General features: G+C 38.2%; 1 protein-coding gene across 3 annotated transcripts; it reads left to right on the top strand.

The window, feature by feature from the left end:
* Positions 1 to 26980: 26980 nt before the first annotated feature.
* LOC104106482 (probable peroxygenase 4) lies at positions 26981 to 37893 on the top strand. Of its 3 annotated transcripts, none has more exons than XM_009615031.4 (6): positions 26988 to 27117; positions 27289 to 27387; positions 27572 to 27657; positions 36995 to 37089; positions 37290 to 37415; positions 37508 to 37893. In XM_009615031.4, the coding sequence occupies exons 1-6, from the start codon at positions 27087 to 27089 to the stop codon at positions 37653 to 37655; spliced, it is 585 nt and encodes a 194-aa protein (XP_009613326.1). In that variant the 5' UTR covers positions 26988 to 27086; the 3' UTR covers positions 37656 to 37893. The 3 variants fall into 3 exon arrangements, with proteins under 3 accessions (XP_009613328.1, XP_009613326.1, XP_033514629.1); XM_033658738.2 differs by having other exon boundaries at positions 27106 to 27193; XM_009615033.4 differs by lacking the exon at positions 37290 to 37415 and having other exon boundaries at positions 26981 to 27117.
* Positions 37894 to 72089: the final 34196 nt, after the last annotated feature.

Raw genomic sequence — 72089 nt, 5'->3', positions numbered from 1 at the left:
AGTGGTTGATTCTACTTTTATTTCAATTATTCCGTAATTGTTAGGCTTATCTAGTTGTAGAGACTAGGTGTCGTCAAGACGTCTTACCGAGGGAGATTTGGGTCGTGACAAGAGGTTAGAGTGTAATCGCAAGGATTTAGGGTAGATCTTCTTGGTCGTCACTGTCCCTTGGAGTCTTTCCATTATTATTGTACTGTCAACTCTTGTTCTAACAGTATTGTATATTCGATCCTTGAGATCATTGCATGTATTCAGTTAGAGTTCGTGACTCAGTATTACCAGTCTTGGGAGGTTGTTATAATTGTTTTCACTTTTGGTTTCGACACCTGTATTAAATTATATGTTTAAAAAAAATGGCTCGAAATGTAATTGTAATCGGCTTACCTAGTATTAGAAACTAAGTGTCATCACTCATCCAAATATATACATGAGGAAATGAAGTGGAGCTTAATTCATTATTTTAATAGATTTGCTGTCTATAATTTTATGGGTTAGGAGAATATTATTTTAAGTTTTTCTTCTTGTGATATAAAGGACAACAGAAAGAAATTGCAGAAAATAGCAAAATCGGAAAAACTGAAATGGAAATAACCTATTATCATAACTATAGTTAAGATCTTGTATTAGTTAATTAAATCTAAAGTATTGATGATAAAACTGATAGACAGATAGTTGCATGTCAAGAGGACAAGGTGTTTTGGATCGTATTATGGCAGTAAAATAATTTAATAAATATAGTCCGCAAAGGATAGTAATAATAGTGTTTACCATCGTACCAAAAGCTATAGTTGAGAGTAAGGTCGTAATGCTATTTCTTAACCAATCCATCAAACAAACACGGCCAAATCCGGCACATATTCTAGTGCTCGATTAAGATAATTGAATCTAAATAAATATCTAATTGTTAAGACAGCGTTTTTAAATTTAACAAAAAGTGTTTGTTTACTCAATATTCGGATGATAATTTATCTTTTTTGAAATTAAAAATATATATTCATTAGAGAAAATTGTGTTGAACTTAGCACCTATTTCTACTCTTTCACATAGATCTGATACCACCACAAATAAAACCGGATCGTTTCGACAGAGCTACATCAACTTTTTACAGAGACACCAGCCCTGTCAAGCCACAGTCCTGTCAAGCAAACCCTAAACTACGGTCCTTATCATAACTTTCTCAACGCCCACCGGTTAATATGAGTCTAAGGACCACCGGTTATGTTGTTATAACCTGGGTTTACTGCCTGGACTGTTAAATTGCCTGGACTCTACAATCTCAACCTTAGAACCATCGGGTGATACAGTGTATAACTAGTAGCAAAACATGATTTAAAAGTAGATTAATATGCATAAATTCAACACAATACTATTTAGCCTATCATTTAGGCTAAATATTTATCCAAATTATATTTAAAATAAAATAAATAAATACATGAGACTGCCGGGTGGAGGCCAATTGACCTTTTCTGGTTTTTATTTCTTTTATAGGGATCTGATACAAGAGTAATTAGAGAGACTAAAAATCTTAGGAATGAAAATATTGGTTGAAGTCCTCCTCTAACTATGAACTCAAATCCTTATATAGTGGATCTTTAGCAAAACTAACAAAATAAAATGGCCGACAATGTGCCCAACAAGATAAAAAGCTAAAAAGAATTCTACTTTTACAATACAAATACAAACAAACTACTTTATAAAAGTTATTCCCTCCATTATTAGTGAGGCGGTCCTTTTGTGACATTATTGAGTTGTTGGGACCGGCTACTACGACCTCTGATCTGTATTATTGAGGTTGTTAGGGTCATTTGTTACTTCATAATTGTTTTTCCTTTATCGTTTTTTGGTGTAGAAGATTCTTCTACTCCTTCCTTGAATTTTTTCAGAAATTCTTCAATCTCATCTAAATTAACATGTTCTTGTTGCCTTCCTTGGGCCTCTCCTGCCATACAGGTTTCTTCATCTGTGGTACTACCTATTGATGTCATTGACACGTCATCTAACATTTCAACATCAAAATTTCTTACCAAATCCCTTTTTATTTCTTCAAAATAAGAAACAGTAATTTCCTTCTTAGAAACTACTCATTTTATCATTTGAAGCCTTCTTGTAACCTGCTGAAATGGACATAATTCTTCAACTTCAATATTTGTCATTTCCTGTTTGCTATAAGCTTCAATCTTCTTCTTGATATCCTCAATGATTTCTTGACCATAATTTTTTCCTTGCTGGTCTTTTTGGAGTAATTTACTCCAGAATTTTGTATAAAAAATTCTGTTTAAGCATGGGAATCCTTCCATGGTTTGATTTACCTCTACATCCCATTTTATAATCCACGAAATGGAAAATTCTACAAAGAAATACATTGTTGCTATACTATCGAAAAAGACATTATCCTTTTCCAAGGCAATAATATTTGACGATGTCACGACCCAATTTCTCCTATAGGTCGTGATGACGCCCAACATTACCACTAGGCAAGACAATCGTAACTAACTCTGTGATCTTCATTTTTGAAGATTTGAAATAGTTGATTTTTAGTTTATGCATAAATAAGAAGTAAGAGTTTAATAAAAATGAGAGATCAAATTTTTAAAGCAAAAGTGAGATAAGTAAAATAACCCAAAATCATCAAGTGTCTACTAGCATAAATCTCCAAGACCTAGTGTCACAAGTGTATGAGCTATTAGTAGAATATACAAAAGACTACTACCCTACTGTCTAAGATGAAATAGACAGAAAATAAAGCTAAAGAAAGATTTCGGCTGTTGCGGAACGTGCTCGGAAGGCAACTTACCGCAAAGTCTCGTAGTGGTCAAGGATGCGCGCCGGACTCATATCCAGATGCACCTATTAATTAAATTTACCTGTGGGGTTAATTTCCTTTTACAGGGTTACAAAAAAGACTTATCTCGTCTCAAGGCCTACTTTCTGGTCCAAGATTGTGCTTAAACCCTCAATTTGGTGCCAAACGACTTGAAACTAGTCAAATGTTATATAAAACTCATCAGTTCATATCCCAATTATTAAAGTGATTACCCGACCTCAATTGAAGAATTCCTAAAATTCACCCCCAGGTCCACGGGCCCAGATTCCAAATAATTTCTAAGAAAGTCGTTACCCATAACCTCAGGAATTCAGATATATAATTTTTACTAAACTCCATAACATTTTTCGTGGTTAGATATCATTTTTACCAAAACCTTAGGTTTTTCATCCAACCCATGATTTTTCACTAATTCATATGTAATGATCTACCAATAAATTATGTATTTAACTCACATGCGGTAGAAATTACTTACCTCAATTGGTTGATGAAAATCCCTCTCTAACCAGCTCCAAAATCGCCCCTAAGAAGTGTAAGAAATGAGCAAAATTTCCTAATTCCCGTATTAAATAAAGTGTTCTGCCTTTTGTAGTTTTCGCGTCTGCAGCTCAACCACCGCATATGTGGAAAGGGTCTCGCAGATGCGGTCCTTCCCCTAGTCGGGTCCTTCGCTTCTGCGGTGCGTGTGTCGCACCTGCGACCTCTGTCCGCTTCTGCGCTGCCTTCCTTGCACCTACGCCTTCGTAGGTACGGTCCATTTCCCCGCTTCTGTGGTCATTGGCAGCCCCCTTCTTGGCCGCTTCTACGGCCCATGGTTCACTTCTACGAGCTCTCACATGCGGTTGTCCATGCGCAGGTGCGGTTACACCAAAGCTGACAGCTTCAGTTGTTGCTCCCAAGTTCCAACTTGGTCTGAGCCGCGTCCGATTAACTCCCAAGGCCCCCAGGGATTCTGGGGCCCCGTCCGAACAACCAACAAGTTTGAAATCATAAAACGGACTCGCTCGAACACTCGGAAAGCATAAAACAACATGAAACTAAGAATCATACCTCAAAGCAAATTGATTCAACTTAAAAATTTCAAATTCTTCAAACATACTCCGAATGCACCGAAACATACTTAAACTACTCGGAATGATACCAAATTTTGCATGCAATTCTTAAATCACCATACGGAACTATTCCGAGGCTAGAAAATCCAAACGGACCTCAATTACTCCAAAACCTACTCCAAACCAAATTTAAATAACTTTAAAAACTTCAAATAGTTAACTTTCACTATTAAACGCCGAAACGCTCCCGGATCGTCCAAACCCCGATTTGAACATACGCCCAAGTCCAAAATCATCATACAAAATGTTGGAACCTTAAATCCCGATTTCGGGGTCATTTTCTCAAAATATTGACCGAAGTCAAACTTATCCTTTTTAAAGTCGACTAAGGAACCAAGTGTTGCGATTTCAACCCGAACCCTTTCAAATCCCGAACTCACCATCCCCACAAGTCATAAAACTGTAAAAGCACATACTGGGAGTCTTATTTAGGGGAACGGAGTTCTAGAAAGTAAAATGACCGGTCAGTTCGTTACATTCTCCACCTCTTAAATAAACGTTCATCCTCGAACGGGTCTAGAATCGTACCTGAAGTGCTGAATAAGTGTGGATATATGCTCTGCATCTCCTCCTCGGACTCCCAAGTCGCCTCCTTGACTGGTTGGCCCCTCCACTGAACCCTTACAATGGAAATCCTCTTGGACTTCAACTGGCGAACGTGCTTATCAACAATGGCAACTGGATCATCCTCATACCCCAGGCTCTCATCTAACTGAATCGTGTTGATGAACTTCCGATAGGCTGGGAGGCAAGGAAAGCTCATAAGCAACCTTTCCAACTCGCCTCAACACCTTAAATGGACATATAAACCTTGGGCTCAACTTGCCCTTCTTCCCGAACCTCATGATCCCCTTCATCGGCGAGACTTTCAAAAGAACCTTCTCGCCCACCATGAATGATAAATCAAGTGCCTTCTGGTCCGCGTAACACTTCTGTCTGGACCGTGTTGTACGAAGTCGCTCTTGAATTAGCGTTACCTTTTACAAGGCATCATTCACCAAATCAGTACCATATAACTTAGCCTCGCCGGGCTCAAACCATCCGATGGGAGAACAACATCGCCAACCATATAAAGCCTCAAATGTAGCCATCTCGATGCTGGACTGATGACTGTTATTGTAAGCAAACTCGGACAAAGGCAAGAATCGATCCCACTACCTTCCAAAGTCAATCACACATGCCCTGAGCATGTCCTCCAAGATCTGAATTGCCTGCTCTGACTGCCCGTCAGTTTGTGGGTGAAATGTTGTGTTGAGCTCTACCTAGTTCCCCAACTCACTCTGTACCGCTCTCCAGAAATGTAAAGTAAACTGAGGGCCTCTATCTTATATGATAGAAACAGGCATACTGTGCAACCAAACTATCTCCTAAATATAAATCTGGGCCAACCTCTTTGAAGTATGCGTGGTCACCACCGGAATGAAGTGTGCCGACTTGGTCAACCTGTCGACAAAGACCCAAGCTGCATCAATCTTCCGCAAGGTCCGCGGCAACCCAACTACGAAGTTCATAGTAATGCGCTCCCATTTCCACTCACGTACAGTCATCTATTGGAGTAGGACACCTCGCCTCTGGTGGTCATACTTAACCTGCTGGCAATTTAGACACCTCGCAACATACTCAACTCTGTCTTTATTCATCCACCGCCACCAATAATGCTGCCTCAGGTTGCGATACATCTTCGTAGCACCTGGATGAATAGAATACCGTGAAATGTGTGCCTCCTTGGCGTTAGAATAGAATACATCTTCGTCTACCTCAAGCCATCGGCGTTAGGAATACATGGACGACCCTGGAGTCGCAGAACACCATCATCACCGATAGTAACCTCCTTGGCACCACCATGTAGTACCGTCTCCCTATGAACCAACAAGTGCGGATCATCAAACTGTTGAGCCTTGATCTGCTCCAATAGTGAAGACTAGGCAACGACGCATGCAAGAACTCGGTTGGGATCTGAAATATCCAACCTCACAAGTCTGTTAGCAAAGGATGGAACATCCGAAACTAATGTCCTCTCTTCTGCTGAAATAAATGCAAAGATACACATACTCTCCGCCTTTCTGCTCAAGGCATCCGCAACTACATTCGTCTTGCCCGGATGATTAAGAATAGTAATGTCATAGTCATTTAGTAATTCAAGCCATCTGCGCTGCCTCAAATTGAGATCCCTTTGCTTGAACAAATGCTGCAAGTTGCGATGATCAGTGTAGACCTCACAGGACACCCAATAAAGATAGTGCCTCTAGATCTTAAGAGCATAAACAATAGCGGCCAACTCCAAATCGTGTACAGGATAATTCCTCTCATGGGGCTTCAACTGACGTTAAGCATATGCAATAACTCGCCCCTCCTGCATCAATACACAACCCAAGCTAATGCATGAAACGTCGCAATACACGGTATACATCCCCGAACCAGAAGGCAACATTAGAACCGGTGTCAAGTCAAAGCTGTCTTGAGCTTGTCGAAGCTCGCCTCGTAATTATCGAACCAACAAAATGGGGCACCCTTCTGGGTTAGTCTAGTCAAAGGTGCTGCAATATATGAGAATCCCTCCACAAACCGGCAATAATAACCTGCTAACCCCAAAAAGCTCCTGATCTCAGTCAACGTAGTAGGACGAGGCCAACTCTGAACTGCCTCAATCTTCTTGGGATCCACTTTATTAGCCTCACCGGATACAACATACCCCAAGAATGCTACAGAATCTAGCCAAACCTCACACTTGGAGAACTTAGCATATAGTTTCTATCCCCGCAAGATCTAAAGCACCACTCTCAACTGCTGCTCGTGCTCCTCCATGCTGCGCGAGTAAATCAAAATGCCATCAATGAAGACAATAACGAACGAATCAATATAAGGCATGAACACCCTGTTCATCAAATCCATAAATGTTGTTGGGGCATTAGTCAAACTGAAGGACATCACTAGAAACTCATAATGGCCATATCTAGTACAGAAAGCAGTCTTCAAAACATCTGAATCCCGAATCTTCAATCGATGGTACCCCGATCTCAAGTCGATCTTAGAGAATACCTAGCACCCTACAACTGGTCAAACAAATAATCAATATGCGGTAATGGGTACTTGTTCTTAATGGAACTATGTTCAACTAGAGGTAGTCAATGCACATCCGCATAATCCCATCCTTCTTCGTCACAAATAACACTGGTGCACCCTAAGGTGATACATTCGGCCTGACGAACCCCTTTGCTAGAAACTCCTCAAGTTGTTCCTTCAACTTTTTCGAAACCATACGATACGGTGGTATCGATATAGGCTGGGTACTTGGAGCCAAATAAATGCAGAAATCGATGTCATAGTCTGGTGGCATGCTTGGAAAATCAGAAGGAAACACATCGGATAACTCCCGAACTACAGGTACTAAATCAATCACTGGAGTCTCCATGGTAGTATCCCGAACATAAGCTAGATAATCCAAATAACCCTTCTCGGCCATGTGTTGAGCCTTCATAAAAGAGATAATCCGACTAGGTGTGCTGATAGTCGAACCCTTCCACTCCAATCTAGGAAACTCTAGTATCGCCAAGGTAACAGTCTTGGCATGGCAATCGACGATGGAATGATATGGAGATAACTAGTCCATTCCCAGTATAACCTCAATGTTGGTCATATCGAGCAGCAGAAGATCCTCTCTAGTCTCATAACCACAGAATGTAACAATGCGGGACCAATAGAGCGGTGAACTGGCTTGCCCCGAAGTCTGGGACAAAATCTCTTCATGTGGCCCTGATGGTATGAATACCCACTAGAAGAACCCTGGATGGTTGGTGGGCGGTAGGAACTCTATGGCATGGAGCTGAAATAGGGTTGAACTGGAGCACCCCGAGGAGGAGGAGGCGCTGGATATGTAGGCATGCTCGGTTGACCTCTCCAAAACTGACCCCTACCCCAGATGGAGCACCATTGAATCCTCCCAAATGACGGAACAGCTTGTCCTGCGGCATCTGCTCTCGGTCCCGCTGACGATAACCCTCAATCCTCCGAGCTATCTCCACAACCAGCATGGTAAGAGGTCCCCATCTCAACCTCTCAGACCATAGTGGCCCGAATACCAGAGTGTAACCCCGAAACGAACCTCCGTACCCTCTTTGTCTTAGTAGGAAGTATCATAAGTGCGTGGCGAGACAATTCAGAGTACCTCGCCTCATAATCGGTCACTGACATCTTGTCATGTCGGAGTTACTCAAACTAAAACTGCAACTCTTCCCTCTAGGAGGGTGGAATATACCTATCTAAGAAAAGGTGTGCAAATTGATCCCAAGTCATGGGAGGAGAACCTGTTGGTCTGCCGAGAAGATGTGACTGCCACTATGTACGAGCCTTGATCTCAAGCTAGAAAGTAGTGAAATCCACCACGTGGGACTCTAATATACTCATGTTGTGCAGTCTGTCCCTGCACTGATCAATGAAGTCATGGGGATCCTCATGTCGCTCACCCCTGAAGACAGAAGGGTGTAGCCTAGTCCATATGTCCAATAACTTATGCGGCTCGCCAACTACAGCAGGTCTGGGCTTAGGTACGGCTGCTTCCACTAGCTGGGCTCCGCCAACGTGTAGTGTGACCGGGGTCTGATATACGGCAGCTGCGTGCCCAGGAGCCTGAGTAGTAGGGGTTTGTGTTCCCCCTCCCGCCTGAGATGTGGCTAGGTCTGCTGGAAATAAACCAGCCTGGGTCGTAGAATCCATGAACCGTATCATACGGCTCATAACCTCCTGAAATCTCGATGCGAACGTGAAATTCACCGGGGCTGGATTTGCTGTAGGCATCTCGCCCTACTCCTTGATAATTGGATCCTCTACTAGATCCGCTAGTGGTATAGTTGGGGCCACTCTGGGACGTCCTAGTCCCCTACCTCAGGCCGGTGCCCTCCCCCGGCCTCTGCCTCGGCCTCTGGCAACAGGGGGAGCAGCTCCTCCCAGGTCGGGAATATCTGTGAGAGAATAAGAGAAAGACACTTAGTATAACATCAACTGCACGATAGCATATGAAGAAAGAGTAATTTCATAACACCCTATAGCCTCTCGAAGATAAGTACAGACGTCTCTGCACCGATCCGCAAGACTCTATTAGGCCTGATCATAACTTGAAAGACCTATGTGAACCTAGTGCTCTGATACCATGTTGTCACGACCCAATATTCTCCAATAGGCCGTGATGGCGCCCAACATTACCGCTAGGCAAGCCAACCATGAACTAACTCTATGATCCTTATTTTTAAAGATTTGAAATAGTTGATTTTTAGTTTATGCATAAATAAGAAGTAAGAGTATAATAAAAATGAGAGATCAAATTTTTAAAGCAAGTGAGATAAGTAAAATAACCCAAAACCATCAAGTGTCTACTAGCATAAATCTCCAAGACCTGGTGTCACAAGTATATGAGCTACTAGTAGAATATACAAAAGAGTACTACCCTACTGTCTGAGATGAAATAGACAGAAAATAAAGGAAAAGAAAGACTTCGGCTGCTGCAGAATGGTCTCGGAAGATAGCTCACCACAAAGTCTCGTAGTAGTCAAGGATGCGCGCCGGACTGATATCTAGATGCACTTATTAATTAAATTCACCTGTGGGGTTAATTCCCTCTTACAAGGTTAGAAAAGAGACTTACCTCATCTCAAAGCCTACTTTCCGGTCCAAGATTGTGCTTAAACCCTCAATTTGGAGCCAAAGGACTTGAAACTAGTCAAATGTTATATAAAACAGACAATGCATGCTCAACAGTTCATATCCCAATTATTAAAAGGAGATTACCCAACCCCAATTGAAGAATTCCTAAAATTCACCCCCGAGACCACGTGCCCGGATTCCTGAAATTTTCAAAGAAAGTTGTTACCCATAACCTCAGGAACTCAAATATATGATTTTCATTAAATTCCATAACAATTTTCGTGGTTAGATACCATTTTTACCAAAACCCAAGGTTTTTCATCCGACCCATGATTTTTCACTAATTCATATGTTATGATCTACCCATAAACTATGTATTTAACTCACATGCGGTAGAAATTACTTACCTCAATTGGTTGATGAAAATCCCTCTCTAACCAGCTCCAAAATCGCCCCAAGAAGTGTAAGAAATGAGCAAAAATGCCTAAGTCCCATATTAAATAAAGTTTTCTTCCTTCTGTGGTTTCTGCATCTGCGGCTCAACCACTGCATATGCGGCTCCCCATCTGCAGAAAGGGCCTCGCAGATGTGGTCCTTCCCCTAGCCGACTCTTTCACTTCTGCGGTGCGTGCATCGCACCTGCGACCTCTGTCCGCTTCTGTACTACCTTCCTCGCACCTGCGCCTTCGTAGGTGTGGTCCATATCCCCGATTCTGTGGTCACTGGAAGCCCCCTTCTTGGCCGCTTCTGCAGCCCGTGGCTCGCTTTTGCGAGCTCGCACCTGCGACTGTCCATGCGCAGGTGCGGTTACACCAGAAGCTAAGAGCTTCAGTTGTTGCTCCCAAGTTCCAACTTGGTCCGAGCCTCGTCCGATTAACTCCCGAGGCCCCCGGGGCCCCGCTCGAACATACCAACAAGGTTGGAATCATAAAACGGACTCGCTCGAACCCTCGGAATGCGTAAAACAACATCAAACTAAGAATCATACCTCAAACCAAATTGATTCAATTTAGAAATTTCAAATTCTTCAAACTTACTCCGAACGCGCCGAAACATTAAACTACTCAGAATGACACCAAATTTTGCGTGCAAGTCTTAAATCACCATACGGAACTATTCCCAGTCCCGAAATTCCGAATAGACCTCAATTACTCCAAAACCTACTCCAAACCAAATTTAAATAACTTTAAAAACTTCAAATTGTTACCTTGAACTATTAAACGTTGAAACATTCCCGGGTCTTCCAAAACCCGATTCGAACATATGCCCAAGTCCAAAATCATCATACAAACTTATTGGAACCGTCAAATCCCGATTCAGGGGTCGTTTTCTCAAAATGTTGACCGAAGTCAAACTTAGCCTTTTTAAAGTCAACTAAGGAACTAAGTGTTCCGATTTCAACCCGAACCCTTCCAAATCCCTAACTCACCATCCCCGCAAGTCATAAAATAGTAAAAGCACATATGTGGAGTCTTATTTAGGAAAACGGGGTTCTAGAAAGTAAAACGATCGGTCGAGTCGTTACAGGAGATATATCTACCCATTAAGTATATAAACTTTTAAAAAGTGGTGGAAGTATTTCCAAAGATGCACCATATGATATATATCCACCATTTGCAGAATCAGTTTGGGATATGTTGTTCAAACAAGTTGGTAACATAATTTTATGAACCAAGAGTATGTCCTATTAGGGTTCTCATATAATGAAGTTTTATTAAAACATTCACTATAATCCTAGTAATTGAATTTTATCAAGCATTTCTGTTCTGGATGAGTATATTCCCTCTCATTTAACGTACTAATTCCCCCATTCGTCTGAGACTAATACCTTATTTATAATAATTTTAGAGAAATTATAAATTCTCTTTGTATTTGCTGGATAAAAATGTTGAATTTCAGCTGAACCAGTAGATGAGAAAATTAACTCATAATTCATTTTGTATTTGTATGCTCTAGTAACATATGATATCGTATCAAAATACCTGATCATGATTTGTCAGGGGTTATCTTTCCATTTTAGGTCAGATTGTTCCAAGAGAATTATTAACTCTTTTTTTTCTTTCTGGTTATAAACCACAATGTTATCATGGCTATCATCTGCCAAAGATGAAGAATATGATGGATGATTGTTGTCTATGTCGTATTTGGATTTTATAAAATCCAAAAATTCTTTGTACATCGGGTAGTCTATATTAAGACCAGATGTTCATGTTATATTGGCAGCTATTAGCTGCTGATTTCCTATTTGGGCTAGGATATTTCCTCTGCCATAGTAAGGTTCTGATTTCCTTCCTCGTCCCCTTCCTCGGGAGGCCCTAAAGGCTGGTCTCATATCCTGTTATTACAAAAATAGAGAGATTATTAACTCAAGAATTCTCTAGTAAGAAAACCAGTGAGACTATTATCAGACCCTTTTTTATAAATTATTTCAAAATCAAATGGTGCTAATAAAGCTTTCCATCTTGCAAAAATCTATTTAGAAACATCATGCTTGCAATCTTTATTAAAGATAAATCTTGCTGCTTGGCAATCAGTTTTTATTAAAAACTTCTGATTATATAAATCAGTCTGGAATTTCAATACACATTTTACTATAGTAAGGATTTTCTTAGCTACAGTAGCATAATTTCTTTGGGAATTATTCCATTTTCCCGAATAGAATTGAATAAGATATTCTTGTTTATCAGTTGGGGAATATTGTTTTAATATTCCGCCAAATCCAATATCTGAGGCATTAGATTCAACTACTTTTTCCCAACTTGGATTAGCAAGTGTAAGACATGTTTGACTTAATTACTATGATCATCAGTCCATGCTTTAGGATTCTTCTTTAATCTATCATAAAGAATTGAAGTATCCTTAGTGTCACGACCCAAAATTCACTAATCGTGATGGCACTTAACCCGACCCGTTAGGTCAGCCGATTAACATTTAACATAATTTTAATAAAATAAAGGTGATCAATAAATAATATATTTGGATTCTCATACAATATTCCAAGGACTGGTAGTACAAGACATGAGCTACTAAGACTGGATTATTACAAAAACGGATATGAAATAAATAGAACTTCTGTTTGAAATGTACATAAATAGAATTCAACTCTAGAACTACCCAGGGACAAGTGGTAGCCACATCCGGAAGTCACAAACATCTTCAGAGTCAGCCCACGACATCCACCGCAGCTTCTCTCCAAAATCTGCACGCAAGGTGCAGAAGTGTAGTATGAATACAACCGACCCCATGTACTCAGTAAGTATTTTGACTAACCTCGGTGAAGTAGTGACAAGGCTTTTTAGTTAAAAGGTACTCACTGATATAATATGTGTAGAAGACTAGCAGTAGAACAATACTAGAACATAACATAATAGAGTACAAGAAACAAATGTGCGAAGCAGTAGATGATTTCTAGATGAACCAAGATTAATATTCCTCAATATCACAACCAATCCTCTCCTTAGAAAGATAACCAGAAAATCAATGGCATGACAACACCCTTCATGCATTTATCTCATCCTCACCAACTATACGTATAACAGTACCAACCAGGTGAAAGAAATGCCGATAACAGTAATGACAAGGTAGGAAATACACAGGTAGCAATGATGAACAAGGCAGTACATATGGAAAACACTAATAGACTAGGTAGGAGGCATAAGAATGATGATATAAATTAGGAAGGAAGAACATAATTTCACCTAACTGTCATGGTAGAAGGCATAGATGCAGATATAACAAATAAGAAGGGAAAGTGTGATCTTTATAAGCTAACAAATAGATGCATGAATGAATAACATGGTAGAAGGCTTATACTAAAGTGTAGGAAAATAGAAACGACATGGATGTGGACATAACGGCAAGAAGGAAGGGATGATATTTGCAGTTAAATAGATAAAAAGCATGGAAAACACAACAACAACAACAACCGAGATAGAGGACAAAGACAGAACAACAACGACAAGTCACGTAGATAACATGGGTGCAACAATAATAGATCCAAGTAAGGGCATGAATGTACACACAAGGAAAAGATATCACAGCATAAGGCATGTCCCTGGTCCTCGCCTGCACGGAAACACCCTTCGTTCCATGAACACATGATAATATAAAAATATGTTAATATAAATGAAATGGCACGGCATCACCCTTCGTGCTTTTACTCTCAAATGAAATGGCACGGTATCACCCTTCATGTTTTTACTCTCTAATAAAATGGCACGGCATCGCCCTTCGTGCTTTATACTTTTCTTCACATGATAAAATATATAATATGCCACGGCATCACCCTTCGTGCTTTACAGTCTCCCTCATATGATAATATATATTCAATGACACGGCATCACCCTTGTGTTTGACACTCTTCCTCACCAAGCATATGTATATCAATGAAAAGCAAGGAAGGAAGTATAAATAATATCAAGGAGAGTGGTTAAATGAATGTTCCAAATGAACCTTAATCACAACTTTCAAGCCAACAATAGTTCAATAAACCCTCAAGAACCTTATTGTCCAAGTATTTCAAAAAATCAAAAAAAAAGATCTACAACTCAAGTATAGAATCTATTATCTCAAGAATAACGTCATAACAATGTATTAGTGATTAAGCATAATGATGACCGAATTAGACACATCAATATTTCTTAAAATGCCTTCAAATTTTAATTAAGTTATAATAAACTAAATCTTGGTTCCTAACATTTAATTCCATATTCTTAGTAATGTAGAAGTGAAGTAAGACATGAAGCAAGAAGGTCACATAATTCTACAAGGAGCAATTTATAGTACAATTTACCCCCGAGCATGATAAACCCTGGAACATACATACACGCTCGCCACCTCATATATGTATCACCCCCTCATGTAGCAAATAATGGTAATTAGTAGGAAATATTCCCTCGACAAAGTTAGACAAGACACTTACCTCAAACAAGCTCAATCGATACACTAGAAGCTCCATCCCGTTCAAATCATCCTCCGAATGGCTGAAAACTAGACAAAAGCAACTCAAAAGCATCAAATAATACCATAGGAAGTAGACCTGATCGATGAAGGTCGAATCTTTACATATTTACTCAAAGTCAACCAAAAAGTCAAACCCGAGCCCTCACCTCGGAACCCGACAAAACTCACAAAATCCGATAACTCATTCAATTACGAGTTTAACCATACTAATTTCACTCGAATCGAACTCCGAATCTATGCTCAAAACTCAAAAATTCACTTTAGAAAAGTTTAGATAAAAACTCCCCAATTTCTCTTTTGAAATTATCAATCAAATACCAAAAACGAAGATAGAATCACAGAATATAATCAAAACCGAGTAAAAAATACTTACCCCAATATATGTGGTGAAAATCCTCTCTAAATTCTCCCAAATCCGAGCTCCAAAACCATGTGAGAAAAAGTGACTAATTCCGGAATAAGTAAAAAAAAACGTAAGCAGTTATTATAGCTAGAATTAGATTCAAGATGGTCTCAAAACTCACATTTGATAATTCCAACATAATTCTTGCGAGATTACACCCAAGATAGCCTTTTGAATCATCCAATTTAGCCTTCAAATGAGGGAGTTATGATGTTTTGAAGTTTTAAAGGAAATTTGAAAATTTAAGAGACAAGAATGACATTTTTGTAATTGTTTTACACCAGAAAATCGGCAACAAAAGAATTTTTGTTTTAGCACCCAAAACTCATTAGAAACCTCTCGTACACAAACAATATATATATTTCAATCATAAATCACACGACGAACCCGCTCGCGAATTCAAAACACCGAAAAAAGGTCATCTTGGCCCGATATTGACCATGGTCAAATTTCAAATCCTTAACTTAACTAGTTTCTCAACCAATGATCCAAAACACACTCCGAGCCCCTCGGGACCCCATTCAATCATACCAACAAATCCTAAAACACGATACGAACTTATTCACAGTTTGAAATCACATCAAATAACATAAAAACCATGAATCGCACCTCAAATCAAACTTAATGAACTTTTGAACTTTCAACTTCGAAAACTCGTGCCGAACCATATCAAATCAACTCGGAATGACCTCAAATGTTGTACACAAGTTTCAAATGACATAACGAAGCTATTCCAACTCCCGAAACCAAAATTCGAACCCGATATCACCAAAGTCAACTTTCAGTCAAACTTATGAACATTCCAAAACTCCAAATTGCCAACTTTTGCCAATTAACGCTAGAACCTTCAAGAAATATCCAAATGCAAATTTCGGCATACGCCCAAGTCCAAAATCACTATCCGGACCAAATCGGACAATCAAAACTCTGATCCGGGGTCAAATACATAAAAGCCAAACTTGGTCAACTCTTCCAAATTAAAGCTTTCTAGTTGAAAATTATTCTTCCAAATCAACTTCGGATCACCTGAAAATCAAAATCGATGATTCACACAAGTCATAATAGATCATATGAAGCTGCTCAAGAGTTGAACGGAATGCAAATGCTCAAAATAACCGGTTGGATTGTTACACTTAGCCAAATCCTTTATAAAAGGAGAAATATAATTTAGGTTTCCTAAAAATCTATGAAGCCGAGTCTTATCCGTAATGACATCAGGGAATTTATATGCAAACTCAATACTTCTCTAAATAGGGATAATTTTTTCTTTTTCAATAAGATGACCAAGAAATCTTACATTAGTGTGACAAAGAAGCATCTTAGGTTTAGATATACTAAACTATTTTGCATAACAATCTTTTTAAATAATTCTAAATGTTTAAAATGCATTTGCAAATTTTTTTGAAAATACCTAAGATATCATCAATATAAACTATTATAAAATTAGTAAATGGTGTGAAAATATCATTCATGATTTTGTGAAATTCAGAAGGAGCATTTTTCAAACCAAATGGAATAACATTCCATTCATATTGTCCCATTGGAACATTAAAAGCAGTTTTGTATTTATCATTTTCAGAAATTTGTATCTGCCAATAACCAGATTTCAAATCAAAATTTGAAAATATAATAGCATCATGTAGTCTATCTAATAAATTCTTTTTATTGGAAATTGGATATCTAATCCACTTTAAAATCTTATTAAGGGGCTTATAATTGATAACTAATATGGGAGTACCACGTTCATGTTCAGCATGTTTATTAATATAAAAAGCGATACAAGACCACTTAGACTTAGAGGGTCTTATAAGTCCTTTATGTATCAAAGAATCAATCTCTTCTTCGCATAATTTCAGATATTCAGAATTCATCTGGCAGGTCTGGCCTTTGTTGGAATATTATTTTTCGAGAAACTTTATTCATAAGGAAGACTTACAATGTGTTTCTTCCGTTCCCAAAATTGATTTGGGTGGTCACCACATATCTATAGAGAAAACTAATTTTTTAGAAAATCAATTATTCCTATAAGTTTTGGATTTTGTAAATCCTCTTCTATAGTAAGACTGTAAATCTCATCTTTTAAGAAATCTACTTGTATACGTTTTGCAACTATATTATGAGAAATCTCATTTAAAAATATTTGAAATGGTTGAGTTATAAACTCAAAACTAATTTCTTTATTATTAAAAATTCCAGTAAAACCCTGGGTATCCCATCTAGTAAATGGTATTATATGATAAAAAAAATGGGACTCCTAATATGAACTCATGAGATATATCTTTAAGTAAAATAAAAGTTTCAGGTATACAAACTTTATCTTAGGAAATATAAGCTTTAGGTAATTTATAAGAAATACCCATTTGATGTCCACTAGCATTTCTAAATCTATGAGTAGTTTTATGAAAATATCCTGAAGGTATTATTCCTTTTTTTTATAGTTTAAATCTGTACCACTATAAAATAAAGTAGTAAACTCTTTTTTGAAATTATAATCTATTAAAAGAGTGACTTTTATTAAAAACATTTGAGTAGTAAATAACTGGAGTTTTTGTAGAAACTCATCTTCCGCAAAATTAACTGTCCCTAAAAAATTGCCTTTTGTAGCATTCTTAGAGGTACAAGCTTTAGTATCGTCAGTACCTGCCTCAGTAATATCAGTACTGAATTCATGACTTATATTATCATTAGAATCTTCTAATTTAGAGATTCTTTTATCTAAGGCTATATTTGAAGCCTTGAGGTTTTAAATCTCTCTTTTGAGATTATCAATCTCATACTTCAGGTCTTGGACTATAGCTGGCATACAGTGGCCTGGAATTTTTCTTTAAAATCCTCTGAACATCAAACATTGTATATGGTCCCTTTTGAGAAGGAATTTGTTGTATCTCTGGACTTGCAGGTATTTTGTCCATTTTATCAATAATTTGGGACCTTAACTCTGGGTCTTTAATAACCCTGAGAAATTCTAATAAATTATCATTTGTTAGGACATTAATATCCAAGTCCTTAAATTGGGAATAGATATTATAAAACTCATCATATGTGTTGTTATTACAACACTGATTCTGCTTGCAAGGTCCATACTGATCATCTGAGGAGATATAATTCTCCTTATTTATAACCCTTAGATCTTCATTAGTAGATGAATCTTCTCTATCACTATTTTTTGGAGAATTTTCCGGAGAAGAATTTAACAGAATCTTATATAAAGAGTCCTTAATATTATTATTTATGTCTAGGTTCTTATATCCTTGACACTATAATCCTTATCATAATGTCCTATTCTACCACATTTGTAGCAAGCATTAGGCCTATTAGATTTTATGAAATCCTTTATATGCCTATAAGTATCTCTTCTCTTGTTCTTACGCTCTAATCTATTATGAAAAGATCTTCTATTGTTACTATGTTTATAAGACTCATGCTTATGTCTATGAGACTCTTTTTTATTTTTAGGGATATCTATGGCAAATTGTTCACAGAATTCCCCTAGTTGTTGTCTTTCATTAAGACTGTCACGACCCAAAATCCACTAAAGTTCGTGCTTACGCCTAACACCGCCGTCAGGCAAGCCAACAGTTAATGATTAACTTAATTACTCATTTTAGTACTTTTAAAATCATAATTTTCATCAATTAAATAGAAAGAAATATAATTCACAAGGTAAATGATAATATTTTTACAACTTCAATAATGAATAACCCGCAAGCACCCCCAAAATCCGGTGTCACAAGTACATGAGTATCAACTAGGAAATATAATAAAATACAACATCTGTCTGGAATACAAATTAGACATGAGAACATAAATAACTCTGATGGAGACTCTGCAGGCTGCGGATCGTAACATGAAATGCAGCTCACGATAAATCCCCGCAACATTCGAGCCTCTGTGCACACAATACCACCAGACGTATATGTACCTGCACAAAATGTGCAGCAAGTGTAGCATGAGTATGTAAATAAACGCGTACCCAGTAAGTATCTAGCCTAACCCAAGAAAAATAGTGACGAGGGGTCGACATTGACACTTACTAGTGGTCCAATAAGATAGATACAGTAAGAGGTAAACATATATGGGACAGAGTAAATAAATAAAATAAACAAGTATAAATACGTGGTACAATTCTCCTCTCAACAATAAACTCAAACTCTCGATTAGCAGTTACATCCTCAACCGGAGTGTATATATATATATAATGGACCTCACTAGATAGGTCGTCATAATTCAAATCAAGAAAATTCCCAGATACACTGGCTTTTTGACAATTAATACGCACGATTCCATAGGAATATTTTATATAAATGCCGAGGCATACGACCAGATCCCATCATAAAATAGTATATAACCATAGATACATCTATTATATTGTCGAGGCGAAGGGCCCGCTCCCATGAGAGTGTGGTACATAATCCTGTCGGGGCATACAGCCTGATCCATCATATTGTGCGCACTGCCGAGGGTCGAACGACATGAACCATAGATGTATCTATCCTGCCGAGGCGAACGGCCCGATCCCGTTAGAATAAGAAGCTTTGACGGGTCCTTGACCCTACTCACGAAGGGACATGTTAGTTATAAGAAGCTTTGGGGAAAACCTTTCGATGAGAATGCATAACGCGGGAGAGATTCATAAGAGGGGTACAATTATTTCGCGGCTAATCACGAAGCCCGTCAAATCTCTACAATAGTGAGTTTATCGCTCTACACAAGTCTAGTCTCAAGCCGTAATATAAAATAATGGAATTTAATAGACAAGGGACTGCTCAAATAGTACAACTATAGCATGGTATGAGCCTAAGTCTACCCAGACAATCACATGGATCTAATCACATACGGACTCTCGTCACCTCATGCGTACGTAGACCTCACAACAAGTAACACATATCAAATTCATCACCTAGGGGAAGCTTCCCCCTCATAAAGTTAGACAGGAGACTTACCTCGCTCCGAAGTTCCATAACCGGCTCCAAAGCCTCTCTAACACCTCAAACTGATGCTCATCACTCCAAAACTAGTCAAACAATGTGCAAACCCATAAAAATATACTCTAATACTCATAACAAATCAATTTAAACAAATTTCCAATTTCGCTCGAAAAGTCAATAAAGCAACCCTCCGTCCCACATACCAAGATTCCGAAAATGTTCGAAGTTAACCATTACTCATAACATTAATAACTGAAATATATAATTTATTCTCAATTCCATGTCCAATTTCGTGGTCAAAATTCAAAACTACCAATTTCTAGGTTTTTCTTCAAAATCCCAAATTTCTACAAATTTTAATGCTTGAATCCATATAAAAATCTTGTATTTAACTCACACTGTGAAGAAATCACTTACCCCATAATAGTTGATGAAAATGGTACTCCAAAATTACTCGAATATCGGCTCCCATAGATGAAATAAAGTGGAATTTAGCCAAACCCTTTGTTTTAAAAGAACACTGCCCAGCCCGACTACCGCACCTGCGGCCGCTTCACCGCATCTGCAGTCTCGCAGGTGCGGCCAAAATATCGTACCTACACATACCCTCTGCCCAGCACCGCTCCGTACCTGCGATGCCAAACGCGCCCCTGTGGTCTCGCACATGCGGAGACCTTCCGCTTCTGCCGAGCTTTCCTCGCATCTGCGGGTTCGTGTATACGGAAACATCCTCGCATTTGTGGCCATCCCAGCTCCGTCCAAATGTCGCTTCTGCGACCATATCGCCACACCTGCAGGCTCGCACCTGCGGCCCTTTTCATGCAGGTGCGATTGCACCAGATATCAACTGCCTCAACACTTTTTCCAAGTCCAAACTCGATCTGTCGATCATCCGGAATCCACCCGAGGCCCTCGGGACCTTAACCAAATATACCAACACGTCACAAAATACGATACGAACTTAGTTAAAGCCTCTAACCATGTCAAACAACATCAAAACTACAAATTGTGCATCGATTCAAGCATAATGAACTATTGAACTTCTAACTTCCACATTTGAAGCCAAAACCTATCAAATCACGTCCGATTGACCTCAAATTTTGAAGACAAGTCACATTCAACATTACGGACCTGCTCCAACTTCCGAAAATCGTAATCCGAACCCGATATCAAAATGTCCACTCTCGGTCAAAATTTCCAAATACCATCAAACTTCTAACTTTCGCCAAAAGACCACGAAATGACCTATGGACCTCCAAATCCACATCCGGACACACTCCTATGACCAGCATCACCACATGGAGCTATTCCCAGGCTCGGAATCCCAAACGGACATCGATAACATTAAAATACGCTTCAACCCACATTTATGAAATTCTTCCAAAATGCCAACTTTCCACAATAAGTGTCGTAACGCTCCCTGATCATCCAAAATTCGATCCGGACATACGTCCAAATCCAAAATCACCATATGAACCTGTTGGAAGTTTTAAATCCTGATTCCAAGGTCGTTTACACAAAAGTCAAACCTTAGCTAATTCTTCCAACTTAAAGCTCTTGAAATTAGAGATTTCTTTCAAAATCAACTTTGAACTTCCCGAAAATCCAATTCCAACCATACGTACGAGTCATAATACATTAAGTGGAGCTACTCAGGGCCTCAAACCACCGAACGACGCGCTAAAACTCAAAATGACCGGTCGTGTCGTTACAAAAACGATACCGCTTAATTTCCTGATTTAGCATAATCTCATTGCACAAAGCTAAACCTTCCTGTGTACATACACTAATAAGTTTTTCATAGGAATAACTATTATAATCTATAGTCGTTCTTGTTCCGCGAAGAGCTTTTCTAATCCTTTCGGCAAAGAGTGTTGGGAGTCCATCAATAAATTTAGACTTCCAGTGAGTACTATTACACTATGGTATTTCCATGACTCTAGATAGAAAAATATCTTTATACCACCTAAAAGATGTTAGAGTCTTACATCTAAGGTTTTGGAGAATAGTTCTTAAGGTCTCACTATTCTCTGACCATCTTCTTGAGAAGTGTTCTATAATATTAAGAACTAACGAATAGACAGCCTTTTGAACATTCTATCCATTTTCTACTTTTATAAAGCCCATAATTTCTGCGCGTTATTCACTATTTAAATCATTATCCCACCAACCTTTTAATTGGCCAGTAAACCCTGCTACTATCATACAACAATGGTCTTTTCAGAATTCTTATTAACCTTACCGATGGTGTTGTACATAAGCATTCTATGTACCTGCGTATAAATTTGTCGGTCAGTAAAACCATCTATATTTCATTCATAAATTTTTTTACCATTGTAACTTTGCGAGTAATGACTAAAATCGGGTTCCTCGAGAAGTACATCTTGAGGAGTTGGCCTAGGATAATAGAACATCTTTTAGATCGGTTTTCGAGCAAACTTTACTGAGATTTTATTAATCTCATCAGACAGTTTTACTCTCTTATCTTCATAAGATAGGTGCTCTAAATTTAAAGGACTAAGTTTAAATCCTTCAAATTTTTCATCTAATAATTGCTTCAGGTCCTCTAGACTTTTTAATATATTCATAATATATCAGAGAAAATCCTAATGTACCCGGTATTGAAAAAAATATATTAATAAAGCGTACCCTAAAATGCGGTAATGATAATTGCAAAGGTGATAGTGGAGGTTAAGGGTGTTATCTGGGCTGGACTGGGTCAACTCATCCCCGTAAGAGTAAGCCCGTCTGATTAATGATCTGGTTCGGGCTCCCCTTAGGGAGCCGGGGTTAGGGGCCGGATTTTTTTAAGGGATAAGGGTATTAGACCATGCTCCCAAATCCGGTTAGGATTTTGGTGGGCCTAGCCGGTTTTGCCGAGTTTTTATTTTTTTTAATTTTTTTGTCACTACAATTGACATTCACATAAGCATATGCAACTATTTCCATGTTGAAATGTATTTTTTGCATAAAATTTTATGTATCAAAATATTAAAATGTTGTACTAATTTGAGAACAAATATAAATTGAATAGAAGAATAATTATCGAAATTGGTTTGGCCGAACCGCCTTACGTCAGTTTGTCCACCTAGTTCTCAAAAAATACATCAAAATAAAAATATATATAAATCGGACAAACTAGCGCAGAGTTACGACCGCTTAAAGTGTTAACCATTTACTACTACCTTTATGTCCATTACTAATTTATTGTCGTATTAACTTATGATTTAAAACTTTGAATTAGATTAGGAAGCTACTAAAATTATATTAAGCTACTAAAATTAGGCTAATAACATTGCTATATTATATTAGGCTACTAATCTTCAAACTTCAATTGATAATATTATTTAAATTCAAATTCGAATCTCAATGCTTACAAGTTACAAAGTACAAACGCGATTTTTCTAGTTTAATAAACTTTAAAAAATAAAGAGAACTTTAAATACAAACTCTAGGATCTTCTGCTCTTCCCTTGTTTCTTCCTTCCTATCCAATTTAATCTCTGACTTTCTAGTGCCCTTTTACTTCATCTCTCACTTGTGGATGCTTTTAAATCAAGTGTTTAACCGGACAATCTATCTCCACTCTATTATTTTCTAGTTCATGCTTAAATGTGATGGTAGGTTGTGAACCCGTATTTTAGTTATATTTACACTCTAATTACTACATTTTGAATGTATTTGAGTCTAATTATTATTACTTTGTACTTATTATGTGTGTTGTACTATGTGGAATGTGATTTTCAAGTGAAAAAACAAGTTTGGAGTTAAAATAGATGATTTGGAGCTTTGAAGTCTGAGTAGAAGTCCAAGAAATTAAGTCAGAATCACGCCTGAGGGTCGAGGACCAAGTCTGGATGCCAGATGTCAAAAAGTGAGAAAGAAAGATTACTTTGAGAAAAATGCACTACTGCCCCATGCTGTGCGCCGCGAGGCGCGGGGTGCTAGTGCAAAAATCCTACAGAGTGAAAAACATAGGCCTCTGGACTTTACCACTAATGCGGCTCATGGTGCACCACCCGGGGCGTCGCGGTAGTGTAATGTTTTGTCCAGCTTTTTTCCATTTGGCTCAGAGAGGGTAGTTTTGTCCGGGCTCATTCCTACATGGTATAAATACACCAAAAACATAATTTTAGAGGACTTTTGGACATAGGAGCAATTGGGAGAGCATTGGAGGCTTCAAAATACAAGATTTCATCATCTTTTCATCAATTCAATACACGAGTTTGGATTGTAGTGTTGAATTAATATTTTCTTATTCTTTAACTCTATCTGTGATGACTTTCTTCGTATCTATGGAGCAGTTTACCTTAGGGTTTGACATGATTTGATGACTTGATTGTTATCTATGGAGTTGATTGTTGTTTGATTGCTTGAATTTGTTGGAGGAGTTTTAACTCTAGTTGCGATTTTATTCATGATCGTGTTTAATCGGAAGAGGAGCATAATATTGAATATTGTTGAAACACATGCCTTAAATTTATTTTGGATCGAAAGAGCTTTGTGATTTACCATTTGAATTAAGATTGAGAAATATTCAGGATAGCAGTCTTGAACCCATCATGTCAAAACCCTTATTTTTCGTCTTGATAATAACTCATTGCTCTACTATCTAGTTCTCTGTTATCATTTGTTAATTACTTTAATTTTAATAGTTAATTTTATTTCATAATTATTCCAATCAAAGTGTTAATTATCCTGAATAGCATTAAACCAGAAATTACTTGAATATTATTTAAATTCAATCTATGTAGAGCGATAATTAAACTATACTATCTTTGTTCAGCGAGCATTAATTTTGTGTCGTGTTTTGCGCTCGTCAAAATGTTTGAGTATAAAATTTACATTAAACTGTGTTTGTATCTATTTGATCAAAATAATTCCACACATGATTTGTTTTTGCTAGGGGCCTAGACACACGAGAAGGATTAATATCCATTATACAAATCAAATTTTGATAAAGTTAGTAAGGGAGAGAGATATAGAGATAGAGCGAATTAGAGAGTAGTAGAAGAAGTGTGAAAAACAAAAAACGATATGAGTAATTATAGGTATAATTAATGCAAAAATATAATTTTATAAACTTTAAAATCAAAATAGAATTTATGGAGGGTTGGAAGTTTTGGCCGTTTGTAGCCGTTAGCCAACGGTCAAATTGCAAAAATGGCAAAGTACCCGAAATAAAAAAGTTTAATTTTTTCGGTTACCCGGCCGGTGCCCCGGTGGGCCAAGACCCGATTCATACCTGGGTCAGTCTCCCGGGCCTAAAGCCTCAGACGACCCAATCCTCTCCCTGGACCCCTTATGTTGGCCCCTCCTTGAGCCCAGTCGTGTCGTTCCTATCCGAGTTTTTATCGTGCCGCTCCGGTCCAGACATGGGATGACTCGACCCAAATGACACCTTTACAGGCGATGGTAACTTTTTAAAGGTAGTCGGTGGCAGTGGCCTTGCAGTGGTGGCTGGTGATGGTGTGGCTGATGGTGGTTGTGCAGTGGTGGCTACTACTAAGGTAAGTAGTGATGGCGCGTTATGAGATAAATCACTTCCGCAAGAATCTCTAAGTGACTAACGTGTTACTCTCTTTGTTCTGTTAAAAAAAGATTGACACTAGTTTTTTATTAGTCCGTTTAAAAAAGATTGACACGTTTCTATATTTCCTTTATAGGAAGCCGTTATAGTCACACAAATGTTATGCCTTATTTAAGATCACAAATTTTAAAAGTTTTATAGTCTTACAAATATTATAGCATATATAATGACCATAAATTTTAAAAAGAATTATGCTTTTAGTAAACTTTATGTCAAGTCAAACTAAGACAAATAAACTAAAAGGGGAGGAGTAATACATTTAGATTTTTTGTAAGATTTAAATGAACCAAAACCAATTCAAAGAAAATAATGATAAAAACCAAATGCACTTATATAATGATCTAGGCAGTGGCGAAGCCACATGGTCACAAGGCTGGTTAACTGACCATCGTTCGTCGAAAAATTTTACTGTGTAAGAAATTTTTTTCCTTTTTAGAGTTGATCTCCATTTTCTGGTGACATATTAAAATGATAAGGTTTGCCGAATTATTCAAACTAGCTGGACGGCTAAATTTCCTAATACTTACGTAAATGCGCCTTCAATGAGCCCTCAACGAGCCTAACAACTACTATGAACTTAAAAATGAGTTGAACAGTGATATTAACACTGACAATTTATGAAGAGATGGTTGAGATGGGGAGCGACATATTATATACTATAATTGAATTTTAAAAGTTGACTAAAATTCTGACAGAGAAAGTATTTTTGGGTGGTAAATAATATATTCCATTACATATATATAATTAACTTGAAATACGCGTACAAGGTAATTAGCGTAAAATTGATGATCACTACTGAGTAGAAAAATCAGTTTTCTTTTCTCTTATCAAATCCAACATGCATTATGCTTTATGGTTGCTTGCCACAACTTTTTGAGGATTGGGTCCTTTTTACGATAAGATACAAACTGTTCAATAATTGAGTAATGTTCTGTCTGTGCCATATCTAGTTATCTGCCATATAAAAATACAGTTCAACTGACTAATTTAAGTTTCTCAACAAAAAGGGATGGGCCTTTTCTATTACCAAGACATGTCAACTCCAAATAACACTCGTGGTTCTACAGGAACCACTAACTGCGAAAATAATTAATATACATTTATTTTCGCTAAAAAATAAAAGTAGATTTAATGTTCCCAATATATATTATTAGTTTTTTTATCATTTCTAAACTTTGAAAGAGAAGATAAATACTTGCTCCGTTTCGATTTATGTGAACTTATTTCCTTTTTATTCCGTACCAAAAAAATTGATCCCTTTCCTTATTTGAAAATAATTTACCTTTATCCAATGATTTATAGCCACACAAAAATATATGTGCCTCATTTTGCACCACAAATCTAAAAGTCTTCTTTTTTTTCTTAAATTTCGTGTCCAATCAAGTGAGTTCACGTGAATTGAAACGGAGGGAGTATATAAATACTGTGGAACTTCTTTCCATGTTTGGCGCTCGAAAATTAGGAAGGAATGATAATATCATTATTATAAGAAAAACTTGTTTCATGATATTTTCTTCACTTTCTCCTCCAATCAAGCAAATCATATTAAAGTACCACTATATATATATATATATTCCTTTTTCTTTCTTCTTCATTCACAAAGAAAACATTCAGTAGTTGCAGTTGATTCCATGGCTTCATCAAGCAGCCTTCAACCTGATGGTATGCATCTCTCTCTCTGACTCTCTCAGACATGCGCGGAGTTATATAGAGTCAAAGTCGTTTATATAATGACAATGTGAGTTCAAAATTCATTTTAAGTCAAATGTTCAAATACTTGTTTGCCTTTTTGGTATTTTTTTTGAGTCACTAAGAAGACAAATGTGCGTGCAGGGATGGGAAATCATGACGAGCCGACTCCTTTAGGAAAACATGTAATGTTCTTTGATATCAACAAAGATGGAATAATATACCCTTGGGAAACATATCAAGGTGTGCACTTTTTCTCTGTTTTTCTATTATTAATCGTAAATGGTGTGCAGTTTAATTTATCTTTGTTTTTATATATTAGAGTATTATTTATGGTAAATTTGATAGTTTCCTTTAATTTTCTTTCTAATTATTTTTTTTCTTTCATAAATTTTCTTACTATATTTATGACTTATCATCTCTTCAGGTTTAAGAAAACTGGGACATAATATATTCCGCTCACTTTTGGCTGCTGTTCTCATTCATCTTGTTCTCAGTCACAAGACTCGACCGGTAATTCGAATCTCTCTCTCTCTCTCTATATGCATTTAATCTTCGTAGTCTAGATTCCACTAGTCTTCATTATATTATATTATATTATATCATAATTACTTTCTTCTACCCATTTTATGTAACTTAGTCTCGCGTTCAGAGACGGAGATATGATTTAAAGTGTGTGAGTTCTAAATTTTAAAATAAAACACTGCTTTCAATGGGAATCAAACCTCCATCTTTTCCGGCGAACCCACAACCCTTACCATTGAACCAAGACCCTTTTTGTTACTAGGTTCGGCAGTATATATTTATATAGATTTAGTAAATATTTCAATACAAATACAGGATTTCATAAAAAGTCACTGGGTTCGTCCAAACCCGCACCCACTACTGTAGCTCCGGCCCTGCTTGCGTTGCGCGTATATCCAGATCGATGAGTATTTAATTTTGAAAAAATTGACATAAATATTATATTAAATATTGTGTTTAAATTGTAAAATAAAATTTTAAAAAGATAGAAGTTCTTGCAAATACTAAATGATGATCATATTTACCAAACTCAATAAAAGAAGGAACTTTGTGTGGCTTAAGTCTTTCATTCTTTATTATAATTTTGATATATGAGTTTTGATTTGCTTCACAAGACCCGTTAGAGTTACATTCACATTACTCGCAATAGCATTTTAGTCCCTGTATGACCTATATATGTTTTTAGGAACTAACTTGGAAAGGCTAGCTCTAATTAAAGACACCTTTCATAATCTCTCTGTTTTAGGGAAGGAAGAAACTAAAAAGACGTTTGAAACAATAGCTCATGATACATATGGGACCATGGTAAATATTATTTAAAAATATTTATTAATTGGTTCGATCAGTTAATATGGTTGTGCTTATCATTTACGGCCACCTTTTTCATTATAAAAGTGTTACGGTATATATATCTGCTTGATAACTCTCAACTACTTTGCATCCCCCAATTGTTGATGGCTAGTTTTCTATCAAAAGTTTGTTTCGCTACTTGTTCCAATTGATCAAAGCTACAGTTTGTTACCAAAGAACTCTACATTCAAAAACTCTAAATTCCAACATGAAATGTCAATTTAGCGTCTACGTTAACGAATAAGGTTGTCTTCATCACACAAATACTAAGGATGGCAAAATAAATATATTTGACAAATAAATAAAACGTCTCCTTAGAAACTTCATCTAGCTCTTTTGATTAATACTTGAAAATAATAGTTTATTTACTTAATTGAAATATTTTTGTTATTATTAATCATTAAATTGTTCAAACAATTGTGAGATAATTTAACTAAAAGGTGAGTAATGAGCTATAGATTCTAGTTTCATCTAAGTAAAATAAATATCTTACGAAAGAATAGGTTAACCAGAAAGTTCAAGTATATTCTAATTTTTGTACCGTAGTGCTACTTTTTGTCTATGAAGTATGAACCAATCATTTAAATGCACAATTGAATAAAATCAATTATTTATTATCTAATTGAATGTCACATCAGACTTCGAAGTAGAGCTCATAAAAGTACTCTAGTTATACTATCACGTTAATGATGTAAAGTTTCATGCAATAGTTCAAATTTTGAATGATTTTTATAAGGTAAAATTTTGATTTAAAAGTTTTAAATATTAGGATTCCTAATATAGTATTTCAAATAAGGAAAAAATCAATAATCAATATTTTAGTTAATTTTAAATTCCTAAATATTAGGAAAGTAATTACATTATCATTTGTCCAATATAAAATTTATTTTTAAAGAGTAAAAAAGGCGAACGACATTTCGCTAAGGGCCTTCGTGCGTTTAATATAGTATAGATATAGATACTCTAATTTTTAATTTGGCATCACATTTAAGAAAAAAAGAATGCTTTTTTGAATTAAAATAAGATATATGTAATTGTGTGACTATAAATCATCTCATCAAAAGTAAAATATAAAATTTAAATTAAATTATTTTTAAATATAAAAAAATATTATTTTTTTGGACGTGTGGCATATAAAAATAGACACTTATCCCAATTTATGTGATATTATTCACTTTTGAGATTGAAACTTTTTAAATTTGACCATGGACATCGTATTTTTAATTTTTAATAAAATTTACATCTTTGAAAATTACGTAAGAAGTTCTATAATTGACAGTAATTAATAATTTAAAAATCATATAAAAAATTATGATCAAAGAATAATTCATTTAATTCTCAAAATTCGAACACCTTTACATAAATTGGGACGGAGGAAGTATAATTACTGAGTTTGATGCTGGAATATAATAGAGAAATGTTAAATTAAAATCAGTCATGCAAGTACATATAAACATGCAGATGAATTAAATATTTATCACCATTTTCTATTCGGCAAAGGGCCAAATATACCTTTGTACTTTCGAAAATGGTCTAAGAATACCTCTCGTTATACTATTGGGTTATCTATACCGCTCCCGTCATACTTTGGAATAAAAATACTCTTATTTTGGATGGAGTGCCACGTGGCAGCATCAGATGAAAACAACTCATTTCTTTTTTTTTACCCGATCCGTTTTAAAAAATCCACCACAAGGACCCAATTTTCACCCAAGGCTAAATTTAACATCTTTTGATCTTATGCAATCTTTTGTAAAAACTGAAAAAAAGATGCTTTAAAAAAATATTTTTCAATTTTTTTTAAAGCATTTTATTTTTGTAAAAACTGAAAAAAAAATGATTTTGCAAAATATTTTCGTTTTTTAAAAACTAATGCACATGTAGTCCACTGCTTTAGGAAAGTCTTTTTGTTTTCCAGTTTTTACCAAAAATAAAATTCAATTTTTTCAGTTTTTTTAAAGCATATATTTTGTAAAAACTGGATTTTTCTTTTGTAAAAAACTGAAAAAAAAAATGAATTTGCAAAATGTATATTTTTCAGTTTTTCAGTTTTTTAAAGCATTGTTTTGTAAAAGCTGAAAACAAAAAAGATTTTACAAAATATTTTTATTTTTTTGTAAACTAATGCATACGTAGTCCACTACTTTAGGAGAGTTCCCCCCCCCCCCCCCCACCCCCCAAAGTTATTTACCAAAGAAATGCTTTAAAAAAACTGAAAAAATTTAAAAATATATATTTTGCAATTTGGGTTTTTACACTTTTTGCAAAAATAATTCTAGTTTTTACAAAATATATGCTTTAAAAAACTGAAAAAACGAATTTGTTTTTGTATAAACTGAAAAAAAAAAACTTTCCTAAAGCAGTGGACTACAGGTGCATTAGTTTTAAAAAAAATATTTTGTAAAATCGTTTTTTTTAGTTTTTACAAAAGAAAAATGCTTTAAAAATTGAAAATTATGTTTTTAAAGCATCTTTTTTTCAGTTTTTACAAAATAATTGTTTTAGATCAAAAGATGCTAAATTTAGCCTTGGGTGAAAATTGGGTCGGGTGGTGGGTTTTTTAAAACGGATCGGGTAAAAAAAAATGAGTCGTTTTCATCTGGTACACTCCATCCAAAATAAGGTTTTTTGGTTCCAAAGTATGACGGAAAAGGTATAAATAACCCAATAATATAAAGAGGGGTATTCTTTGACCATTTTCGAAAGTACTGAGATATATTTGACCCTTTGCCGTTTTCTATTTGCTATGACATAAGTAATTTTTAATGACGACAAACAATCTCTTTGATCTCTGGTCAGTATTTAGCTGGAATAAAATGATATTATTTGTGTAGTGGCACTTGCTATGTTATACTAGTTGAACGTGGGGTACCGATATATATATATATATATATATATTATGGACAAGATTAAATAATGCGAACAAGTTGAGAAGGGAGTCAGCGTATTATGACATAGTTAACTAAAAAAGTGTAATTTTTTTAATTGTTTAATTTATAAATGAGATGATCACACATGAAATAATACATATTTGTGATAACAATATTTTAAATACTTCTTGATTTTGGACGGTAAGAATACGGATTTGGTTGGATTCGGGTGGAACTAAACCTCCAGCTTTCTGTTTGCGCATTATTACTATCGGACCAACAGTCCCTACAACTAGTAGTTATCAGTTTGTTCTTAGTATTTATCTCTTTAGATTAGATTGTATTTATCTTTTAGATTAGATGATATCATAGTTAGTTCTTCACAGTTATCTATTTGATTTAGATAGGATTCTTTAGTTATTTGATTTTCATAAAACTCTAGAAAGTTGGTTACTATAACTTGTATTTAAACTCATTTATGCATTCAATAAGAGAGACAGTTTTCCATCATCTATCCAAGTGTTCATATGCTGACAATACTACTAGTATCAACACCATAGTTCAATTCAACCTCGCTTCCCAACTGCCAATCAAACTTAGTGGCGGTCACAAATTTTCCACTTGGAAAGCTCAGATCTCCATGCTTATGCATGAGCATGACCTCTATGGTCACCTTGATGGATCAACCCCGACTCCCACCCCGAGCACCACTTTTGGTACCAACACAACCCCCAACCCTGCTTATACACTTTGGTTCCGTCAGGATTAACTCATTCAAAATGCCCTTATGGCGTCTGTTGATCCTACTATTGCCTCCACAGTTGTTGCTGCTAACACATCAAAGATTCCCTCCCTATTACTGAATACTTTCAACGTATTCAGTCCCTTTCAGATGAACTAGACACTGGTTGGTGCCCCTGTTACTAACTCCGAACTCATTGTCAAAATTCTTAGTGGACTTGGCCCTGAGTTTCGCGAGATCTCGGCTGCTATACATGCACGTGACACCACTGTCACCTATGACGAACTGTACGAGAATCTGCTTGACCATGAGCTCTTTCTCCGTCATGAGGAGGCTAAGAAAATTTCGAGCCAAATCACTACTGCGATGGCCACTCGCAACAAATCAACCAATAATTCCAACAACCGTAACAATCGTCGTCACAACAATAATGGTATTCCTACTCAAAATCCTCAATCATGGCGCTAGAATGCTCGCTTCAATCCGCCAGCTCAGTGACAAGCCCCAAATAATAATAATTTTACTAATGTTATCCGATGTCAATTGTGCAACAAAATTGGCCACATTGCAAATGTCTGCAAATCTAAATCTCACAATCACTCTAAGGCGAAAGCTAATTATGCTTGTGGTTTAACCTCTACTGCCAACCCATAGATTATGGATTCTGGAGCTACTCATCATCTTACAACAGAGTCACACAATTTACAGGAATATCATGGCAATGAGAATGTCTCTATGGGTGATGGGAACAAAATTCCCATAACTCATACTGGTTCAACTCAGTTAAAAGCATCAAATAATGTTTTTCATCTAACTCACTCTCTATGTGCTCCTGATATCAAACGTAAGATTATATCTGTCTCCAAATTTTGCCAAGATAATCTAACATCTATCGAATTTTTTCCTTTTGATTTTCTGGTGAAGGATCTGAAAATGCGAGTACCACTGGTGCGAGGCCGGAATAAACATGGATTGTATGAGTGGCCCAAGTCATATCCACCACCACCTTCGCAAGCTCACATATCCTCTACCACAACTTCCATGACCACATGGTATCGAAGACTAGGTCATCCGCATTCTAGAGTTCTTAAGTATATCTTGAATAAATTTTCGCTTCCATTCTCTGAGCGAAACAAGTTTTTTTTGTAATTCTTGTTCATCTAATAAAGCCCATCGACAACCATTTAGTCAGTTCAGTTTGACAAGTACCAAACCTCTTCAAATAATTTTTGGTGATTTATGAGGACCCTCTCCAGTTCTATCTATTGATAAAAAAAAATATAGTATTGCTTGTTTGTTGATCAATACACGCGGTATACAAGGTTGTACACTTTAAAAAATAAATGTGAGGTCAATGAGCTTTTTCAAAAATTTCACCCTCTAATAGAAAAGCACTTCGATACCAAAATTTTATCACTTTATACTAATGGTGAAGGGGAGTATAAAAGTCTTGACTCTTATCTCGCCCTTCACGGTATCGAGCATCTTTCTACACCACCTTATGCCCCTCAAAGGGTCACTCTTGCAGAGAGACGACATCGTCATATTATTGAAACTGCAAGAACGCTACATTATGAGGCATCTCTTCCATCAATTTTTTGGTCATTCGCGTGTCAACATGTTGTTTATTTAATCAATCATCTTCCCGCCCCACTTTTAAATAACTAGTCCCCATCTCAAAAATTATTTGGTGAAATACCCAATTATGATGCCCTTAAAGTTTTTGGATGTTTATGTTATCCTTGGCTCAAACCTTATTCTAAAAATAAATTTGGACCCAGGTCCACTCCATGTGCTTATCTCAGATTCTCTGTAACCCATTATTGCCACCAGTGTTTTGATCCTATGTCATCAAGAATTTATTTATCTCGTGATGTGCAATTTTTTGAGAATATGTTTCCTTTAAAAAATTTATTTTCAAATATTGCACTTAAATCACATAGACTGGTATGGGATAATATCACAAAGAAAGAACCCACAAAACCCAACTCTCAATTCCTCTTATTTTCAGAATTACTCCAACTCATTATAAATCCCACACAAAATAAAATTCCTGAAGTTGAACCCACGGTAGAATCCCTCCCCCTTTATACTTCATCTCCTAATGAAACTCCAGAAACAAATCCATCACCTCCACCTAAGATTCCCGGCGTGTCACCAGTGGTACCAGCAGATTTGGGATCTTCGCAAACTCCTACATCAGGTATGTCTCTATCTCCTCCTGACAATTCCCTCTATTTCGAGTCCGTCCTCGTCGCATTCATCTTCTGCCCGACCTCTGCCACCCTCTAAACTCTCTATAAATTTACATCATTCATCAACCAAATCCATCCCAACCTCTTTTCCACCACTGTTAGTGTATCAACGGCGCACCCCGAACCCAAAATCAACTAATTCGATGGCCCCCCACCTACCACCATTGTTCTTCCCGTTGAGCACCAAGAAGAACCACCCCTTCCGCATAATCCTTCCTCTCCCAATCACATAGTTAATCGCTCACAGAGTAACATTCAAAAACCCAAAAATATTTTTGACTACTTCACTCACTTGGAACCTATACTCGTACCCCACACTTTCAAACAAGCCCAAAAATATCCGGAGTGGAGAGTTGTAATGAAAAATGAATTTGATGCTTTACTGAATAACCACACTTGGGAACTTGTTTCAAATGATCCCTCTAAGAATGTTATTTCATGTAAGTGGCTTTTCAGGATTAAGAGGAAAGCGGATGGTTCCGTTGATCGCTACAAAGTGAGACTGGTTGTGAAGGGATTTACTCAGAGGCCGGGTGTCGACTTTCACTCCTCTTTCAGTCTAGTGGTCAAACCCACCACTGTGCGAATCATACTTGTTGTTGCCCTTCGTTTTCACTGGCCTATTCGTCAGCTATCAACAATGTATTTTTTCAAGGTGACCTTGAAGAAGAGGTCTACATGACGCAACCTCCGGGTTTTTCTTGTGGTAATAATCCGACTCATATTTGCAAGGTGCGCAAGGTAATTTATGGCTTGAAGCAAGCACTTCGGGCTTGGTATAATGCACTCAAAGGCCATCTTTCCTACATGGTATTTGTTAAAACTGAATCTGACAACTCCTTATTCACTCGACATAGCAACGCTGGTTTCATGTTTATTTTGGTATATGTTGATGATATCATAGTTACTGGCAACAACTCTATCGAATGATGTTATATCTTCCTTTGTCTCTCGTTTTTCAATTTAAGATTTAGGAAATCTTAATTATTTTCTTAGTGTTGAGGTGATTCGGAGTTCTGATGATATTATTCTCTCTCAAGCTAATTATGTAAATGAGATTCTGAATGATGAATTGATGGCTGATTGTAAGAGCGCTAACACACCAATGAGTGCCTCTGCGTTGCTAAAACTCAATGATGGGGCTCCGCTATCAAATGCAACTCGCTATCGTCGAGTCCTAGGAAGACTTCAATATCTGTCTTTTACAAGGCCGAATATTTCCTATGCAGTCAATAAATTGTCCCAGTTTATGCAATCGCCATATGATCTTCATTGGAAATATGTGAAACATGTTCTCAGGTACCTTCGTGGTACAATTCAGTTTGGTCTACGTGTGTCCCTTAACGTTGATTTCAATCTGCACATGTATTCTGGTGCCGACTGGGCTGGAGATCTCACTGACAGATCCTTATTCTGTTCCTTGACCGAAACCCCATAAGTTGGTCTTCAAAAAAGAAAAAATCTGTCACTCACTCATCAACTGAAGCCGAATATAGAGCTGTTGCCAATGCTCTTGCCGAACTATTATGGGTGAGAAACCTATTGCTTGAAATGCGTCTTCCTATCAGAGATACCCCGACAATCTATTGTGACAACATTGGTGTCACTTATCTAAGCGAGAATCCGGGCCTTCATAGTCGCATGAAGCATGTCGAGGTGGACTTTCATTTTGTGCGCAACCATGTTGAACGCAAGGCCGTTCGAGTTGTTCATGTTCATTCAGCTGACCAACTAGCTGATACACTCACTAAAGCACTTGCGAAACACGCCTTTAATCGCAATATGTTCAAGTTAGGCTTAGTGACACATAGTCTAACTTGAGGGGGGCGTATCGGACCAACGGTCCCTGCTACTAGTAGTTATCTTTGTTCTTAGTATTTATCTCTTTAGATTAGATTGCATTTATGTTCTAGATTAGATGATATCATAATTAGTTCATCAGAGTTATCTATTTGATTTAGATAGGATTCTTTAGTTATTTGGTTTTCATAAAACTCTAGAAAGTTGGTTATTGTAACTTGTATTTAAACTCATTTATGCATTCAATAAGAGAGACAATTTTCCATCATCTATTCGAGTGTTTATAATTACTATAGATTTGATATATAACATCGACCGAAATATAAGCTAGCTAAATTTGCCCTTCTATTTTACTTCTCTTAACTTTTAAAAATTTTCATTCTGAATTCTAAATTAAAAAGAAAAACAGGTCAACAAATTGGTGGATTAGGTTGTCTAGACTAGAGCTGGTGATAGAGGTAGACATGCAATGAATAGAGTTATAAGATTGACTTTAATATTCTACGGCTAGTTGTTTCTAGCTAGTTTTTTTCCCTCAATTGCAATGCTAACACATCCATGGTGGGTGGCTTGAGTTTTCTTTTCTTGGTTTTTTTTTTAGACTTCCTATCGGTGGTACTCCCTTTGCATGAGGTCTTACTAAATTTGAATCTGCATAAGAAAGTCTCATATATATATATATAAGAGTAAAATATTCCCTAACAAAGACTACTTAATACTCAGGACTCGAATGAAAAACCTAAGATTCACTTCTATGGCCCGAAATTTACCAGCCAATTCCTCATTTAATTTATTTGTTTTGATCATAGGGAAAATGGCCGTCTCTACTGTTTCCCATTGTGATTAAAAACATCAAATATGGAAAGCATGGCAGTGATTCTGATGCTTATGATGCTGAAGGAAGGTAAAGCTGAAATAATTTGTGTATCGTCACTAAAAATATGTGACTCAAGCATTTAAGTACAAAACCTAATTTTTTACACAAAAATGAATTTTTGGCATCATAACTATAGTAATATTTTAATCGTTATATATGGATCACATTTGTTGTAAGCTTTGTATAATACAGTTGATATTTGATTATATTTTTGAATGTTTTTGAAGATTTGTGCCAGAGAAGTTTGAGGAGATTTTCAAGAAGTATGCACATAAAAATGCAAATTCGTTAACATCTAACAAAGTGAACGAATTGCTCAAGAAAAATAGAGAACCTAAGGACTACTTTGGATGGTGCTGTTTATATATTTTTTTGTTTTTAGTTAAAAATATTTTCTTTATAGTGATACATGTTGGTAATCATATCATTTCTTTTTTTGGTGTAGGCTTAATGCTTCAACAGATTGGAGGATCCTATATGATTTGGCGAAAGACAAGAACGGTGAATTGACGAAAGAAGCAGTACGAGCTGTTTATGATGGAAGCCTTTTTGAACAAATGGCAAGAGAGAATGCTTCTAAGAAGTCAAGCTAGTTTTTATAATCATAGTTTGATATTGCACAAACTGAACAATAATGTTATTTATACCTTTGTTGTTGTTATTGTTTGTTATTCTTGTTTGATATTTTGATACTTCACACAACTCCTAAGTTAATTTTATCTACATCTTTATGCTATTACATTGCTGTACAAAAACGAACAACGAAGTTATTGCCCTTATTTTTGGTATTATCTTTCTGTTTAATAAAGTGACAATTGTATTCTTATTACCTCATTCATCTTGCAAGTTTTTTTTTTTTTTTTTTTTTGAAAACTTAATCTCACCCATTAGAGTTTGGGTGTGCTTTTATACCATCAAAAAGGATAACAAATAAGGGGGCTAGGCCTGACCTCTATTACAAATGAAAGCTGAGAAACTCAACCTTGCCAAAATACAGGGACTGGTTATGCGACAAAACAGTCCAATCCACTATACTTTTACAGGTAACTGGAAGTGAGAAGGCCGTGACGAAGTCTCCTTCTTCATTCTTGACTATGCCCCCAATCCCTGCTTTCTCTGCTCCTTTATAAAGCTTCTATCAGTATTCACTTTAATCAGTCCCTCAGGAGGTTTAACCCAAAAGACTTGCTGCCAATTTGAAATAGGTCTTAAATTATCCATAGTCTCACAGAGTTGGATCTAAGGTGTTACTTAATTGCATTTGGAAAAGCCAAACCCATAGCTAAATTGAAACTCCAGTGGATTTGATAAGCCATCTTACTGTACACAAGTTTCCGTTGGTCTCCATATTTACATGAGCATCTAGCCTTCCGCAATTGCCATACAATCAAGTGTGGTATATTGCTTGAATCATTAGCTTATGAACATTGATCATTGCCTAATGCCTTAGTCTTCCACCAACTATCCAGAAGATTCTAATAGGTAACATTTGGTGTCTTATACCCGGCCCATAATTAAGACCTCCAAAGTAATTCCATATATATTTTAGCAGCTTCACTTTCTATGAAGACGTGTTGTATTGTCTCCTTTTGTAGGGAGGAGCTGCATGTAACAGCATCTGGAGACAATCTGATTTCCAACAATAGTCATCAGTTCATCAAAAGGTAGTATATACGCCTTTCAAAATTCTCCAAGTAAAATGATATTTTGGAAGGTATATATTTGTTCCAGCATTTCTTCACAAGTTCTTTCTGACTGTTTTACTTCCCATCTGTTTACCTGAAAAATCAGATAAAGTTAAATTTGTGTATGGTTTTAAGGACACGTGATATAATCCGATACAAATGGTAGAGTAAATAGAAAATGTATATTTTCTAGACAAATGTAATGAAATATAAGGCAGAGAAAAAGAAGTATTGATGTACAATGCAAAGTAAATGAGCTCCAAGATCTTAATCTCTCAAGAGTTATTTTTGTTATATTGTGTGAATGTCCTTTATGCTTAGAAGGATCCCCTCTTTATAGTAGAGGGATCCTACTTTATCTATAATAAAAAATTTATAGTGGAGAACCCATGATGAATTGTTTTTTTCTCAATTCCTGCCAAGATTCTCTCCCTTAGTGCGGTTGCAACGACCCTTATCTGTGAACTCGATACTGACTCGAAGTCGGTATTGCATCGAGTCAGGCCTTGACTCGGGTCTGATACTGACTCGAACTCGATATTGGATCGAGCCGTCGGCCTTGACTCGAGTTTGATCCCGATTCGGAGTCTTGATATTTGGGGTGGATGTTGGCTGGTCTATGCATCTTCGACAACCTTTGCGTTGCCTTGTAGTTTGATTTGGTTATGAGCTCGATAATGATACCAAACCGATCATTGACCGAACTTAGAGCTCGAAACATGACGTTCTTACTTCGGACCTCGCCCTGACATTACGCAAATACCTTTCGATCGAAGTATTACCATCTCGACCAGTCCGTATGATTGACTACTCGGTTTTGACCGTATACAGATAGTCCCCTCGTTTCTCGGGAAGGATGTAACGAGAAACAATATGACTTTTCAATGGTACGATTAGATATACACTGACGTTTGCACGGAGTTCGATTATGACGCACATGATAGCTGTCCTGTCGGTTTCGTTTACCGAGGCATTTAATGCGTGTCTGACGATGTTCGGCCATTATCGATTATTAAACCCCCACCGCTTAACCTATAAATATCCCTTTCTTCTACCATTAATCACCTTTACATTCTCTGATCAAAAAGATTTTCTAAGCATCTCCCCATACTTTCTGAATCCGTTTGCGTGAAATTTGTCCTTCTGTGTTTTTCACTACAAACTCTTTCTCTTAAACACCATACCATCTTTATTCCTTTATTCTAAATTCAAGGAAGATGGTGAAAATATCAAACACCATTCCTAAAAAAGGAGAGGCCTCTTCTTCGCAGCCCGCCGCTGATAAAACGCGGTATAGCCACGTCCAGAGGAGTGTGTTCCCAAAATAAGCCTTCTCACCTTCGATTTTAAGCTCGACAAAGGCACGTTGGTTCCTGGTCGATGCGAACAGGTATCGAGATATTTATGCTCGATAACCAAAAAGCAACTCGAATAGTTGAAGGCAGATTGCAACTGGGAAAATAAGGAAATGGTGATTCCGACTTCCGACGAAGATATTACCACCCATGTGGAAGGGTTCTTAAGCGTGTATACCTACTCGTTTACGTTATGACCTTTCGACCCTGTTATCGTCGACTTTTGTCGGCAATACCAAATAACTCTAGGCCAAATTCATCCTTATTTTTGGCGGATCGTTATTTTGATCCATTTCTTTGCAAACATGATCGAGGGGATGCCTTTCACACTCGATCATCTTATTAGACTGTATAGTCCCCGCCTCTTTCAAGGCGGATTAATAAAATTGCAACGCCGGGCTACCAAGGTATTGTTCTCGAGTAAAGACGAGGACAAGGATCAAAGTTGGATGGGCAGGTTTGTTCGAGTAAAGATTTCGGACCTGATCCCATGCGAAATGATGTCGTTTCCCGAAGAATGGAATATGAATCATGAGTGTACTTTACTGTTTTATTTCCTATTGCCTTGTTTCTTTGTTTGTTTTCTTGCCGATATCTTTTTTATGGTGCAACGGTTCATTGGATGCCTGGTGCCATCCCCGATTTTAAGAGCTGGGTACTAGGTCTAGCTTAGAACTCCTCATACGCTGAACGTTCGTGGCGTGATCTGGCGAAAGGCCGATGGGAGGCAAAAAATCATGGTAAGCCCATTTTTCATGTTTTGGGAGTTCGAACGAAATATTTTCCTTATACTTAACCGATTTCTTGTGTTTTTGGGAATTCTTGTGTGTAGGCGTGCGTAGAGATGTAGTTTTGAGGCCCCTGCCTGGCGATGAAGAGACCTCGGTTTCAATTTCCAAACCGATGAAGGGAAATAAGAGGAAAATGGCCTCTACTTCCGGGAGTCCAAAACCGAAGGCAAGGTCGACTCGTAAGTCAGAAAAGAATACCATCCCTTTGACCTTAGAGTAGGTTCAACGTCTAAGAGACGAAGATGAGGAAGAATAAGGTGAGGAGTTCGTGCTGGTGGCCCGAACGAAGAAAATCGCTGATTCTCCACAGGCAGGTGGATCGATGGTGGCTTATACAGCTCCAGCTCAAACCGAGGATATATCGGAGAAGGATTCGGGCAGAGTTACTATGTCGTTGCAGATCGAGGGTGCTTTCAATCGAAGCCAACAGATGGGGAATATATCTGAAGGGGTTGTTCCCGAATCTCTTCGAACCGAAAGGAATGCCCTAAGTGACTTACTTGGGGCAGCAACAATCGAAGACTTGCCCACCTTTCCTATTTTTTCTGAAGGGGCGATTCGGGAAGCCCAAGCTTTGGGGGCCCTCAAACTAGACAGGACTCATGAAGCGGATGACCCATTCTGTGGTCTATTTACCGGTGTCGAGGATGCTGCAGGTGGCAGTGATGCATCATATTTTTTCCACAGAGTGCAGCAAGCTTTGAATCAGGTAAGCCTTAATTTATTTCGTTTGGTATTATCCCTTATGTCCATTTTCGTTTTTCACTTCATTTCTTCTTCCCTTGTAGGCTGCGGCAGCTTATCGAGAGGCATGTTCTTGATCCCGAGCTGAGCTGCATCGATATGAGGTCGATCTCCGATGGGTCACGGAGGAGAGGAATGTCCTTAAACTCCTCTTAGGGCAAAAGGGGGAGGAAATCAAGGATCTCTGAGCTGAGTTGACTAAAGCTCACCAAGATCAGACCGGTCTGTCCGAGCAGGTAATGATACTATTAAAATCCTATGGGCTCGATACTGGAACGATGACTAATCTTTCGGTCTCACAGCTGCAGCAGAAGCTTGAGTTGATCGGGAAACTCCGTGAGGAGGTTGATGAGATAAAGGCAGAGTCCTTGAAATGGAAAGAAAATAGGGACCACCTTGCTGCAGAAAGAGGGGCTGCTCGAGCCTAGTTGTCATCAACATAAAGTCAACTTCAGAGCCTGAAGGAGAAAAGCTTGGCTCAAGCAAGGGAAAAGGAGGAGCTCGAGGCTCGGTTGGCCTCTGAACTTGCAAAGGCTGAAAAAACAAAGGCCGATGCAGACGCAATGGTGGCTGTTTATCGGGCTGATGCTGAAGTTGCTCAGTTACATGCGAGAGAGGGTGCTAATACCGCTTGAACTCGAGCACATTGGATCGCCGAATTTTCCAAACGCCAATTTCGGAGGGAAACCCTCGAGGAGATCCATCTCGGGGCTTCGATCTTTCTGAAGAGATAACAAAGGGAAGAGAGCTTGAAGCTGATGCTGGGTCCTTGGCCTCCGATGATGATGACGATGACGATGATAGTGATGATGACGGGAGAAAAACGGGTCTCATAGTGGGGAGGAGCCCGATGGAGAAAAGACTGCTCCCATAAATGATTAGGTTCCTTTGTAAGGTCCCGATTGGTCGTTTTGTAAATATCATCGTGTATATAAAGTCTTTTCTTTTTCCCAACTTGTCTATGTTCCCATTCTTCTGCTTAGTGAATATTTTGTTTACTTGTGCTTAATGAAAATGTTCATAAGTTTGAGGCTTCAGGCAATTTGCTCGAACTCGAAGTAGCATAACCCTTAGGCTTAATAGTCGAGTGAGTGATTGCTCGAACTCAAAGTATTTGTAGCCTGTAGGCCTTTTTTGATCGAGTGAGTGATTGCTTGAACTCAGACTCGGAGAATCGTAACCTGTAGGCTTTTTATGGTCGAGTGATTTGTTCAAACTCGAAGTAAGATAGCCCTTAGGCTTGAGTGAGTGATTTATTCGAACTCGACTCAAAGTATTTTGTAGCCCGTAGGCCTTTTGTGATCGAGTGATTTTCTCGAACTCGAAGTAAGATAGCCCTTAGGCTTAGTAATTGAGTGAGTGATTGCTTGAACTTAGACTCGGAGAATCGTAGCCTGTAGGCTTTTTATGGTCGAGTGATTTGTTCAAAATATAAGTAAGATAGCCCTTAGGCTTGAGTGAGTGATTGCTTCGAACTCGACTCAAAGTATTTTGTAGCCCGTAGGCCTTTTGTGATTGAGTGATTTGCTCGAACTTGAAGTAAGATATCCCTTAGGCTTAATAATTGAGTGAGTGATTGCTTTGAACTCAAACTCAAAGTATCGTAGCCCGTAGGCTTTTTATGGTCGAGTGATTTGCTTGTTCTCGAAGTAAGATAGCCCTCAGGCTTAATAATTTAGTGAGTGATTGCTTCGAACTCGAACTTAAACTATCGTAGCCCGTAGGCTTTTTATGGTCGAGTGATTTTCTCGAACTCGAAGTAAGATAACCCTTAGGCTTGATAATTGAGTGAACGATTACTTCGAACTCGAACTCAAAGTATTTTGTAGCCCGTAGGATTTTTTGATCGCTCGTATCAAAATTCTTTTGATGGTGGTTGGCCTTTTAAGGTTGTTTCAATCATGAAGTAGGAAGATCTTTTCAAAGTATGAGATATCCGACAAGAAGAAGTTTTCCTTTATAAGTCATTATACATTTGTTTGTATTTTGTGCCAGGGTTCGAGCAAAACTACATGGGCGTGGTTTGTTTTGACCATTTGGCCCTTACACTTTTCTCTATTTTGAGACCCTATCCGGCATGAATTTGATATGAAATAAATTTCTTGTGTCGAACTTGATATATTTGATGGTAGCCCCCCCCCCCAAGTATTCGAGGTTGATTGTGAATAAGCCTCGGATACTATTGAATTTCCCTCAGGTAGCACATAGGTCTTGCCTCATTAAAAACCTTGTCGAAAAAACCCATTTGGGATAAAAAGCCGAACTAAGGGAAAAAGAGTACAACGGGTGCTTTAAAACCAGAGGTCTTGATGTCTTTTGTCGAATTTCTGCAATGAGTTAGTGTTGAATATATATATATATATAGACGATAGAAAGGATAAAATCATTCCTTAATAATAATATCGCTTGAGCAGCGATATGTTCCAATTGTTTGGCAATGGTTTACCACCCATTGTTCCGAGTTTATAAGACCCTTTTCTGACTATATCGAGGACTTGATAGTGTCCTTCCTAATTTGGGCCGAGCTTCCCTTCATTAAGATCTCAAGTGTTAATGGTGACCTTCCTTAGGACCAAGTCCCCGGCCTTGAAATGGCGGAGGTGGTTCTTCTATTGTAGTACCCTTCGATTCGTTATTTCTGTGCAGCTATTCGAACCATTGCTGGGTTCGACTCTCCCGATGTATGTCGGAACCTTGCGCTGGGTTCTCCGACTGGAATTAAAGCTTCGGAGCCATACACTAAGGAAAATGGGGTCGCTCCCGTACTGGATTTAGATGTTGTCCGATATGCCCAAAGGACTTCATGCAGAATTTCTCTCCACTTTTCTTTAGCTTCGTTCAATATTTTATTCAGGTTTTGGATGATAGTCTTGTTTATTGATTCGTCTTGTCCATTCCCACTAGGATGATATGGTGTTGACAGTATCCTTTTTATTTTATGGTCTTCGAGAAATTTTATCACTTTACCGCTGATAAATTGCTTACCATTGTCGCATGTTATTTCTGCTGGTATCCCAAATCGACACACGATGTGATCCCAAATGAAATCTATAACCTCTTTCTCTCTTACTTTCTCAAACGCCTATGCTTCAACCCATTTAGAGAAATAGTCAGTCATAAACAAAATGAATTTAGCTCAACCTGGGGCCGATGGTAGAGGACCGACGATATCCATTCCCCATTTCATGAATGTCCATGGAGACACGACTGAATGAAGCTGCTCTCCGGGTTGATGGATCACGGGTGCAAACATTTGAGATTTATCACATCTTCGAACAAACTCCTTAGTATTCTTTTCCATGTTATCCCAGTAGTATCCTGCTCTGATGATTTTGCGAATTAGTGGTTCAGCGCCGGAGTGGTTCCCACAAGTGCCTTCATGGACCTCTTGTAAAACATAATCGGTGTCTCCTGGTCCCTAGCATACTGCCAATGGTCCATCGAATGTCCTTCTGTATAATGTTCCATCTTCAACCAACGTGAATCGAGCGGCCTTGGTTCGTAGAACCCTCAATTCTTTAGGGTTTGATGGGAGTTTTTTGTTCTTCAAATATTCAATATACTTATTCCTCCAATCCCAGGTTAAGCTTGTGGAGTTTATCTCGGCATATCCCTCATTGATTAAAGATCCCGAAAGTTGAACGACAGTCCCCGAGTCGATCTCATCTTCCTCGACCGACGATACCAGATTTGCGAGTGCGTCGGCCTCACTGTTTTGTTCTCGTGGCACATGTTATAGGGTCCATTCTTGGAAACGGTGCAGAGTTACCTGTAATTTGTCAGAATACCTTTGCATCCTATATTCTCGGACTTCAAAGGTTTTGTTTACTTGGTTCATTACTAGTAAAGAGTCACTTTGGCTTCAATGACTTCTGCTCCGAAGCTTTTAACTAGCTCGAGACCTGCAATCATGGCCTCGTACTCGGCCTCATTATTAGTTAATCTTATGGTTTTGATGGATTGCCTAATAACGCCACCCGTGGGAGGTGTTAATACGATGCCAAGCCCGGACCCCTTCACATTTGAAGGACCATCTGTGTAGAGGGTCCAAACCCCGATGACGTACCCGATTTTAACAAGAGTTACTTTTCAACTTCGGGTAGGAGGGTTGGCGTGAAATCGGCCACGAAGTCCGATAAAATTTAGGACTTGATGGCCGTACGGGGATGATATTCAGTATCGTACCCACTGAGTTCGATGGCCCATTTGGCTAGTCGGCCCGATAGTTCGGGCTTGTGCAAAATGTTACAAAGTGGGTAAGTGGTTAAAACGCATATGGGGTGACATTGAAAGTATGGTCTTAACTTTATAGAGGCGATGCCATTTTCTCTAAGTGTGTGTATCTAGTCTTTGCTTCTCCTAAGGTCCGACTTACCTAATAAACAGAAAATTGCGTACCTTGCTCTTCTCGAACCAGGACGCCACTTACCGCGATTTCCGATACCGCCAAGTATATGTAAAGCTTCTTATATGTCTTTGGAGTGTGAAGTAGTGGTGGGATCGATAGGTACCGCTTCAATTGTTGTAGTGCATGTTGGCATTAAGGGGTCCAGGCGAAATCGTTCATCCTTTTGAGCAGAGAGAAGAATTTGTGGCTTCGATCTGACGACCTTGAAATGAATCATCCTAAGGCAGTTGTCCGTATGGTTAGCCTTTGCACTTCTTTCAAACTATCCATGGCGGTGATGTCTTTGATGGCCTTGATTTTGTCGGGGTTGATCTCGATCCCCCGATTCGATACCATGAAGCCAAGGAACTTGCTCGAGCCAACCCCGAAAGCATATTTCTTGGGGTTGAGGTTCATGTTGTATTTCCTTAAAATTTTGAACGTTTCCTGCAAATGAGTCAAATGGTCCTCTATGCGCAGGGACTTAACTAGCATGTCATCAATGTAAACTTCCATCGACTTACCTATTTGTTCTTTGAACATTTTATTCACTAGGCGTTGGTAAGTAGCTCATGTGTTTTTTAGCCCGAATGGCATTACGTTATAACAATAGGTTCCATACTTAGTGACAAATGAAGTTTTTTCTTGGTCCTCCGGGTTCATGTGAATTTGATTGTACCCGGAATAGGCGTCGAGAAAATTAAGGATCTCGTGGCCGGTTGTGGCATCTATCATGCGATCGATGCTAGGTAGTGGAAAAGAATCTTTGGGGCATGCTTTGTTTAGATCTTTATAATCTACACACATTATAAGTTTGTTCCCTTTTTTAGGGACTACAACTACATTGGCTAACCATTCAGGATATTTTACTTCCCTAATTGACCCTATTTTGAGAAGTTTAGTTACCCCATCCTTTACAAATGCGTGCTTTACCTCGGACTGAGGTCTTCTTTTTTTCTTCACCAATTTGAACCTAGGGTCCAAGCTTAGCTGGTGCGTAGTTGTCGACTGTGTGATCCCCGCCATGTCTAAATGGGACCAAGAAAAACAATCTATGTTATCAATAAGAAATTGAATAAGTTTTTTCCTCAGTTCGGGGGTCAATCCTGTTCCCAGGTATACCTTTCTCTCGGGAAGATATTCGATTAATATAACTTGCTCTAGCTCTTCAATCGTCGATTTGGTGGCGTCAGAGTCGTCGGGGATGATATAAGTTCGAGGGGTCAGAAAATCTTCCCCGTCATCTTCTATTTCCCGCTTCACTGATTCAGTCGAGACTGGTGGCTGTGGTTGCTATTTGGCCTCTTTTATGCTCGAACATTCCGAGGCCGATAATGTTGTCATCAGTGTTACCTCATTGACCACAAACATTTCCTTCACGACATGCTGTTCTCCGAATACTGTTTTCACACCATCTGCCGTATGGAATTTCATTACTTGGTGGAGAGTCGAAGGTACTGCCCTCATATTGTGGATCCAAGGTCTTCCGAGTAGGGAGTTGTACCTCATGTCGCCTTCGATTACGTGGAGTTTGGTATTTTGGATGGTTCCAGCCACATTCATGGGTAGAATAATTTCCCTTTTAGTCGTTTCACTGGCCATATTGAAGATGTTTAAGACCCGAGCTGCGGGCACGACTTGAATCTGCAAACCGAGTTACTCCACTACCCGAGATCGGATGATATTTGCAGAGCTACCTGGATCTACTAAAACACGCTTAACTTGAACTTTATTTAATAGGATAGAAATTACCAGAGCTTTGTTGTAAGGATGGGAAATGCCTTCTGCTTCTTCAATTCCGAACGATAAAGTGCCCTCGGGTACATAACCTCGAGTTCATTTTTCCCATGTGGATGGTACTTGGCCGCATTTTAGTACGGGTCCCTGTGGAGTATCGACCCAACCAATGATCATATGAATGATATGCAGAGGTTCCTCTTGTTTATCTTTTTTGTTGGCGTCCCTTTCTTTGAAGTGATTCTTGGCTCGGTCACTGAGGAACTCTCGAAGGTGGCCCTTATTGAATAGACGGGCTACCTCTTCTCTTAATTGTCTGCAATCCTCGGTGTTGTGGCCAAGCGTACCATGATACTCGCACATCGAATTCGGGTTCCTTTGGGAAGGGTCAGTTTGCATGGGCCTGGGCCACCTAGTATCTTTGATTCTTCCGATCGCTGATACAATGCCCGATGCGTCGACGCTGAAATTATACTCCGATAGACGAGGTGCCTCTATAGGATCAACATATTTGTCAAAGCCACTCTTGCTCATAAGCCCCCGAGAATTTTGTCCTTGATCACTCCTTCGATTGTTCCGGGCGGCATTGCATGTTGAACCGTTGTTCATTCGATCTGCGACGTATGGTTGATATCGGACTATGTTCGACCTTTGCTCTATGTCGACATCCCTCTGGTTTTTAATAGTCGACTTGCTCTGATGCATGGATCCGGAAGGAGATCCTAACTGGTCGTCTTCGACCCTAATTTTTGACTGGTATCGATTGTGTACATCTACCCAAGTTATTGCCGGATACTTGATCAAATTTTGCTTCAGCCAACGTGATGCTATTGAACTTTGCTCGTTCAACCCTTGGGTGAAAGCTTGGACGGCCCAGTCGTCTGTGACCAGTGGCAATTCCATGCGTTCCATTTGAAATCAGGACACGAACTCCCTCAACATTTCATTATCCCTTTGTTTCACTTTGAAAAGGTTCGATTTCCTTGTTGCAACCTTTATGGCACCACTGTGTGCCTTTACAAACGAATCCGCTAACATGGCAAATAAATCGATGGAATTTGGTGGCAGGTTATGATATAAAATCATCGCCCCCTTTGAGAGGGTTTCTCCGAATTTTTTCAACAACACGTATTTGATTTCATTGTCTTCCAAATCGTTACCCTTGATAGCACACGTGTAAGAGGTGACGTGTTAGTTGGGATCGGTCGTACCGTTATATTTGGGGATTTCGGGCATACAAAATTGTTTAGGGATTGGTTTTGGGGCTGCACTCGAGGGAAAAGGCTTTTGCACGAATTTCTTAGAATCCAATCCTTTTATCATGGGTGGAGCCCCTGGGATTTGATCGACCCTGGAATTATATGTTTCTACTTTCTTATCTTTGGCTTCGATTCACTTTTTGAGATCCTTAAGTATTTTAGCAATTTCGGGAGTAGTCCCCGATTCTTGTCCGTTTGACCTTACTACGACTGGCTTCGTTTGGTGCAATTTCTCGAGGCGGACTGGGCTCTGGTCTACTTGGTAGCTGGGTTTGGCTCTGCAACTGAGCTATCTCTATCTTCTGGGCTTGCAACATTTCCAAGATCATACGCAAGCTAACTTCATTCTCCTCTACGTTTTTGGTGTCTCGAGCTGCAGATCGAGTACCGCCATGGATGCTATTTTCAGGCTCGGAACGTTGGTTTGCCTCAAAGGCCACTGTGAGTTAACGTCTAGTTGTACTTCGGCTCGGGCTTCGAGTACTTCGACTCGAGCTTCAATGGCATCGATAAGTGGCCCTTCGACCCTGGGTATAAAGTTGTTGGTTTCATCTTGAAGGCCGACTTCGTTGTCGGTATGTACAACCATTAACCGAGGATTTGCAATTGTTAATTTGAAATTCGAGACACTTTATAAAGAGGAACGTAAACTGGCGTGTGTTGCAGATTTGTGTCAAACAAACACTGTTTTCCTTAGTCCCACGGTGGACGCCAAACTATTTACCCAAAAAATCGGATAGAGTTAAATTTGTGTATGGTTCTAAGGACACGTGATATAATCCGATACAAATGGTAGAGTGAATGGAAAATGTATATTTTCTAGACAAATGAATCGAAATATAAGGCAAAGAAAAAGACGTACTGATATACAAGGCAAAGTAAATGAGCTCCAAGATCTTAATCTCTCAAGAGTTATTTTTGTTATATTGTGTGAATGTCCCTTATGCTTACAAGGATCCCCCTATTTATAGTAGAGGGATCCTACTTTATCTATAATAAAATATATATATAGTGGAGAACCCATGATAAATTATCTTTTCCCCAATTCCTTCCAAGATTCTCTCCCTTAGTGCGGTTGCAACAATCCGTGTCTGTGAGCTCGATATTGACTTGAAGTCAGTATTGGATCAAGTCATCGGCCTTGACTCAGGCCCGATACTGACTCGAACTCGATATTGGATCGAGCCGTCGGCCTTGACTCGAGCTTGATCCCGATTCGGAGTCTTGATATTTGGGGTGAATGTTGGCTGGTCTATGCATCTTCGACAACCTTTATGTTGCCTCATAGTTTTATTTGGTTATGGTCTCGATAATGATACCGAACCGATCATTGATCGGACTTAGAGCTCGAAGCACGACGTCCTTACTTCGGACCTTACCCTGAGATTACGCAGATACCCTTCGATCGATGTACTACCATCTCGACCAGTTCGTATGATTGACTACTCGGTTTTGACCGTATACACCATCCAAGCTGAGCTATTAGAGAAAAAAGCATCATTAGTTGAAGTTGTAGTCCAAATAGCATAATTTTTCACTTCCCTTCTACCAATTTTGATGGAGCAAATGTGTTGAAGTATATATAGTACCAAGGAGGAGCCTACTGATTTCATCAATATTTCAACTCCCATCTAGTATGAATTCGTTCACCTTTAGCCTACATGATTTAGTAACATTATTAGTTAAATTAGCAGTTGGTTCTTTTTTTGTCCAAGTATCCCACCAAAAACTGTTTTCCTCTTGTGAATAAGCCACATAACGTTATTTTCTGCCTAGGGATGGGAATGGGACAGTGTGGATGTGGGGCGAATTTGATCTTATGCGGGGCGATTTTGGGTGCGGGGTGGGTTGATACTGCTTTTTGAATATCTAATGCGGGGCGGGCCGGTTGAGGGTTTAGGCGAGTTCCCTCGTGTAGTATGTACAAAGCAACCATTCATCTTACTTATATTTTTCTGCTTTTAATTTTGAGCTGCAACTTGCAAAGCATTTTCTTTTAATTTCTTTTCTTGCCTAAAATGATTATATGTGTTTCTACATTATACGAAATACAGTGGATCAAGGGAGAACAAGAAAAGATCACAATGGGAATCTAATTCATTTATGGCTTGTGTATGTTGGGAGTTTTCGTTTATTAGTTGCTTTGTTTATTTAGCGTTAGTAAGAAGTTCAGACTTCAGAGGGGGAAATTAGGACCACTAACACCCAAAAAAAATAGAAAAGAAGGCCATATTTATAAAATAAAAAAATAAAAGAAAAAATACTTATTAAAAATGAAAAAGGAATTTTTTTGCTTTGCCGAGGTTAAGCGGGTTGGTGCGGGAGAGATTGAAAGCAGAAGATTTTGCTATGCGGGGTGGTGGCACAGGTTGAAATCTTTGCGGGTTAAGGCTACACCCGCCCCGCAACCACCCCCGCCCCGCCCCGCTCATTGCCATCCCTATTTCTGCCTTTTGTTTCATCTCCATCATTTCCTGAGACTGGCATGTTCTCCACTTTTTAGTCACATGGTGCCCTCTATTATAAGATTTAGCGTTGAGGAAGGTAGACAAAAGATATTCTTGAGTTCTAAAATTTCACCACATTTTGATGGAAAGAGAATTACTGACATCTTGCATTTCTTAGTTCCGAGCCCATTTTCCTCAGTAAGGAAAACACGTTTTTGCCCATTCAGCATTTGTGAAGAGCTATTCTAATACATCCTCACCTTATTATAATTAAATCAACAGAAATAGAATTACCACTACTAAAGATGGTAATATCATCTTTATAAGCCAGATGATTAATCTTAAGTCCTCTTGCACTCATAGAGAAAGGAATGAAACTATAATCAGAGAACAATCTATTTAGCAGTCTAGGTAATACCTCTACACCAATTATAAAAAGGGATGAGGATAAGGGGTCTCCTTGTTTTAGTCCCTGGCCAGAATTAAAGAAACTTCTTCTAGTAACATCTCTAATAATGGAGTACCACACCCTTGATATAAGCCTCTAAACAATCTTAATAAAACAAATCAGAGAAGTAAAACCTGTTTCAAATTGCATTAACAAAATCCCAACGAAGTCTATCATAGTCTTTTTCCATATCAAGTTTAATGCGATTTTATTCCTTATTAGGATGTGTATTCCTTTGAATAATATCTTGTGCTAACAGAACATTATTTGTAATCAACCCCACTTTGATAAAATCACTTTGATATTTCAGAAATGAGTTTAGGAAGCAGGATATTAATCCTCATGGACAGAACTTTGGAGATGATTTAACTAAGAAGTTACTAAGACTAATAGGTCTTAGTGTTGAAAAATATAGTGGATGATGTTTGGAATCAATACTAAGAAGGTGTAGGAGTAGTATCTGGTAAGTTGTTCATGAAAGTATTCCTGAACAAAATTAGTAACATCCTTCTTGATGATGTGCCAACGTTTGTGGAAGAAAGTACCATTGAAGTCATCTGGTCCAACGAAATTCGTAGGACTCACATTACAAATAGCATCATGAATTCGTCGTCGTCCTCCTCCTCAGGAGTAACAGTCAACATCTCATTATCACTTTCTGTAACAACGGTAGTAATTGCCTCCAAAATAGGTATCATCAACTACAGGTTTCTGCAAGTTAAACAACTTCTTAACGTGCCTAATAGGTGACAACTAATTTTCCAATCTTCTATATATCTCCCTGAATCCATATCCCCTTACTGTGTATAATCGTAATCTTTTTCTCCGATCCTTGAGTATACTATGAAATTATCTAATGTTGTTGTCACCTTTTTTAAATCACTTAACCTGAGATTTCTATCTTAATAAGGATTCTTGCATAGCCTGCCTATTAACATAATTTGCATGAAACATATTGAGGTCTTCTCCGACTTGCTCATTATTATCGATCAATTCTAAATCCTCACGCAGTTAGATTTTGGTTTTCCATTCAACTACTTGGTGATATGAATTACCAATTAAGTTTCTAGACCAATCACTGAGTTTCCCACTAAGATTCTTCATCTTTTGATGTAGTATCCACATGGAATTTTCAATAATAGGGGCTGGGTATCCCAGACCTCCTGAACTAGTTCCATGAACCCATGTTGTTCTATCCAGAAGATGAGAAACCTAAAGTACTTGATATAGTTAGATTGATTTGCTTGATGCTTCATGATGAGTGGTATGCGATCAGAACCTTTTCTTACAATGTGCATCACAACACTGCTATTGAACTTTTGTTCCCAAAGAACATTATGAAGTTTCCTTTTAAGCCTTTTTCAAATTCTTTCTCTAAGTTTTCTGTGATTCTATACATCAAGTAAACCTAGGTCCCACAAAGGCACAAACCTGTTATGTCGAGGAAGAGGCAAACTCGAAAATAAGAAGATAAAAAGTACCAAATTTTAACGTGGAAAACCTTTCAAACAATCAAAGGTAAAAACTACGGGATCACAAAGATCCAAAAAACTCCACTATAACAATAAGAGAGTTACAAAATTTTTCCAAATTGGCGACACAAAAAGTTTCAAACACAGAGCAACAATAGCAACAAAAGCAACGACAAATCAATTGAAGAAAAAAAAAGGAAAAGTCACAAAACTGGAGCTGCTGTTCGAGGCACGAAATTAGATGCTATAGGCCTAATATCCGATCTTTACCATTCAAATCCAAGACCAAGACGTTATGAACACTCCGTCCAATTTGCAGCCCGATCCAACGGTTAACGAAATAGTAAACAGGATATGAAGTTGGCTGGTCGGAATAAAATCTGCAGCAAAACAAATACTTTTCTTCTCTTTCTCTCTTGATGAAAGCTCTCTCAAAAACCACTCTTATGTTCTTAAGTCTTTCAAAGACTTATACCAATGAGCATGAAATAATTCTCCAAGGTTGTCCTATTTATAGATAATGAGTGGTGTTTTCTCTTAAAGCCAAAACCAACTCTAAATAGGAATAAAAACTTAATCCAATTCCTAATAGGAATGAAAACCAAAAGAGAATGGGATTAGGCCATTGGGCTTTTGGCTGGACAACATGGGAATGAGCCCAACAAACTCCCCCTCCAGCCAAGGGGCCAAATATATTTTCAAGTAGAGGAACTATGGACAGGCTTCATGCATGACAATTATTTGCAAAACTCATGTTTATCTGCAACCACCGCCTTTGTCAGCATATCTGAAGGATTTTCATCAGTGTGTATCTTCTCAACCTCAAATAATTTCTCTTCCACGACCATTCTTATCCAATGATACTTTCTATTTATATGTTTAGTCTTAGAATAAAAAGTGGAGTGCTTGGTGTGACAGATAGCACTCTAATTATCACAAAATAAGATGTACCTTGGCTGCTCAAAGCTAATATCATTAATAAACCCTTTCATCCATAATAGTTCTTTGGCACCTTCTGTTACATCAATATATTTGGCTTCTGTGGTCGATAGAGCTATGCACTTATTTAGTTTAGATTACCAAGAAATAGCCCCCTGCAAAAGTGATCAAATAATCGGAAGTGGATCTTGAATTATCAAGATTGCCTCCTAAATCAGAGTCTGTGCAACAAACAAGTTCAGGCTTGCCATTGCCAAAGCACAACTTCAAATCTGTAGTACCTTTCAAATACCTTAATATCCATTTTACTGCATCCCAATGTTCTTTTTCAGGATTAGAAAGGAATCTACTAACACTACCAATAACATGTGCAATATGTGGTCTAGTGCAAACCATAACATATATCAAGCTACCAACGACAGAAGAGTAAGGAATATGAGACATCTCCTTTTTCTCTTCATCAGTAGATGGACTCTAACTAATACTCATTTTGAAGTGTTTAGCAAAAGGAGTACTAACCACTTTTGCATCTGTCATGTTGAACCTCTTGAGTACCTTCTCAATGTATTGCTTTTTGGACAAAAATAACTCCTTTCTATCTCTATGTCGGTGGATTTGAATGCCCAAGATTTTTTTTTGTTGGCCCCAAGTCCCTCATCGCAAACGATTTGCTCAACTACTTCTTAAGGACTGCAATTCTGGATTTATTCTTCCCAACAATAAGCATATCATCCACATAAAGCAATAAGATAATAAAATCATCATCATAGAACTTCTGGAAGAATACACAGTAGTCTGAAGAAGTTTTCTTATACCCTTGTTCTTCTATGACGGATTCAAACTTCAAATACCATTGCCTTCGAGGTTGTTTTAATCCATACAAGCTCTTTTTCAATTTTCAGACATAATTTCTTTTCCCTTAGTTACAAAACCCTCAGGTTGCTCCATATAAGTCTCCTCATCTAAATCACCATGAAGAAAAGCAGTCTTGATGTAACGACCTGACCGGTCATTTTGAGCATTTACACTTCGCTCAGTTATTTGAGGTTATGAGTAGCTCCGTATGATGTATTATGACTTGTGTGAATCATCGATTTTGTTCTTCAGGTTATTCGGAATTGAGTCGGAGGAATGATTTTCAACTAGAAGCTTTATATTTAAAAGGTTTGTCCAAGCTTTGAATTTTGAGTAACTAACCTCGGATTGGATTTCTAATGGTTCCGTTAGCTTTGTTGGGTAATTTTGGACTTAGGAGCGCGTCCGGATTGTGAATTGGCTTGAAAATGGCGAAAGTTGGAATTTTGAAAAGTTTGACCAGGAGTAGACTTTTTGATATCGGGGTCGGATTCTGATTCCGGAAGTGGAGCAGGTCTGTAATGTCGAATGTGACTTGTGTGAAAGATTTGAGGTCAATCGAAAGTGATTTGATAGGTTTTGGCATCGGTTGTGGAAGTTGAAGTTTCAAGTTCACAGATTTCGAATTGAGGTGTGATTCGTTGTTTTGATGTTGTTATGTGTGTTTTGAGGCCTAGAGTAGGTCCGTGTTATGTTATGGAATTTGCTTATATAATTGGTTGAGGTCCCAGGGGCCTCAGATGAGTTTCAGATGGTTAACTGATTGATTTTTGAATTTGGAAGACTGCTGAAGCTGAAGCCTTCTGGTGTAATCGCACCTATGGAACAGTAGTCGCATGTGTGAGTAGGGGTGCGCTGAAGCGAGGTGCGCATGTGCGGAAGGAACTTCGCAGGTGCGGAATCGCACCTGCGCAAGAAGGAACGCAGATGCGGAGATGGGCTAGCCTGGGCAGGGCGTAGGTGCGAGGGAGTTAACAGCATCTACGAGCCCACAGGTATGAGCGAGGCTCCGTAGATGCGGAGTTGAGGGGGAGGAAAGTCCGCAGATGCTGACCATTTAGCGCAGAAGAGAAGTTCGTAGATGTGACCTCTTGGTCGCAGGTGCGGATTGACTGAACAAAACCCTTTAAGTTCGAGGGTTCGACATTTTCTCCCATTTTCGGATTTTGGAGCACGGTTTGGGCGATTTTGGAGAGGAATTTGTCACAACATGGGGTAAGTGTTCTTGACTCCTTTGTGATTATATTCCATAAATCTATCTTCATTGTTAGCAATTGATCGATGAATTTAAAGAGGAAATTGGGGGTGTTGGCCTAAAGTTCATAATGCGAATTCTTGAGTTTTGAACATTGATTTGGAGTCGGAATTGAGTGAAATTAGTATGGTCGAACTTGTAATTGGATGAGTTGTCGGATTTTGTGAGTTTTGTAGGATTTCGAGATATGGGCCCCACATGTGATTTTTGGGGTGTAATTTCGGATTTTTGTGGCAAATATTAGTATTTGATATGGAATTAATTCTTATAATTTTGTGGACTGAATCAAATTAATTGTGGTAGATTCGAGCCGTTCGAAAGTCGATACACGCAGAATGGAATTTCTGGAGTATTGTTTAGCTTGCTCGACATTGAATTCGTCTTGTTTGAGGTAAGTAACTCTTCTAATCTTGGAGTTGAAGGTATGAACCCTGAATATATGTATTATGTGGATTGTTGGGAGGTGACGGGCGTGTGAGCGCGCACTATAGAAATTATGTCATAATTGTTTCCGTGGAATTTTGTAGTCAAATAATCTTGGTATTTTCTATATAGTTTTGTGTGCTAAAGAAATTGAGCGAGAATCATATTAAAAATCATGTTGAGGCTATGTGCCAATGGTTTTGGGACCCCAGGGGTCATATTGCTGTAAATTATTTACTTTAAATTGAAAATTCATATTCAGTCATATTAATGTCATTACATATTATATCTCAGTCTCTGTTGTTATTATTGATATATCACATCACCATTTTTGGGCTATTTTATATTTTCATGAAATTATGAACCCATAAGAGAGACTGGAAATATTGATGACTGAGTGCGGCCGAAGGCCTGATTGTGAGGATAATTATGGGATCGGGCTGCATGATGCAGCATGCCAGATTGGCTTATTCTAGCACGTGAGTTGTCCGTGCAGTACGTGAGTTGTCCTTGCAGATCCAACTATTATTATAGAATGTGAGTTGTCCGTGCAGCACGTGAGTTGTCTGTGCAGATTATAGCGCTTGGGCTGAAGGATCCCCTCCGGAGTCTGTACACACCCCCAGTGAGCGCAAGTACCTACTGAGTGCGAGTGCTGAGTGCTGAGCGATTGGGAGGACTGAGTGACTGGGAGGACTGAGTGAAATGATACTCTGAGAGTATGCATATGATTTTATCACCGAGTGGCGTCGCATTGACATGCACACATGACATACATGCATAGAGATGTATTTTCCTCATGCTGTACAGTATCACATCATTCATGATTTCTCATACATGTTGACAGATGGGCATACTGATGCATTTGTTTTACATAGGTTATGTTGAAAGAAAATGAAACATCTTATTTTATTATTGAAAGGATTTTGAGAAAATTATTATTTTCAAACTTATTCATATTTTTGACAACTCCGGTAAACGATTTGTTTCTTCATTAATGTATTTTAAGGAAAGAACTATTTGTTTAAAACATGATTTAGTTGAGCATTTTATCTCTTACTTCTGTTATTATTTGCTTTACGTTGTTATGGACTATTGTGGACTACTAGTTTTGAATCCGACCTTGGTAGAAAATTGTCACTACTTTCAACCTAAGGTTAGGTTTATTACTTACTATGTACATGTGGTCGGTTGTACTGATACTACACTTCTGCATATTACGTGCAGATGTTGGTCGTTATTGTTGCTGTGTTCGATGGTTGCTGGATTTGAAGATGTACATGCATTCCTGTTGTAACTGCCTCTTGTTCATGGTAGCCTTAGATTCATAAAACTTTGTTTATGAACTATTCAAACCGACTATGTATTTATTTCATTTTCACTTTGTAAACTCTATTCTTAGAAGCTCATGATTTGTACTACCAGTTCTTGGGGAAATGTATTAGTTTTAGATATTTTCTTTTAATTAATTGCCTTATTAATTTTTATTGGAATTGGATAATTGGTAATTGGCTTACCTAACGGGTTGGGTTAGGTGCCATCACGACTAGTTGGATTTTGGTTAGTGACAAGGTGGTCTCAGAGCTCTAGGTTCATAGGTTCTACAAGTCATGAGCAAGTGTCTAGTAGAGTCTTGCAGATCGGTATGATGATGTCCATACCTATCTACGAGAGGCTACAAGACATTTAGGATATACTTCCCATCTTTCTTTCCTTATCGTGCGGCATTGATTCAGCTTGAAATGTAACTCTTTGAATTTCATTCCACGCATTTGTATGCGTATTGCAAGCGCTCGGTATCATTTGTGAATTTGCTGGCTTCTGATTCTATGAACGAGGTTTGAGATGTGTATTCTGTATTTTGGTGGCGGGCAAGTCTGGAGGACTTGAGGCCATGGTTAGACCGCAGCTTGAGCTCGGTAGCTTCAGTGGTAACTTGTACATTTGGACTCATATGTCCGGTAATGTCCCTACGAGATGAATTTGTGGCTTGATTAGCGGTGAAGTGGCTATGTGGTGAGACTGTGAGATGTGTTCAGATTGTTCGAACGTGACGAGAAGATTTTAATTGAGATGTAGCAAGAACCGTGAGGTATTCGACTTCTGTCTTAGTTTGGCGTATGGTCTCGAGTTATGGGTGTTGAGGGATCTCTTAAGTTGTTTAGTTGTGGAGTGAAGTATATTCTCATATCTTGTTGACGAGTTCAGACTCAGGAAGATTAAGTGATTGCGTAATAGTTATGACTGTGGAAAAGTATAGAGAGATGTCAGCTTGAGGTAGAGCATGTAGGTTATCTCCTGCGAGGTGTCCTGAGATTGTGTGGTCCTTACGATATTTTATAGAGAGTTCTCTTTTACCAGTGAATGATATATGTTACAATTTGAGTTTGGATCGCTTGTGGAAGTGGGCTTGACTACTACAAGGGTGAATGCGAGATTTGCAGAAGATTTGAGGTATTATATGGTTTGTGTTACATGGGCTTGCGAAGGATTTAGTTGAATTTCAATGCGGGATTCTAGCAGTAATAGAGTATGGGTATTGTGACAATATCGACTGTTTTGTTTTATGTCTTTGAGCCAAGTGACGGATTCTGCTATCGACGAGTTGATTGCATGGTTATGTGTCGTATTAGGTTCAGTTCGGGGTATACTGGTGAATCAGTTATGACTTGTAGAGGTCGAGATCGAGGATAACTCGGGTAAAGGAATTTTTGGATACAAGTTCTATTACACTCTATGGTTATATGAGGATCATAAAATAATTGAGTGGTTATTCACGAAGAATGTAGTGTACAGGGAGCGGGAATTTGCTCGGTTGCGTAGGAGTGTGGGTTACTCTTATTTCCCTTGGGTGTTGGTGTGCTAATGGGGCACAAGTCGTTTGGTCGGTTTAATTGAGATTTTAGTAGAGTGGATGACTCTCGAGAATGGTTCTAATGGAATTCAAGATTTATATGTAGGGATTTGGAAATTTTCAAGATTTATATATGGCTAGAAATTGGGAGTTGTATTAGACGGTGAAGAGACTCGTGACATTTTATATCATTGTGGATTATGCATTTCAGTATCAAGAAGGTGAAGGAAACAATTTTAGGTTTATATAAGGTCTCTTTAGAGTGAGTATCTCGGTTGTGTTGCCTTGAGGTGCTTAAGAGAGCATTCAGCGGCTTATGAGCCTTAGGCGGTGTGGTTTATGCTAGGGTCCCGTGTGGTGAGTTTGGTTGAGGATTGTGGTATTATGGCGAGGAGAAGAATCAATTTAAAGGTAATTCATAAGGAACTCGGAGAAATAGGGCATCTTGGTAGTAGGATGGATCGACATGGTAATAGGTAGGATCGGTTCTTCGGGCGCTTATGATGTGGTGAGTTTCTACAGATCTTTCGTGGTAATGCGCTTGGGTTTTGGTAGCCTGCGTGGCTTGGTTGAGATAGAGAGATTTAGTTCAGATGACTTGATTATGTGCAAATGAGTTCGAAGATTTTTCGATGGTTACTACCATGGTTTGAGGTGTATATTTCCTACCAGTGTGTGGAACATGTTGCAAATAGGGATTTTCTCTTGGATGAGATCAAACGGAAGGTTTCTAACCGGTTGAGTATGTAGTTTGCTATGACTTGGAGTGGATTATGATGTTTTCGTACTTTTCATATGATGGCATGGTACATGTGGTGTGTTGTGTGGGATTGAGATTTGCCTATGCAAGGTCACGATTCGTTTTGAAAGGAAGGTCCTAAATTCTTAGGAAGTATGGACTGTTTCAGATGACTAGGTAAATGATATTACTATTTGGTGTGGCTTGATGAGAGTATACATTTCAGGAGGGGGCAAGTTGTTTTGAGGTATGGATACTTCACGGGTACTACGACACTCTTCTGGTTGATTGACTGCTGATATTCACATTTTTGCTAGGTGGCACGGAAGAATTTTAAAAGTATTTCTCGTGGGATGATCGTGTATGAGAGATGTGTTAGGCATTCGGGCGGTGGAGATGGAATAAAAAAAAGGGATTCGTGTGCTTTATGAATTTGGATATTGGGAGTTCTCAGGAGCAGATTGTTTCATGGTTGTGGATTGTAAAATTGTGGTCAGAGCTAGCCAGATCATAGAATGGGTTATGATTCAGTCATTGTGGACTTTCAAAGGTTATTTATCTATATATGGGTGACTAGAGCTGATTTGGGGATCCATTGGTAGGCCCAATTAGGATGTATATTCTACACCGGGTCGGATTGGTTGGCTTCATATTGCTATCGTTGAGGGATGTGCCATTCGGTTGTTTCCGATCTTATACATGTTCTGAAGTGATCCGTGAGCTACTTTTCTAGACTACGAGGAGTTGTGATTCGTTGGTTACATGCACATATGGTGCGGTTCTATTTGGGCCTTATGGCAGAAATTTGAGTGAGATGAGTATTTGGGTACCACACGATTAATTGGGTGTTGGTTATGTTCATTTCGGATTATGGTATGAAGTTATTTGCTTCAGTGGTTATGGTCGTGCACTTTTGGTACTAGACGTCAAATTCCGCGTAGTTGTTGATTTTGAGCATTGTGACTTGAGGTATTTCATGTGGACCAGTGTTTGGATGGGGTAGCACATTGTAGCGAAGTCATGTTATGATACGATCCTTTGTGTTAGATTCGTGTATTATGGTTCTGCGGTGTGTGATGGGTTCTTGGCATTGCGTCGGGGTGGTACCCGTCGAGCTTGCGGGATGGTTCTTTTGTTTGAGTCATTTTCATGATTGAGCACATTTGGAATGTTGCTATTTGGTGCACAGATTGCACGGGTTGTGGCTTTAGATTGTATTGATGTGTCATGTCACTAGAGTAGTCGTGTTGGATGAGACGAGGTCATTGGACCTAGAATGGATGCTATCGGATTTGATTGTGGTATATTTGGGAGGATAACATCGGAAGTCGGGTTTGAAATTGGCTATAGATCTTGTGGAAGGAGCGGGAGCTCCATGACCTATTGGTCTAATGAATGGTTATGAATTCAACATGTTTCTTTCATCATCGGCAGTGTACAAAGGTTTTAGAACGAGGTTTTGTTTGATATGAGGTTTATTACTGGCATTGGGTTGATTTGAGCCGCTACTGTGATTAAAAATCATTGCTTCAAGCATTCGAGCTATGTGGTATTTGAATTTCAGTATTTTGGTTATGGTTACGCATTTTGGTATAGCTTGTTCAGAATCATACGATATGTAGATGCTAAATTCTGATCTTATAGGAAATTTCAAATGTTGGAGATTGATTCGAAGGCTTGTGGGATAGGTTGAATTGAGACATTTCAGTTATGTTGTGGTATCAGACCTGTATAGGATATGGTGACATGGTATCAACCCCGGATATGTGCATGGGAAGGTTACCCAATGATTTGATGGCTTTTGGAACAACTCCGGGCACGTTCGAGGACGTACGCATGTTTAAGTTGGGGAGGATGTAACGACCCGACAGGTCGTTTTGAGAATTTGTACTTCGCTTGGTTATTTGAGGGCATGAGTAACTCTGTATGATGTATTATGACTTGTGTGAATCGTCGATTTTGATTTTCAGGTTATTCGGAATTGAGTCGGAGGAATGATTCTCAACTAGAAGCTTTAAATTTGATAGGTTTCGGCATCAGTTGTGGAAGTTGAAGTTTCAAGTTCAATGATTTCGAATTGAGGTAAGATTCATTATTTCGATGTTGTTATGTGTGTTTTGAGGCCTCATGTAGGTCCGTGTTATGTTATGGGACTTGTTGATATAATTGGTTGAGGTCCCGGGGGGCCTCGGGTGAGTTTCAGATGGTTAACGGATTGATTTTTGAATTTGGAAAACTGCTGAAGCTGAAGCCTTCTGGTGTAATCGCACTTGCGGAACAGTAGTCGCAGGTGCGAGCAGGGGTGCGCCGAAGCAAGGTTTGCAGGTGTAGAAGGAACTTCGCAGGTGCGGAATCACACATGCACGAGAAGGAATGCAGATACGGAGTTGGGGGGAGGCAAGTCTGCATATGCGGACCATTTAGCGTAGAAGCGAAGGTCGCAGATGCGACCTCTTGTCCGTAGATGCGGATTGACTTGACAGGATCCTTTAAGTTCGAGGGTTCGACATTTTCACCCATTTTCGAATTTTGTAGCACAGTTTGGGCGATTTTGGAGAGTAATATTTTCACACAACTTGGGGTAAGTGTTCTTGACTCCCTTGCGATTATATTTCATGAATCTATCTTCATTTTTAGCAATTGATTGATGAATTTAAAGAGGAAATTGGGGGTGTTGGCCTAAAGTTCATAATACGAATTCTTGAGTTTTGAAAATCGATTTGGAGTCGAAATTGAGTGAAACTAGTATGGTTGAACTTGTAACTGGATGGGTTATCGGATTTTGTGAGTTTTATCGGATTCCGAGACGTGGGCCCCATGGGTGATATTTGAAGTAATTTTGGATTTTTGTGGAAAATATTAGTATTTTGATATGGAATTAATTCCTATAATTTTGTGGACTGAATCAAATTAATTGTGATATATTCGAGCCATTCGGAAGTCGATACGCGCAAAATGGAATTTCTGGAGTATTATTTAGCTTGCTCGACATTGAATTCGTCTTGTTTGAGGTAAGTAACTCTTCTAATCTTAGGGCTGAGGGTATGAACCATGAATATATGTATTATGTGGATTGTTGGGAGGTGACGCACATGCTAGGTGATGGGTATGCGGGCGTGCACCATACAAATTGTGTCATAATTATTTCCGAGAAATTGTGTGCTCAAATAATCTTGGCATTTTTTATATAGTTTTATGAGATAAAGAAATTGAGTTGAGAATCATATTAAAAATCATATTGAGGCTATGTGCCAGTGTTATTGGGACCCCCAGGGGTCATATTGCTGTGAATTATTTGTTTTAAATTAAAAATTCATACTCAGTCATATTCATGTCATTACATATCATATCATTTCTTAGTCTCTGTTGTTATTATTGATATATCACATCACCATTTGTGGGCTATTTTATATTTTCATGACATTGTGAGCCCATGAAAGAGAGACTGAAGAGATTTATGACTAAGTGAGGGCGACGACCTGATTGTGAGGATAATTATGGGATCGGGATGCACACCGCAGCAGGCTAGATTGGCTTATTATAGCACGCGAGTTGTTCGTGCAACACGTGAGTTGTCTGTGCAGATCCAGCTATTATTCTAGCACATGAGTTATCCGTGCAGCCTGTGAGTTGTCCGTGCAGCATGTGAGTTATCCGTGCAACACGTGAGTTGTCCGTGCATTCTGGAGTCTATACATACCCCCAGTGAGCACAGATACCTACTGAGTGTGAGTGCTGAGTGCGAGTACCGAGCGATTGGGAGGACTGGGTGACTAGGAGGACTAAGTGAAATGATACTCTCAGAGTATGCATATGATTTTATCACTGAGTGGCATCGCATTGTCATGCACACATGACATACATGCCTAGAGATGTATTTTTCCCATGCTGTACAGTATCACATCATTCATGATTTCTCATAATTGTTGACGGATGGGCATAGGGATACATTTGTTTTACACGGGTTATCTAGAAAGAAAATGAAACATCTTATTTTATTATTGAAAGGATTTTGGAAAAATTATCAAACTTATTCATATTTTTGGCAACTCCGGTAAACGATTTAGGTTTTTATTGATGTACATGAATGAAAGAACTATTTGTTTAAAACATGATTTAGTTGAGCATTTTATCTCTCAGTTACTTCTGTTATTATTTGCTTTACGTTGTTATAGATTGTTGTGGACTACTGGTTTTAGACACGACCTTGGTAGAAGCTCGCCATTACTTTCAACCTAAGGTTAGGTTTGTTACTTACTTTGTACATGGGGTCGATTGTGCTGATACTACACTTCTACACATTGCGTGCAGATGTTGGCCGCTGTTGTTGCTGTGTTCGATGGTTACTGGATTTGAAGATGTACCTGCGTTCCTGTTGTAGCTTCCTCTTGTTCATGCTAGCCTTAGATTCATAAAACTCTGTTTATGTACTACTCAAATAGACTATGTATTTATTTCATTTCCGCTTTGTAAACTCTATTCTTAGAAGCTCATGATTTATACTACCATATTCTTGGAGAAATGTATTGGTTTTAGATATTTTCTTTTAATTAATTGCCTTATTAATTTTTATTGGAATTGGATAGTTGGTAATTGGCTTACCTAACGGGTTGGGTTAGGTGCTATCACGACTAGTTAGATTTTGAGTTGTGACACTTGACATCCATTTGCTCAACCTCTAAATCTAGACTTGCGGCTAAGCCTAGAACCACACGAATAGAAGACATCTTCACAACAGAGGAGAAAATTTCATCAAAGTCAACTCCCTTCTTATGGACAAAACCTTTAACAACTAACCTCGCCTTGTATCTAGGCGCGAATGTATGGTTATCTTTATTTATTCTGAATATCCATTTATTAGATAAAGCTCTCTTACTTTTCAGTAATTTCACTAACTCATATGTGCCATTATCATGGAGAGACTTCATCTCATCTTCCATAGCTTCGATCCACTGATCGTTGTGAGTATCTTGCATGGCTTCATCATAATTCTCAGGTTCTCTCATGTCAGTCAAAAGTACATACTCATCAGGAGGATAGCGCATATATTTTTGCTTCTCCCTTGTAGATATTCTAAGAGAGGCTTCATGAGCATTCGAAGTAGTTACCTGAGTAGGAATTGGTTGCTGATCAACAATAACTTCATCAACTGGAGCATCCATAACATCTCCACCATGATGATTATTTTGATCTTGATCACTATCTTCATTATTGTCTTGGGTTCCTTCATGTGCAATAGGTACCTTAGCAATTGAAACTGGATCAATATCAATTAAGCTCTCAATACTCTGAGAATTTATCTTCTCAGCTTTGTCAATATCTTCAATAGTCTGGTCTTCAAAGAACATTGCATCACGACTTCTAATAAGTTTATTATCAACATGATCATAAAAACGATACTCGAACTGATCTTGACCATAACCGATAAATATGCACTGATTAGTTTTGACATACAGTTTCGATCTCTCATCTTTAGGAACGTGCACATAAGCTTTACACCCAAAAACTCTCAGTTGGTCATAAGAAACATCTTTGGCAAACCAAACTCTATCTGTGACATCACCATCCAAAGCAACAGCAGGAGACAAATTGATAACATAGGCAACAGTGTTAAGTGCTTCAGCCCAAAATGAATTGGGAATATTAGCCTCTAAAAGCAGGCATCTAACTCTTTCAACTAGAGTTCTATTCATCCTCTCTGCCAAACTATTCAATTGAGGTGTCTTGGGTGGAGTTTCCTGATGACGAATTCCTTGTTCCTTGCAATAGTCATCAAAGGGACTACAATATTCACCACCATTGTCAGTGCGAATACATTTTAATTTCTTCCCCGTCTGTCTCTCAGCTAAGGACTGAAATTCCTTAAACACACAAAGTGCTTGATCTTTAGATTTCAAAGGATACACCCAGAGCTTATGAGAATGATCATCAATGAAGGTCACAAAGTAAAGTGCACTGCCTTTTGACTTTACTTTAAAAGGACCACACAAATCAGAGTGTACTAGCTGCAATAAATCTGGCTTTCTTGAGGGATGATGGCTATGAAAGGAAACCCTTTTCTGTTTGCCAGCTAAACAATGGATACACCTTTTCAGCTTTGCTTTTTTCACTCGAGAAAGCAAACTTTTCTTAGCCAAACACGTAACCCCCCTCTCACTCATATGACTCAATCTTCTGTGCCATAATTCAAATAAAGTGTCACTTTTCACCAGATTTATGCAGTCACTAAGAATAGAGCCATGTGCCACATATAAATGACCAGACTTGACTCCTCGAGTCACTGCTAATGAGCACTTGGTGAGCTTTCATTGGCCATTAAAGAGGGCATTATGGTAACCTTTATCGTCTAATATTCCTGCAGAGATCAAATTGAAAGGAAAGTCTGTAGCATGCTTGACATCTTGAAGAACTAATGTTTAACTATTATTAGTTTTCAAACAAACCGTGCCAACACCTAACACCTTAACTTCACTGGCATTGCCCATCTTTAACACTCCAGAATCAACAAGAGTATAAGATGAGAATTTTTTTTTATTGGTGTGACATGTGAGGTAGCTCCAGAATCTACTATCCAGCTCGTCTCATAGGATACCAAATTGATGACGTTTTCATCATAAGCAATAAGAAGGTCATCTCGAACAATAGCAACAACATTGTTCTCATTATTTTCAGCTTTATTTCCTTCTCTAATGTCTTGCTTCAACTTATGGCAAAACCTTTTGATGTGTCTTTTTTTGCCACAGTGGTTGCATATAATATTATGGTATTTGGACCTTGACTTACCTCTACTTTTACCTCTATTCCTCGAGCCTCTTGTTCTATCTCTCCCCCGATCTTCTGTAACCAAGATATCTGCTTGTGAGGACAAAACCTAAGATTTTCTCCTTACTTCCTCGTTCAACACAGCACTCTTGGCATATTCCATGGTCACCGTACCTCCAGGAGCTGAATTTATCAAAGAAACACGAAGAGTTTCCCAAGAGTCTGGCAGAGTATTAAGAAGCCAAAGTCCTTGTATCTCATCATCAAAATTAACTCTCATTCCAGACAGCTGATCAAAGACGCCCTGAAAATCATTTATGTGATCAAGGATAGGGTTGCCTTCCTTGTATTTAAAGGTCATCAATTGCTTTAGCAGGAACAACTTGTTGTTCCTAGTTTTTGAAGCATAAAGAGTCTCTACCTTTTCCCACAATGATCTCGCATGTGTCTCATTCACAATATGGTTGCGAACATTATTTTCAACCCATTGTCGTATATATCCACATACTTGTTGGTGCTCGAAATTCCAATCTTCATCAGATATAGTCTCGGGTTTATGAGCTGCAAAAACGGGTAGATGCATCTTCTTCACGAACAACAAATCTTTCATCTTGCTTCTCCAAACATTATAATTTCTCCCATTTAAACATACCATCTTGCTCATATTCGCCTCCATTCCATAACAACCCGGATAAATGACCAAAGCGCTGATACTACTGTTATGTCGAGGAAGAGGCAAACCCGAAAATAAAGAAGATAAAGAACACTAAATTTTAACGTGGAAAACTTTTCAAATCGAAGGTGAAAATCACGGGATCACAAAAATCCAAAACAATCCACTATAAAAATAAGAGGGTTACAAAAGTTCTCCAAACTGGCTACACAACCAGTGCCAAACACGGAGCAACAATAGCAATAAGAGTAATGACAGATCAATTGAAGAAAATAAAGGAGAAGTCACAAAACTAGAGCTGCTGTTCAGAGCTCAAAATCAGATGCTACGGGTCTCTAAATCTGATCTTGACCGTTCACATTAGAGAACAAGATGTTGCGAACACTCAGTAAAAATGTCAGCCCGATCCAACGGTTCATGAATCGGTAAACGAGATTTGAAGTTGGCTGATCGGAATAAAATCCGAAACAAAACAAATACTTTTCTTCTCTTTCTCTCTTGATGAAAGCTCTCTCAAAAACTACTCTTATGTGCTTAAGTCTTTCAAAGACTTGTACCAATGAGCATGGAATAAATCTCCAAGGTTGTTATATTTATAGATAATGAGTAGTGTTTTCTCTTAAAGCCAAAACCAACTCTAAATAGGAATAAAAAACCGAATCCAATCCGAATAAGAATGGAAACCAAAAAAGAATGAGATTAGGTCATTGGCCTTTGGCGGGACAACATGGGCATGAGCCCAACAAAACCCATCATCAAACATATCACATTATTGGTCCATACAACTGATAAAGTCTAGTCTTTTATAAGTAAGTTCTGTGTTGTTTGCCCCGTATCTTCTAATCAGGTTCCATTATAACATTAAAGTCACCTCTAATACATCATGAACCATCAATTATAGAGCTAATGTTGGTTAGGCTCTTTCCTTTCGGCCGAAGAACATTTAGCATAAACAACTCTAATGTAGGAATACAGACCTCCAGAACCCTAGTTAAATTTTATAGTGATTAGCTGTTCTTCATTGGTAGCAACTATATCTTGTAAGTTAAGGCTCTATAAGCACCATATGTTGTGATACTACTTTGAACACCCAAGAACCTAATATAGCCTTCAATCTTACTTTTACTAACTAGTGGTTCCACAATGTTTACAAACTCAACTTTGTTGATATTACTCACAAGTTTACTCCTAGTTTTTTTAATTCTCTTGCGTTTAGCTAGCTACTTGTCATCGGGAGTGACCAAGTGAGTTGCAATTTACACTATGGTCTGTTTGTCATTAAATTTCAATCGATCTAACTTTACGCTCATCAATTTTGTCAAAGATCTTGGAATACTACCCTGTATTTGGGAAAAACAAATTGAAGGTGTAATAAAATGTGGTACGTGGCATCTTGGTAAGAACTTAGGTGATATTGATGTGAATTATTAATAGTGACACAAGTGTTGTAACTCTCCTTAATTGAGGTGTTTAATTGGTTAATATTTATGTTAGCCGTCATGATGGTAATAGTTTTATATTTCCAATCATATTGTGACACATATGATGTTTTATTTCAGATATACAGTTATTTTACCTCAATATATATAATGTACAGATTGAAATTTGTTAGTCAGTTGGAATGATAATATCTGGTGAAGTTTTCCTCTCTAGAATTTTCTGCTCAAGTATTTTCTCTAATCATCATATCCGAGCATGATCCATGAAGATAATTCTCTTTTACGATTGAGTTCTGCTGCATTTCTCTTCAATTCGGTTTGATCTCATTTTTTTTTTGTATTTTTTACGTATTCGATTCTTCACTTTAGATTTTGGAAATGAAGAATTCATACATTCAAGCAATTGTCATGGACTCTACAAGCAGGGGCGGAGTAAAAAACTGTGTAAAAATTCATTAAAATTACAAATATATTAGATATGAACCCATAACTTTAAATATATAGTGGTTCAATACTAGAACGCTTAAAAGTTGAACCCATAGAGTTTAAATCTTGAATCCGCCTCGGTCTACGAGTCCTTTGTACCTTCACGCATTTGATCATCCTGGCATGGCCTTGGTAATGGACTATATAATGGATCTGGATATGGAAGTTGACCTAGTAAAAATGGGAAATGTTTTAGTTAGTACGGAAAAGCGGAGATCCTTAGCAACGTGGGATTGCTATTCAAATAGGAATTGCCATCATGCTATTAAAATCTCAAAGAAATTGTATAACTTGCAAAGTAAAAAAAAATGCATTGGTTTACTCTTGGCAAGTAAAGGAGCACTACAAAGACAAACAGAAGCCAATTGATATACTATTCTGTTAAGACCACTTTCCATAGCTAAAGTGGGCAATTATTAGCTCTCAAACAACAAATATTTGGGAGGTTCTTGCCACTAGAGTTATGAAAAATTAAGTTTGGGAGCTTGGAGTTACTGCTTCTTATGAATGTGCAGTTTAAAGTTTGAAGTCGACCAATAAAAGCCCCCGTTGAATAATTTTTAGTGATCTTTACATAGATATGCTTACTTATAAATATATTTACCACTTTTGTAGAGATTCCTTCTTAATTACGTAGTATATCTATATTTACAATTTATATATATCCATAATACAAGAAGCTCCCTTAAGTATAGCCATTAAGTAAGGGTGTACACACGTAAGGTTGGTTTGAATTTTTCAATTACTAAATCAAACCAATTACAACAACAACAACATACCCAGTATTATCTCATACCGTGGGATCTGAAGAGAGTAGTGTGTACGCAGACCTTACCCGTACCTTGTGAGGATAGAGATGTTGCTTCCAATAGACCCTCTGCTCAGGAAAGCATAAACACCATATTAATGAAAATATAGACAAGAAAGGACAGTACCAAAAAGCCATATAAAAGCAGAATAAAAAGAACCAGATAGTAAGGTGATCAACAATGAAAGAAAACAATGGTTAACCATAAAAACCTACTAACAATAGAAAACGAGATTGCGTGCCAATACTATTGTTATGAACACTCTAGACTACCTACTCTACTACCCTAATCCTCGATTTCCATACCTTCCTATCAAGGGTCATGTCCTCGGTCAGCTAAAGTTGCGCCATGTCTTGCCTAATCATCTCTCCCCGCCTCTTCTTTGGCTTACCTCTACCTCTCTGTAGGCACTCTAATGTCAACCTCTTACACCTCCTCACCGGGGCGTCTGTGCTGCTGCTCCTAAGATGACCAAATCACTTAAGCCGCGCTTCCCACATCTTGTCCTCGATAGGGGCCACACCCACCTTATCGAGAATAACCTCATTTCTGATCCTATCTAACATGGTGTACCCGCACATCCATCTCAACATCCTCATCTCTGCTATATTTATCTTCTAGAAATTAGCGATCTTGACTGGCCAACACTCAGACCCATACAACATCGTTTGTCTAACCACCACTCTGTAGAACGTACCCTTAAGTTTCGGTGGAACCTTCTTGTCACACAAAACACCGAAAGCGAGTCTCCATTTCATCCATCCCGCCCCAATACGATGTGTGACATCTTCATCAATCTCTCCACCCCCCTGAATAATAGACCTAAGGTATTTAAAAATCCCTATCCTGGGGATGACGTGCGAGTCCAGCCTCACCTCCCATTCCCCTCCTTGAGTCTCACCACTTAACTTATACTCCAAATATTCTGTCTTGGTCCTGCTGAACTTGAAACCTTTAGATTACAGGGTCTACCTCCATACCTCTAATTGTACATTCATACCGTCTTGCGTTTTGTCAATCAATACAATATCATCTGCAAATAGCATACACCACGACACCTCCCCTTGGATGTGGCGTGTCAGTACATCCATCACCAGAGAAAACAAAAAAGGGCTGAGCGCCGACCCCTGATGCAACCCCAGCATAACCGAAAAATGGTCTAAGTCCCCACCCACCGTCCTCACTCGGGTATTTGCTCCATCATACATGTCCTTAATCAGCCTAACATAGGCAATATGTACACCTCTAGCCTCCAAACATCTCCACAAGATCTCCCTCGAAACTTTATCGTACGCCTTTTCTAAGTCGATGAACATCATATGCAAGTCCTTCTTTCTCTCCCTATATTGATCCATCAATCTCCTAACAAGGTGGATGGCTTTTGTAGTTGAACGCCCCTACATAAACCCAAACTGGTTCTCAGAAATAGACACACTCCTCCTCACCCTTAGCTCTACCACTCTCTCCC

Source organism: Nicotiana tomentosiformis, chromosome 11 (assembly GCF_000390325.3).
Source record: "Nicotiana tomentosiformis chromosome 11, ASM39032v3, whole genome shotgun sequence".
Lineage (NCBI taxonomy): Eukaryota > Viridiplantae > Streptophyta > Magnoliopsida > Solanales > Solanaceae > Nicotiana > Nicotiana tomentosiformis.
Note: the sequence above shows the minus strand (reverse complement) of the source record. Positions and strands in the feature narration are given on the sequence as shown.

Bases quoted from the DNA above. Each gene is read 5' to 3' on its own strand.
- LOC104106482 (XM_009615031.4), top strand. From the start codon at position 27,087: ATGGCTTCATCAAGCAGCCTTCAACCTGATG. The intron at 27,118-27,288 runs GTATGCATCTCT...ATGTGCGTGCAG, and splicing joins AAGCAGCCTTCAACCTGATG to GGATGGGAAATCATGACGAG. The intron at 27,658-36,994 runs GTAATTCGAATC...TTTTGATCATAG, and splicing joins TCAGTCACAAGACTCGACCG to GGAAAATGGCCGTCTCTACT.